Source organism: Prosopis cineraria, unplaced genomic scaffold, assembly GCF_029017545.1.
Source record: "Prosopis cineraria cultivar Desert tree isolate PC_DT_omini unplaced genomic scaffold, ASM2901754v1 PC5, whole genome shotgun sequence".
Classification (NCBI taxonomy): Eukaryota; Viridiplantae; Streptophyta; class Magnoliopsida; order Fabales; family Fabaceae; genus Prosopis; species Prosopis cineraria.
In genome coordinates, this window is record NW_026555336.1 from 1,116,656 (window position 1) to 1,188,744 (window position 72,089).

At 33.7% G+C, this 72,089-nt stretch overlaps 3 protein-coding genes and 1 long non-coding RNA gene across 8 annotated transcripts; 1 reads left to right on the forward strand and 3 right to left on the reverse strand.

Annotated features, from left to right (window-relative positions):
* Positions 1-15,435: 15,435 nt before the first annotated feature.
* Positions 15,436-35,115, forward strand: LOC129311009 (uncharacterized). 3 transcript variants are annotated; one of them, XR_008593210.1, is made up of 5 exons: positions 15,436-17,955; positions 18,071-18,160; positions 18,916-18,994; positions 19,341-19,390; positions 35,003-35,115. It is a non-coding gene; the product is annotated as an uncharacterized LOC129311009 (long non-coding RNA). The 3 variants fall into 3 exon arrangements; XR_008593208.1 differs by lacking the exon at positions 35,003-35,115 and adding an exon at positions 21,025-21,538 and having other exon boundaries at positions 15,437-17,955; XR_008593209.1 differs by lacking the exon at positions 35,003-35,115 and adding an exon at positions 21,308-21,538 and having other exon boundaries at positions 15,437-17,955.
* Positions 35,116-36,306: 1,191 nt separating this feature from the next.
* LOC129311525 (LRR receptor-like serine/threonine-protein kinase SIK1) lies at positions 36,307-38,367 on the reverse strand. Its single transcript, XM_054953858.1, has one exon. The coding sequence runs from the start codon at positions 37,995-37,997 to the stop codon at positions 36,729-36,731; it is 1,269 nt and encodes a 422-aa protein (XP_054809833.1). The 5' UTR covers positions 37,998-38,367; the 3' UTR covers positions 36,307-36,728.
* Positions 38,368-39,808: 1,441 nt separating this feature from the next.
* On the reverse strand, positions 39,809-41,707 carry LOC129311897 (agamous-like MADS-box protein TM6). Its single transcript, XM_054954382.1, has 7 exons — positions 41,222-41,707; positions 41,076-41,145; positions 40,924-40,985; positions 40,749-40,848; positions 40,374-40,415; positions 40,197-40,241; positions 39,809-40,104 (listed from the first exon to the last, which is right to left on the reverse strand). The coding sequence occupies exons 1-7, from the start codon at positions 41,443-41,445 to the stop codon at positions 39,928-39,930; spliced, it is 720 nt and encodes a 239-aa protein (XP_054810357.1). The 5' UTR covers positions 41,446-41,707; the 3' UTR covers positions 39,809-39,927.
* Positions 41,708-43,685: 1,978 nt separating this feature from the next.
* Positions 43,686-49,879, reverse strand: LOC129311180 (probable ubiquitin-conjugating enzyme E2 16). 3 transcript variants are annotated; one of them, XM_054953251.1, is made up of 6 exons: positions 49,731-49,879; positions 49,534-49,637; positions 49,133-49,235; positions 47,908-47,971; positions 44,835-44,923; positions 43,686-44,058 (listed from the first exon to the last, which is right to left on the reverse strand). In XM_054953251.1, the coding sequence occupies exons 1-6, from the start codon at positions 49,761-49,763 to the stop codon at positions 43,963-43,965; spliced, it is 489 nt and encodes a 162-aa protein (XP_054809226.1). In that variant the 5' UTR covers positions 49,764-49,879; the 3' UTR covers positions 43,686-43,962. The 3 variants fall into 3 exon arrangements, with proteins under 3 accessions (XP_054809226.1, XP_054809228.1, XP_054809227.1); XM_054953253.1 differs by lacking the exon at positions 44,835-44,923; XM_054953252.1 differs by lacking the exon at positions 43,686-44,058 and having other exon boundaries at positions 44,890-47,498.
* Between the last annotated feature and the right edge of the window lie 22,210 nt (positions 49,880-72,089).

Here is a 72,089-nt window from a genome sequence, read left to right on the forward strand (position 1 = left end):
GCTGTCTGTGTGAGAAACTCAAATGCTCTCTTTTATTTTACACATATATATTTTTTTTAAGAAAATAATCCTACCTTGGATCAGGTTAGACCAATTGGTATGAAAATTAAGTCCTATACCTGGTCTTGCCTAACGATTCAGATTAGGCCGAATAATTTGGTCTCTTCTTTAGGTCATATTTTCCAAGACTAAATCAAACTAAGTCATGTCAATTGTACTAGGTTTGCTAGGCCATTGGATTTTATGTGCAACCCAAGTTGGTCAAAATGTTTGATTAAAATGATGTTTTGGTCTCTTAATTTGGTAAAAAATGGCTTTAGTCTATTGTTTACAATTTAAGAAACTTAATTAATATCAACTTTATGAAAAGGTATTTTTCTATAATTTTTTAAGTTCTTTTATGTCATTTTTTTACAATTAACAATTAAATTAATAGATATTTAATAAATGGGCAACTTTGCTCCATTTTTCAATACACGAGGGGTAATATTATGCCACCCTTAACTTTGGAAGGTCCGGTCTTGGAAAAAAAAAGTTGAGGATCAAATTAGCATTTTAACCTAAAAAGTATAGAAACTAATGCTAAAAGTGACTAAAAGTACAAGAACCAATAATTATATTTTCTTCTTTGACAAATTTATTTTCAAAAATAACAGATCAAAGAGAATATTTGAGATCTATAGATGAATATATTTTTCATACTAGTTGAGTTATAAATTATAATATTGTAACAAAACTATTAGTCTTCTTCGCAAATTTACAAGTCCTTCTTTAAAAATTTACGACTCAACTTGTGTATTTAAGATATATAAGTAAATATATTTTTTTATCTTAATTGAGCTATAAATATAGTGTGATAATTTATAAGTCTTTTCAAAATTTTTAAACCTTGACTCAGAAATTTATGATCATAAAAAAACACATTCATTTTTAAATTAAAGATATATAATTAAGTTGTAAATTTATGAAAAACTTGTGAATAGTAAAAGTTGACTTGTAAATTATATGTGAAGATTTGCAAGCAATAATATTTAAATTACACACACATATATCAAAGTATTATTATTTTAGTAAGAAATTATTAAAATAAATATAATATTTTAATTATTTGTCATTGTTATTTTTAACTTTGGTGATTTGATCATTATCCAATAGTCGGTCAAAGTAGTTGTGAAAAATGATATCCTGGTATTTTACGTCGGTAAAAAAATAACATCTGTTTTTTAATATTTATTTGTAATTTTAAAAAAACTAGTCGATATTAATTGTTCTTATTTATATTATCTGGATATTTTTGATAATTTTTGTCTATGTTAATAATGGTCCAAGTTAATGTATTTTTAATATCAAGATGTCCAATGCAATTGTTCAAGGAAAAAATTACATCATAAATAAGTCATGTGCCGTGAGTAGTTAAAAAAGGGTAGCATACCTAAACAATTACATTTTGATTAAATCGATCATAAGCCCAAAATGAGAAAAGATTTAAAAATTGATGTTGGATTAAACACATATATAGGGAAATGAAGAATATTTTAAAAAAATTAAAATTGGAATAAAATGCATATATAAAAAAATAATTTAAAAAAATTGGTGTAAATTTAATTAGATAGCTTAAAAATATAATTTACTTTTTTAAAGAAATTATATACATCTTAATCTCCTGTGTCAACATAATTTATTTTAGTTGAGTTTAGGATATGATGCCCATAATAATTATTTCATACTCCCTTCATTTAAAAATATAAGGAATTTTTTGAAAGATTGAATGTTTAAAAATATAAATTTTTAATCTTTCAAAATATAATTATTATTTTTTTAAAGTGCCTTATTAAATAAATCACTTTATATTTATTTTAGTCTGAAATAACTTATTAAATAAGGATAAAAATAAAATGTTAGAATTAATTTAAAAATGAATAACTATTTTATTAAGAGGTAAGACTTGATTAAAAATATTTTATATTTTTTAATAAAAAAGTAGCCTGTTACAGTGGGTTTTTATTAAAAAAAAATTGGGCAACTGTTGTTAAGGCAAAACGGTCACTAATCGAAATCCCACGGTCACTAAACCGTTGAGCCTCCCCCGCCCCCACAAAACTTCTTCTTTTTCTTTTTCTTTTCTTTTGTTTTTTTTTTTTTTAAGAGAAAACTAAAGGCAAAAGCGGGGAGATCTCCCCCTGCCAAGTGCCAACCTTTGAAAAACTTGTTACCGTTAGTTCTTGTCCCAAAAAAAAAAAAGTGAGTACCGTTATCAAGACAAAACAGTCCCAAAATCCAAATCCGACACCAACGGTCACTAAACAGAGAGCCCTTCCCCTGCCAAGTACACGCTCCTTCTTCCATGGCGCCTCAGATCTAACAGTTCATTCCGCGTCTTTTCCCTAGACCACTTCTCTCCTTGTGAATACCCATTTCTCTTTCCAAGTGCTGAGTGCCGAGAATAGTACTCCTTCCCTGAGGAAGTCCTCGAGCACGTCTTCTCTTTCATTCACTTCGACCATCCAGGACCGCAACTCCATCTTCTTGGTCTGCAAGTCATGGTAGGAGATCGAACATTGGTGCAGGAGGAGCATTTTCGTAGGCGACTGCTATGCTGTATCATGGTGAGCAGATGCCCAAGAAAAACGGAAATGCAGGAGCACAGCCACTGGCTGGCTCAAATGCGCATGTTTTTGACATCGTATACTTGTTTCTACACGAGAACCCATTTTCAATTCTATTGGGATTAGATCATCATATCAGTTTCCCGCTTTTTCTCTTGATCTCCATTGCTCAATAATAAGTGCATATTAATTGGGTTACATCGCACAAATCCGGTGCCGTGTATAATATAGTGTGGGGGTGCCACGTCAAATCCTCGATTACCTGACAGGTCAGAGAGAAGGAAGAGGAGGGTCATAAATATAATAATCTCAACCCAATGACTAATATAGTATAGCTTTGGGTTGTCCCTCCTCCATGAAAATTTTTGAGGGTGCCTCACAAGTAGTGATGATCATGGATTCCAAACGAGAGGTACGAATGTATTTCCTACTTTCCTTAGCACATTGGTGTGGGTGTGTGAGACATTATGATTGCTTCTCGGTCTCTCTCCTCTCTCGTCTGGCTTTTTGTTATGTATTTAACACGTTAATAGATGAATATGGTGGCCTGCGTACATTGAGAATACCCAAAATGCTTTACACGTAAACGTTTTTGTTTTTTTTTTTTTTTATTGAGCATATTTTAAGTAATGGATGGTAGTGAAGGAGGCCTACGAGAAATTTGAATCTGAATGGTAATTAAGTCATTAATTGTTATAAATTGTGTATTCTTACTTCTCAATAGATTGTGTGGGTGTGTGAGACATTATTGTTGCTTCCTGGTCTCTGTCCTCTCTCATCTAGCTTTTAGTTACGTGTTTAACATGGGAATAGATGAATTGAGTACATTAAGAATTCGAAGAATATGGGAGTACATTAAGAATTCAAAGAATATGCATTAACCTTTTTTATGGTTGTAAGAATCTGCAGAGGAAAGCATACCTTGAGTGGTTGATTTGCACAGACATAGACAATTCAAGACTAACATCAGACTCCTCCGCGGCATCGGTGGTTACCACTGAAGGGGATGTTGTTGCTTACTAGGATGTTTTCTCCTAATCGTCTATAGAGTTTCAAGCTTGTGATAAAAAATTGATTTGGCAGAAGCTTCGATCTAGAATGCAGTATTTGGGATTAAAAAAGGATACTGCTCTACTCTAGCAGTAATAAAAAGTCCTCCCCTCCATTCTCCATTGCTTACAGAGACGGCAAATCCAGAGAAAGTTCTAGGCCCTATCTTGGGTTGGCATCAATGTTAGCAGATTGACTCCAAAGAATGCCAGGGACTTGGATAAGATTGAGTTCGTGCGATAAGAATCAGAGTAAGGGCGGGGGAGAGCCCAAAAGTAAGTGGAGTTAATGGGCGATTCCGCCTTCACTAAAGAGGAAGCAAGTAGGGCATAGGCTTTGAGGTTGGAGCCTTGCCCGTGAAGGTATCCCAATAGTTGTGCTAATCCAGACTGTCTTCCAGAAGCAAAAAGGAACCTTATCGCTCTAAGAGGAAATGAGGTTGACACTGAGATTTCCTTCTTTTCTGTAAAAGTGAAGACTTTCCACCTCCAATATGGATTTGATTGAAGGACTACTTCCCCCATAACTATCAGAGTTGGAAGCAAATCCTGGATAAGAGTAAGAGAAAACTTGTAACTCACCTTTCAGGCTATGCCCTTCACTTCAAGTGTATTATTTACAAGATTCAACTGAGTAGGGGAGAGCCAGTGATCACCAATTCCTTTCCTAAAGGTTCCTCGGACTTGACTAGAGCATACGTTCTTTTGCGCTTTTCGTTGATCGAAGTAGGGCAAGTCTCAGTCTTGTATTTAAGGTTGGACAGAAGGCTGGCCCAGGGCATGTCAGAGCAAGGGGGTCAATCATCATCGTTTTTCTAGAAAAAGGTAGTTGAAAGCTGGAGCTTTACGAAACGAGTTGTTTTCAAAGCATCCGAGTTGGTAGAGCTTCAAGCGAGAAATTATCGAAAGGAGTGTTGGCAGATTGACCCAAGGGCACGCGGCGAAGGTAATTGAAAACAAATCAAAACGCCGTCAATAAGAATTAAGTTGTCAATTGTTAACCCATAGGCCTTTCATTTTAACATGAAAGGGGACATTTTTGCTTATGTTGAAGAGTTTTTTCCTATGGTGTCTGTTGCTGGAGAGCCTTTATCCATAAAGTATACCTTTGAAGGGGTCATTGTTAATCAAATCTAGAAAGAGAGTGTTTTTTAACCCCCCCTCTAATAGAATATAATATTAGGTATGGTTGGTGATGCAATCCCCTTTCCTACCCAATATTAGTTGACAAGAGGTTTTCTTATGAAAGAAAGTGGAGGATTTTGTGAATGTTGCCGAATCTCTATAGGAGTCAAAAGCGAAAGGGGATCTAATAGGCTACTTAGCTAAAGAGGAATGGTCTTAGTCAACTTTCTATTGTCAATGTTCAAGTTCTTTTAGTCTTATGCTTTCTATGTCTAAAGAATAAGTCCAAAAAGAATGAAGCCCCTATCTTGACCTCTTAAGAGGCCAGTATCCATCCTTCTTTCTTACCAGTGCTTGAGTTGGAGTAGAAGTGCTTGGGATTCTTTTTGGTTTTGGCTTACACAGGTAGTAAAAGCACTAATCCTCCCTTGTGTAATCTTTTTAGGGAGTGCTCTTCCCTGTATAATCCTAAAGCCCTAAGAGATTTTCGCATTCTAGTTCCTTACACAATCCAGTTATAGAAATTTAAAAAGTTATCCTCCTTAGGAAAGTTCCTATAAAAAGCTTGTTTCAATTTCAGTGATAGGGTAATCCTCCACAGTCGAAGTTGGACTTGACATTGGGAGTTTCCATAGCATAGGTTGTGGTTGTAGCCCTAAGCAGGAATAGTTTGCGACCCAGTTGCAGTGACAGTTGGAGTTGCTTTACTTGGTAGAGTCTAGCATTCCCATTCTTCAGTGGCTTTATTTGCTTTAAGAAGGGCATATCTAAATAATAGAAAGGGATGCCTTTTAAGCTAGGAAAAAAAGGAAGTGGCAAAGGGTCTTTTTCGTCTTTATGATGTATAGAATTTAGTTAGGATTAGACTTTGATTCAGTACTTATTAAGTAAGCATCGAAGGCGAGACTCTTTTCCTAGATAGAGATAGTGTAATTCAAATCACGCCAAGAGAGGTTTAATCTTCTCTTATATCTATTATCTATATATCATTTGAATTTCTCTTAAATGATAAAGGAACTAATATGTTTCCACTATTTAACAAACTCACCTCTAAAACCCCTGAGGTAAGAAGGTTTCCTCCCGTGCAAGAAAGAGAAGGGTAGTACCAGTATGAGTGGTAGTAGGCAGTAACCCAACTATTGAAAATATGGCTCCTAGAAGCGTTCGTATGGATAATCCGCTGAGGCCACCAGTATGGGTGTAAGTAAAAAGTTGAGCTCGATGTGGAAGAGCAATGACAGGAATCACAGGAGGAGGAGGGGAAAGAGATGTGGGACCAGCTACTAGACTAAGAGCAGAAGGAGAGGATGAAGTATATGATGTAATGGGCGGGGAAAAAAACTTGTATTTGACATGCGCCACTCAGTAGCTGTATATTCATTTTTTCCCTTTTCGGCTTATTTTATTTAGCAAATCGAGGGCAACTTCCCTTCCAAATTGCAGAGGTAAGAGAGAGAACTCCCCTCCTGTGCTCCCCAGATAGAAGGATTGGCTTTTTCGATATAAATCGGGAAACCTCGTGGATCAAGACCTTTAGGCTATCCGATGCTATTGTATATTTGAATTGTAAAGACATACGATTCGTATTGGCTCTTTGTGCGATAATTGGGCTCTGTCTGGTGGTACGTAGCCTCAGAACCACCATAGGCTCTAAGCACCATAAATATGAACCTGCTATTTCAAGTGATCAAGGACATATTTGTCAACAAAGTTTGTAGCTCCCATCCTCCTCTGTTCACGCTCATCCAGGGCCTAAAGAAGGAAACTCCCACATGGGCTCTCTCCCAACAATGCCAGATGAACCCATTCATCTGGCATTGTTGAAAGCCTTTCGGACATATATACCCAACTTTTCATCCACTTCAAGGGGAAGAATCAACGAGAAGAAGTGAATTTCTCAATTTTATTTTAGTTGCAGTCCCTGACTCTGTAAAGGATAGGATTAAGTAGGCTAGTTGAAAGCACTAGCCCAGCTTCGCGAAGGCACTCTCACGAGGTCAACTGATTACTAATGGCTCACGAAAGAGATAAGAAATGAAGAGTTTAGACTGAATTGCTCTAACTCAATCATATAGAATGAGTTTAGTTCCTTACTGGGGAAGAAAGATCAAGAAGGTTCTCATTCTATCAGTTTAGTTCAAATCAATTTACTCTATTTTCAGTTTCAGTTCAGTAATCATTAAATGATAGAATTACGGTATGGGTAATTCATTTCCAATCTGATTTCAACTAAATAGTTTGAATATTCTTTCTTAATCATCCCTAGGGCCTTCTAGAGATAAGGGAAGGGACCAATAAGAAACAAGCAAGGGCCTTCTAATGTAATGGGTAGGCTCGAGCAAAGTAAGAGGCCCCTAGATTAATAAGGCAATAGGGATAAGGTAGATCTAGCTCAACCATAGGCAGAGGGGCGATAGCCTATAGCTAACGAGCAAGAAAAGGGAAATTAAGGGGCGGTGATGCGAAAGCCAGCCCAGCGGACTATTAGGGAGTACCAAGTACCTCCACTTTTGATGTGGCTTAGTACCCCCCGAAAATAGCATCTAGACCTACTATTGGTTCAACAAAAAAAAGATCATCTACTCGAACTGCTGCTTTCATTCTTGCCCCTCTGTGGTACACTGGCTTTACAGCGAGTAAGACCTTTGCCCCAGTTCTTGGCTTTCTTGCTTTTGCGCCCTCTCTTTTCTCTTGCCTACTATAATGACCAGCTGGGAATCTCTTCGAACTTATAGGAATTGAACACCCATGAGGACCACCACATCAAGGCTAATAAAATCAGCCTCATATTCTGCAATGTTATTGGTGCAAAAGTTCAAGACTATACTTGGCTTGTGCTCTAATAGTCACCACAAGAAGAAAGCGGCGAACTCTAAAGAGAGGGGAGGTGCACCGACTGGAAGTAAGGCAGAAAGCATATATTAGGTTTTAGGTTCATCTATTATATGTTATTTCACCGATGCAAGGATCAGAGTAGTCCCATTCAATTGATCAATTCAGAGTTCTGAACTGAAGCGCATACTATGATAATGAGTTCGAACCTGAGATCATGGGTTAGCCAATCCCATCCCAAGTCAAATTAAAAGGAATGGACAAGTGAGACCTATTTAAATAAGGTCTCGCAGGATCTCATCGCTCAAGTCTTCCGACAACCCTGTGTAAGCTACGAGCAGAGCAAGCGGTTCATACTAGTACTTGAAATCCCGGTATAATAAAGACAAATTAAGAGGATAATCATTAAATTACTCTTCAACTAGAGAATCAACGCAAAGAGGATCGAAGCCCATTTCCCCAGTTGATAGTGAAGTAACTCTCCCTTGTTGGTTAAGGATGCTCGCCCCTATCGAATAAAGTAAGGAGAAGGTTGAAGACGCTCGAGAGATAGGGAGAGGAATTCTCTATCTCTTTCTCTTTTCATGGGGTCTGATGATGCCCAATGGTTTGGACTTGAGTAGACTGAAAAAAGACATACAGCCTTGGCAAGAACATTGCTCCGCGAAATAGGAATATATGACTCATGCTCCTTTAGGTTCTTTAAATTCCATGGGTGGCGTAGCTACAGAGATCAATGCTGTCAATTATATATCTCCTAGAAGTTGATTAGCTACCCTTCCTTAAGAGGAAGGGCATTAGCTTCAGCTTCTGAATTCTAAATTAGCATAATTACTAAAAATCCTGACAATCCTTAAGGTGAAATCCCTTCTCAGAATCTTGTTTCAATCAATCCGATCAGGCTACACTGTATATTGCCAATAAACGCCGCTATGCTTTCTTTCAAGATCGGTATACCAATCAAGGAGTGTTCATTCCGTGAGTTTATTCCAAAAGAATCGACGGATTCAATCTATTCAGTTCAAGAATGAATTCTCTTTGTCACGTTGCTTTCCTATTACACCGGTCGAACTTCATTCGGATGCACATGCAAAGAGAATGAGAAGCCAAGAAAAAATGAGAGCGTTCTATATTTTTCACTTAGAAAAAACCAAGTGAACTGCACCCATGACTGAGGATATATGGGAATATGCGGCAGGTTCGTTTTATCAACCGTTCCCTCTTAAAATTTAAAGGTTGGAGAAAATTACATTTAAAGCCTTAAGTAAATTGCACATTAAATCCAAGCATTTCTCATAATTGTGACAAGAACCCTATTCATCAATTTGAACTTTTATTTGGGCCTGATCCACTAGGGGTGGATAATCTAAGCTTTGCTTTGTCGTGACCGCATAGGCTTGACGTCTTCATTTCGGGTGTTCGTATAAGGAATCCTATTAAGGACCAGCACAAATAACCTTAAAGTTAAATCTATTCTTAATTGAATTCATGCCTTAATGTTTTAGATTTACCAATATACACTTTTCTCATTATGACTAATCTAATCCCTCTTAAGTTAGTCTCTCTTATATGTATAGTATCCACGCTTATAAATCCAAAAATTATTTCATAAGGGACATGTCTTGAATATGGGCATAGATTGTATATTTAAGATAATCTTCCTTTTGCCCATATACTACTTTGATAGGAAACAATCGCTTTCCTAACATGAAACCTTTAGGTCATATCAATCATGATCATAGAATGTATGTTAAAGTAATAGGCACTATAACATCTCTATGATAATGTCAAAGTCAAAGGACATTATTGAAAGGATTTGTCCTTTTTGAGACTCATACAACAATGAAGCAGGGATTCATTCACTTGCTTTCCATTGCGATTCTTAAGCACATGTGGTATGAAATACATATTATGGTGTTACTCTTACTTGTAAGAGCGTACATCATTTTCATTTATTATTAACACCATACAAACTTAAGTTTAGCTATTCACTATACCTAAAGCTAAATTCTTCTTTTCTATTGATCTTACATGATGTCAATTTAGAAAAATTTGTTATTTGGTTATAGGTATCATGGATATAGGGATCCATGACTTGATCCAAGTATGCTTATAGATCTCATTTTGACTTATTCTTTGATCAAGGCAATGTACGATTTGTGTTTCTTCTCTACCATATCAACATTTTTGTTGCCTTGATGGTAAACACAAATATCTCATCTTTGATTTAAATGTCAAAGGCAGTTGCTTGTGTGTGAGAGTCAACCTTATTAACCTATACGACATATTAGACATTGTATATTCTCGAGTATACACATATGAAAGTAATGAAAATTCTCATTAATATAACCAAAATATTACATCAAGTCAATCTAGCCATGCTAAGAGCCCTTACATGGTTCTCAAATATCTCATTGGCTATGGGTTTTATAAAGGAATCTACTATCATACATTTTGTGGAAATGTATTGAACAGTGATAACCTTTTACACTATATAATCCCTTACAAAATTGTACTTAATGTCTATATGTTTAGTTTTGCTATGATATTTAGGATCTTTGGCATAGGCTATGGTTGCAGTGTTGTCATAATGAATTAACACTGAATTTGTACTTTCATTTTCAAACCCAAAATGTTCTAAAAATCTCTTAAGCCATATAGCCTCTTGTACTGTTGTAGTACATGCTACAAACTCAACTTCCATAGAGTGTAGGGCAATGCATGTTTGCTTCAACAAATGGCCCCATTGTTTAACAAGAAAGTGTTGCCTGAAGTTGATCTTCATTCATCTTCATCTCCTCTTAAATCCATGTTAGCATATCCTATCAGGCATAGATCACCCCCTTGATAACATAGTGCACAATCAATAGTACCCTTTAAGTATCTTAAAATCCTCTTTACAATATTTCAATGTCCTTCTCTGGGGTTGGATTAGTAGTGACTCACAAGTCCTATGGCATAACAGATATCTAGTCTTGAACACATCATTGCGTACATCCAATTACCGACTGCACTGGCCTATAGAACTCTTTCCATTTTCCTTTTGACTATCTTAGTTTTAGAACCCATATCAAGACTAAGCTTCACACCTGAAGCTACTAGGATATTCATGGGTTTACAATCTTTCATATTAAAACACTCAAGAATTTTTCTTATATAATTCTCTTGTGATAGATAAAGGAGCTTCTTAGAGCGATTTCTTTAGATTTTGACTCCAAGAATGTATTCAGCTTCACCCATGTCTTTCATTTCAAAATTCAATGAAAGCCATTCTTTAATAGCAATTATCGAATCCAAACTATTTCTGGCTAGTAGAATATCATCCACATAAAGAGATAATATTACAAAGTTTTTGTTAAACCTCTTGATGTAAATACAGTGGTCTTCCTCAATCATTTGGAAGTCATATGAGGTTATTGCTCTGTGGAACCTCAAATACCACTGTCTGGATGATTGTTTTAGTCCATAAATTGATCTATTTAATTTACATACATTATCTTCTTTTCCTTTTTCAATGAAACCTAATGGCTGTTGCATATAAATTTCTTCATCTAAACCACCATTTAGAAAAGCAATTTTTACATCCATCTGATTCAACTCTAAGTCCAGACTATTTACTATTGCCAGAATTAGTCTAATAGAATTGAAGCATACAATAGGAGAAAATGTATTCTCGTAATATATTCCCTCTTGTTGTGTATATCTTTTCACTACTAAGCGAGCCTTGTATTTATCAATTGATCCATTCACTTTTCTTTTGATTTTGAAAACCCACTTGTTCCTAATGGCCTTTTGGCCACGTGGTACATCAACTAGTTTTCATACTTAGTCCTTATGGAATCCATTTCTTTATCCATTGCTTTCTTCCATTTATCCTTAGCAGGTCCTAATAAAGTTTCATTTATAGAACATGGCTCATCATCATCTAAAGGAGTTACTATCAATGCTTCACCCTCAATTTGGAAGTGTCTTTTTGACACACTTTCTCTATTACTTTTTTAAAGTGGGGTCTCTTTTAGATTTTGATTCTTTTTAGGTCTTCGACAAACCTTTCAGAGCTCCCATTTAGATTAGCATTTTGTAGTGATTCAGGACTATCTATTTGTTCTATATTATGTTGCTCCCATATCTCGTAAAGAGATACAATTCGATCAATTTCTCCCTTACTAGGAAACTCATTTTCTAAAAATGTGATATTCCTATTTTCAAATTCAGTTATAGTTTCATCATCATTTTCACCAATGAAAACATAATCCTTTGATTGCTCAGAGTATCTTATAAAGATACATTTCTTCCCTCTTGGACCTAATTTTTCATATTGATGGGAATCATCATGGACATATGCAGCTAACCTCCATCGTCTTAAGATATTTAAATCTGGTTTGCATTTTGTCCATAACTTATAGGGCATGGAAGTAACTAATTTTAAGGGCACACGATTAAGTATGAAAGCTGCAGTCAACAAAGCATCCCCCCAATATGAGATTGAAAGATTTGTTCGTGCCATCATTGACCTAACCATGTCTAGAAGAGTCCTATTTCTTTTTTCAGCAACTCCATTCTGTTGTGGAGTGCCAGGAATAGTTAGTTGTCTAATTATTCATTTTTCTTCACAGATTCTTTAAATTGATCGAACAAGTATTCACGTCCTCGATCAGTTCGCAATGCTTTAATTATATTGTCCATTTGATTTTCAACCTCATTAATGTATCATCTCAAGCACTCAAGAGCTTTAGGCTTTTATGATATCAAATAGACGTTGACCAAAACGTGAAAACTTATCAATAAAAGTAATAAAATACCAAGCTCTGTGTTTTGCCCTTATATTCATAAGACCACATATATCAGAATGGATTAATTATAATGAATTTTTAGCCCTAACACCTTTATCAAAAGGTTTTCTCTTTGCTTTACCAGCTAGACAATTTTCACATAAGGACATTTTCATATTTGTAATTGGACCTAGCATTTCTTCTTTAGCTAGCTTAATCATTCTATTTTAATTAATATGCCCTAATTTAGCATGCCAGATATTCATATCAACATTATTGGAAGAGGTGGTAAAGCAATCATGAAAATAAACTTTGTCAACAATATCCATAATAAAGAACTTTTTTGAAAGAAAAGCACAACTATAAAAAGTTGAATTTACATAATGTCAACAATCTTATCATGAAAATTAATTACAAACCCAAATTCTAAAAGGTAAGCAATTGAAATTAAGTTCTGTCGGATGTTCGGTGCATGTAAAGCATCATGGAGAATTAAGGTTTTTCCACCTCGCAAGTTCAACTTGCAAGTTCCTATGCCTTTACCTCGATCCTTACATTGTTGCCAACGTAAAGCTATTTGCTTTGATTTAGCAACCGACGATACTCTATGAAGGATCCACAATCCTTGCTTATGTGGTTTGTAGAGCCTGAGTCTACAATCCAAGAACAGGAAACAGTTTTTGTTAGAAAAATATTATTGGAAACATAAGAAAAATGTGAATTCACATAATTCACAAGTACCTGATCACGTCCACTTTGCTCAGGATAATCCTTTGTAAAATGGCCCATCTTTTGATAGGCAAAAATTTTACCTTTTTAAGGTTAATTCTTTTTTTTGTCGCTCTTCTTTCCCTTCTTCTTGAAAGGTTATTTGTCCTTCTTTACTTTAAGGCCACTCTTGTTACACTTCTTTTATTGTTTCTTGCCCCTCTTGGGCTTAGAATTTGAAGGACCACCTTCTTCAATAAGGTAAGCCTATCCATATGACTTGTAAGCCTCTAAACATTCAGGTTCTAGGTCCAGGTGCTTAGCCTCATCATTAAAGTTAACGATATTTTTATTGTGGATTAGATTAACTTTCATATGCTCCCAGCTGATTAGGAGTGATATGATTACAGCCTATACTTGCTGTTCATTAGAAAGATCGTGCCTAGCTTCTTTAAGTTCACATATCATGTTGGCCATCTCTCTAAGGTACTACCGCATATGAGTATTTAGCTTTAGTTTATAAGTGTTAAATTTAATTGTAAGCCTTCTCAATTTGGTAGTTAAGGTACCACCAAACTTTTCTTTTAAGGAGCCCACATGGATTGAGTAGTAGAGTGCATCTTAAATTCACACATCAGACCATCCGCCATAGCACTTAGAAGTGTTATTCTTGTGATGCTATTTTTCATTTTCATACTGTAAGTGCCTCTTAGTCTCTCCTATACTGAGCCGAGTTTCCTACCTCAAGCTCAACCATGACCACAGTTAGTGGTTCAACAACATCTTATTCTTCCAAAATATATGATACCTTACAATGTCAAATATCCCAGTTATCCTTGTTTAATTTGTCACCCTTATTCAATTCAGTGATAATGCTTTTTATTGCCATTCTTAATTCTAAGACGAAACTATCCCATATTAATAGTTTTTTATATTAAACTAAAAATAAAATACTTATGAAAAATATATAATGTCTTATATTCGTATTATTCTTTATTAGAATGATAATAACTCTATTAGGTCAACAATCAAAAGGCTACGTTTGTATCTCCCATCACATTGATTTTAACAAAATCACTATCATCTATAAATAATTTTACAAATATTTTCACAATCATCATATATGGCTCTTAAATGACTTTATCACTTTAGAGCTCTCACTCAAATAAAGTATATATAAAGCAATAAAAAAATAAAACAACATGCTTCATATATATCATAAATCATCAAGGTCTTAATATAATATAACTTAACTAAAAATAAATTCTTCAAAAATAAAAGAAATGCTTAAGGTACAGACCTAAAAAGACAACTCTAAATTATGTCTTTATATTTTTCTTGTACTTTCATCCCCTTGATGACTCTATTCCATAGAGGATTTTCTAGGTACAACTTGTTTCGCTTATTATGTTACACAAGCTCTTTCCTAAATTGTTTGAAAATTTTTCCTACAACCGTGACTTGTTTTTCTTTTGTTATGAAGCTTGAATATGCTTTCACTATCGAAGAAATTTGATCAAGTTTTTTTATTATTTTAGCTTCTCTTTTTGCTATATTTATAATCACTAAGGGTTTGAAAGGTTGTTTCACATCTTCATTTTCATCTTGAACATTCTCATCACCTTTTGATTCATATTTTGGTTTCAGCAGCATGCACACCTCTTTTGGTCCTTTCGGCACATTTTCGAGATCAACATTGGATCACTCGTCAAGATCAAAATCAAAATTCTCACTTTGAGGTCATATTCCTCCTCCTCCTCTTCGAAGGGTTCTGGGTCAAAATCCTCACTAAGAGGCTCATATTCTAATTCATCCAAATACTCACCGCTAATAGAATTTTGTGAGTTATCAATGCTGCTAGAAACCTCTTACTTCATATTTGCCTAAAAAAATAAAACAAAAAATTTAGGAATTAATTTTTTTATTAAACTCATAAAATACACTAGATAACTCAAAAAATAAATTATTGTTTTATATCTAAAATATGCAAATTATATATCAAAATGAAGATCTCAAATTTAGGGATTTTTTAAGACAATTGTGTCTTAATCTAGTCCCACACACGCCTGTTCATGCCTCAAGAATGATTCTGGATTAAAAAATTCTAGAAAAAAATTAAAAAAAAGGTATTCCACTCTCAGGAGGCACGTGTACAACATGCGCCACCTTATCGTGGCTCCAGTGATGACACGAGCTGGTCTGTTGTGCTCCACACTCCGATGGCTTCTGGGAGGGGTCAACCAAGCGCCAATGGAGTCTTCCAATAGGTCCTACATGCCACGTGTCCAAATATTTATATATATTTTATTTTTTAAAAAAATCAAATTAAATATATATTTTTTATTTTTATTTATTTATATATATTTTAATCTGGTTTGGGTTATATGTACCCGACCCGTGGACCCATAATCCAAAAAAAAAAAACTACTTTTTTTTTTGGTTGGGCTTAGAATCCCAAAGTTGTTTTGTTTTTTTTAGGGCTTCTGGGCTCACTAACCCAGAAGCATCCCCTTTTCTTTTTGAACGACACGAGGACAGAAACAACGTGTCATTTCTGTCATCGTCTACCTCCAACCTAATCAACTTGACCTGCTTCCTCCAACAGATTGGGTCCGTCGGACTTGAAACTTTCAGAGGCCATATCTCCTCCATCTGATCTCCGTTTTATGCGTTCTTGGTGTCATTTTTTTCGAGCTTTACACATTTATGCAATCTTTTAGTTCAAAAAACTCAGTTTTCAAACACCCATTATTTGGTTTATTTTTTATTGTTACGTTCATCATTATTGATTTTGGCAATAATAATCATAAAGACAGACAAAGGCAGATTCATACAAAAATACAGTAAGAAAATAAAAAATTGAACTTGTAGATTTGCATGTATATGGTTAAGCAAATCAATATAGGTTCTTCAGACATAGAAAACACAACCCAAGAAAAATGAAAGCTCTGATACCAATGTAAGAATCTGAGGAGGAAAGCATACCTTGAGTAATTGATTTGCACAGATGTATGCGGGAACAAAGCCACACCAGATAAACTTTATTCAGATGCACACAGCAAATGCATACATAGAAAGATGAGAAGCCAAGAAAAAAACTGAGAGCATTCTGTTTTTTTCACTCAAAAAAAACTGAGTGAACTGCACCCATAACCAAGGATATATGGGAATGTGCGGCAGGCTTTGTTTATCAACCATTCCCTCTTAAAATTCAAAGGTTGAAGAAAATTACATTTGAGGCCATGAGTAAATTACATATTGAACCCAAGCATTTCTCATAATTATGATAATAACCCCATTTCTCAATTTAGGCTTTTATATGGGCCTAATCCACCAAGGGTGGATAACCCAATAATGGCTTTTTATGAGCATTCAATATCTGTAAGTAATGGATGACCTTATGCACTAGTTACTTGTTCTTTCAGGAATTCAGCCTTGGAAGTTCCAGATACTCTTGAAATTTTAAAGCTTAGTTTCTAGATATCATTTATGAACTGTCTTGTCTGTTAAAAGGAACTAACATGTGGCATATGATGGAAGGTTATCTCTTAAATATGGCTCTGACACTATTAGGATCCTTCTATTTATTTTCAACCTAGTCCGTGTTCTGTAAAAGATAAGTCTGCTGATTTTGTGATCTGATTTCTTTGCTTATAATGAGTTATGAGTCAAATTCAACTGATTCCATACTATCGACTGAAAACCAGAGAGGATTGGCTCGTGTTGAAATAAATATTCAACCTTCTATATCAGTTTATTTTTTGTTGTCTAATTATCACAACATTGTCTTTCTTTGGAAATGATTGGAAGTTTAGACTATCTGCGCAAAGAATTTGATTTGGATATACAGTTCTTGTTAATGACTAGACTGATCTTGCTGGCAAGCACAAATACATTTTCCCAAATGTTGAGGTTCCTACTCTTCCAATGCATTTTTGTGGAGTAACTCTTCATGTAATGCTGGTGGTGGAAGCTTACCCATGACGGGTGTCACTCACAACTTTCCCCCTTTATTTTCTTTGTGCCAAAAATTTTATATTGTCTTCAAATAAGTAGGAATAAATATGAATTTTGATGTAGTTACTGGTGGTGATTTTAATATGAATAAATATGAATTTTAAATACGTTTGTACAAATCATTTGCTGTTGGTCTTGCATAAAAAGTTGATTGAATTTATTTCTTAATTGGATTTACTTATTCAATTTTGGCAAGTTTGACCTTGAAGATCCAAAATAGAATCTCATGCTGCCATCATTTAGCTTAGTGATATTTGCTAGCTCATTTGAAGCCACATGCGAACTTTAAACTTGTTAAAATGTTATCTTAAAAGTTTTTGGCTACTTCCTCTCAAGGGCATATTCTGTGAACTTACTCCAGAGTCAATTCCTTCTGTTGATCGGCTTCATGTGTTATTAATTAATTATTGTTCTCTGTCCGATTGATCGAATAATTAATTGATTAATTATGTTAACAAATCATAGTTCACTCACAATTGGGACTGCGCTGCCTATATTGAAAATACTATAAGGAAATTTGAACTGCTTTTATTTTGGTCAACCTAAGACTGAACAAGACACTGGATTGCTTCTTGCTTTATTTGATTTTATCAACTCTATTGAACTGCATATTGAAATCATAGTTGGACAAGGTTCTATAATGACGACCTGAGGAGATAGATTGGGTCAAGTTTTGTCATCCCATACGTTCTCAGGGCAGGGTTGTGCACCCTTGAGGGTCGGACACGAAATCTATAGATTGTTATTAGAAAAGGATTGTGTCGATGAACTTTACACCACGTCTTCGGAATGATAATGTGATATGGCTTTCTGTTAAGCCTGTATACCGAAGTTCACCATATACATGTAAGGAACTTATTAACTCTGTTTTCATGCTTTATTTGTAATTGCCCTTAAATTTTATAAAGTGTTAGATTTTTCTCTGATTCAAAGTTGACTTAATATTCAGTGGTTGTTACAGGCATCATGGAAAGGAGAATGGGGACCTTTTTCTTGGGTGTTGCTTGGGCATGTGATCCCAGAGAATTGGCTAATATTGATCTTTTGAGTGGTAACAAGGCAAACTCTGATGCTTTAAGTAAAATTGTTAATCGTCCGCATTATCTTCTTTGTTTGCTTTTAAGTTTTCCTGATCTCTTAGCATTTGTTTATGTTGCATGAGGAGTGAAAATTCCCTTTTCTGATCGCTCTCCCAGGAACAAGTTTTCTGTTCCAAGAAATTTTGCAACAAATTAAAGGATAGTTTAATACCCGAGAAAAACCAAAGTTATCCTTTTTTTTTTTTTTGCCACAGAACAAAAGTGGTCACGTTTTTACTAATTCATGTTGAGACACATGTTAGGCATGACTCAACACATTAAATTGCATATAAAATTTTAAGAATTTGTCAAAATGTCATTTCCATCTTAGTGTCAAGTTCTATGCTCATGCTTCCTTGGCTCTTTGATAACATGATTGCTTTCTAATATATATCCATCATGCTTGAATTGCTGATTATATTCTTTTAATCCTTATTAAATATTATTTTCATCAAACCTTGTCCCTTTTGACTTTTATATCTTTCTGTTTTATTTCTGAACAAGCCCTGTAACACAACTCCCAACTTATGTTCTTTGGTTCTGATTATTAATTTGAATGATTTCTTGATTTGAACTTCAATGTAATGGACCACAAATCATTCACTAAATAACAGCCAACTTTTTTTTACAGAACTTCTTATTGTTGAGAACCTAAAGGGTGAATGGATGAACAGATGATAACTTATCTCGCACTAAATACTCACTTTGTTCCTTCTGTATTGCACAGTGCACTACTTTGGTGGATAATTATGCTCCTCTACTCTGTGGACTGATTAATAATAGAAAGGGCTTGAGAACACTTGCTGGTATGTTTTCTCAAATATCCTTGTATAGACCAAAAAAAAAATAAATAGGGACTTATTTCTTGCCATAGGACCTGGTATCGATAAGCAACGTGCTAACCATATCCTTTTTTCATGCTGATATGGATCTTGCAAGGTTGTTTTGCTAAGGACTTATTTCTTGCTATATTGTTTTGCTAACAATATACTTGCTGTTTTTTTTTTTTTTTAGTTTTTATGCTCTTGCTTTGTTGTCCCTTAGCCTACTTCTTTTTCAGCTCTATGTTTCTTATCAGAATACCTTCTTTGTTTTCTTGTCTGCTCCTGTTTTTCATGTCAATTATTTGTTCATTCCTTACCCAAAAAACAGGAAATTTGTGAAAGGAAGATTGTCAATTCAATGCATCAACCAATTACGGGGTTAGTATGTTTTTCTCTCTTGCACCCCATACACGTTTGTTTTATGTTAAATAGTAATGTTGCAACGATTATTTCAAAACTTTCCGATGAAGGACTTGATAAGCTTTTAGTTTGAAATAAAGAAGCACGGTTTTAATTTATAATTATATATACTTTATTAAAATTTTGATCTTGATATGATTTTTTTGGTTTGAATTAATTAATTAGCATATATTAATCTTACAAATGATGTCGCATGTCTCCCTGCATGTACAATGCTTCTTAGTTAAAATGATTTAAAATTTAAAGTAATGAACATTAATTATTCTTAATGAAATATCTTGATTTACTGTTATTTGGCACTCATATTTCTCATGAAGTCTCTCATTTCATGGATTTTACTTTTTATATTGATGATTATTGTCGTCAAGTCTTCGGTTGGATTTCAACAAGAAAATAAGTTGGACATATCAGTTTTGAACTCAAAATAGATTAGGAGAATATATATTTATGGATGAAAAGTGAAATTCAGCCAAAGACTCTTTCCTTATCATAATTAAACAAAAAACTCATATATATTTCATGAAATAATACTCCCTCCGTTCAAAAATATAAAATATTTTTTTAAGAATTAGAGATTTAAAAATATAAGGCATTTTTAATCTTTCAAAATGAATCATTGTCTTTTTTTTTTAAAGTACCCCTATTAATAGTGACTTTATATTTATTATTTAATAGGGGTAAATATGAAAAGATAGGGTTAGTTTGAAAATTGATAACTACTTTATTAGGAGTAAAATTTGATTAAAAATGTGTTACATTTTTTAACGGAGGGAGTATGTTGTATCTAAATTATTATTATTATTATTATTATTATTATTATTATTATTATTATTATTACAACATAACGATGTTAATGATTCTTAACTTGGGAATTTATATTGAAAGTAATTTCAAAATTTTATTAAAAAATAGTTATATAAAACAAAATATTTATAGGAAGTTATGGATGATTATTGGAAGAATATTCAATAGTCGTGTGCATAAACTAATGAAGATATATCAACTACATATACATATTTTTTACCTTTTATATCTAATTAACTTTTTTTTACAAAATTTGAAGATATTTTTTCTTTGATTTAAATTGTATACAAAACTAATGACTTGTATGATTTTGTTTTCTATTTTAATGTGCCGCTAACAATTCTGTAGTATAATTTTTGACTCTACATTTAAAAAAAATTCTAGAATTCTAGTTTCTTACAACTTTAATTTTGAAAATAGAATAATTTTTAACTCTGTAGTATAATTTTTAACTCTACATTTTAATTATTCAAAATTGATAGTAAAAAATAGGATATCAAATTAGCCTTAAACAATTTATGGCTTTTACTTACAGGTTTTAGAAAATTTTAAATCAGGTGGCTTGTGGACATCATATCTTTTAAAGCCTGAAAGACTTGGTGTTTGTGGCATATTTGATATTTACTCTCACACTTAGACATTTTTCCACTAGTAAAGACGTTTTTAGACTCACACTTAAGGAAGAAATTATTAGACTGTCTAAATGTGAGTGTTCCATCGCTCATCGCCTATTTATTCTCTCCATTGCTTTCAAATGATCGCTCTCTATTCTTAACAAATGGTATTAGAAACAAGTTTTGTCTTGAAGTTGAAAACCCAAATTGTGCACAAGTTTGAAGCCCAAAATGAGACTTGTTTGCATCACACTATTTGAAGCCTGAAAACAATGTTTGCAGCATCTTTAATATTCCGCAAAAGTTTGAAGCCCAAAATGGGACACATGCCTGGATTGCAAGAACATGAACTCAATATTTGTGGCATTATTGATATTTTGTAAAATTTTGAAGCCTAAAATGGGACTTTGTGCATCACATCATTTAAAGTCCAAAAATTGGGTTTGCTTGATTTTAGGGAGAGAGAGACTTGATGTTTGCAGCATCTTTGATATTTCACAAAAGTTCGAAGCTCAAAATGGGACATGTTTATGTCATTTAAAGCCCAAGCTAGCCCCAATAGCAAGAACATAAACTTTGTATTTGTGGCATCTTTAATATTTTATAAACGTTTAAAGTTGAAAATGGGACTTGTGTATCATACTGTTTGAAGCCTAAAAATTGGGTTTGATTTCAAGAAGAAAGAGACTTGATGTTCGTGACATCGTTGATATTTTGCAAAAGTTTAAAGCCTAAAATGGGTGTTCCTTTGATATTCCACAAAAGTTCGAAGCCTTTATGGAACTTGTGTGCATCATGCTTTTTGAATCTAAAAAATTAGGTTGGCGCTAATTATAAGAGCAAAGACTTAATGCTTGTGGCATATTCGATATCAGGTTCTTCTAAACTCACACAAATAGTATTAGAGTTAGGTTTTGTCTAGGATTTGAAAGCCCCAATTATGCACAAGGTTAAAACCCAAAATGGGACTTTTGTACATCATACCTTTTGAAGCTTGAAACTTTGACCAGCCTTAATTGCAGGAACAAAGACTTAATATTTTTATGTGGCATCTTGGATATATTAGGTTCTTCTAAACTCATATTTCACCTATTTGTTTACACTCCTTATTTTCACGTGAGTACTCTTCATTCTTAACAAGTAATGCTAGAGTCAGGTTTTGTTTAGGACTTGAAAGCCTTAATTACACACAAGTTCAAAGTGCAAAATGAGACATGTATACATCATGTAATTTGAAGACTAAAAATTAGGCTGGCCTTAATTGCAAGGATGAGGACTTTGTGGTTGTGACATCTTTGATATCCATAAAAATTTAAAGCCTAAAATGTGACTTTGCTGCATCGCACTTTTTAAAAGCTAAAAATTAGCCTGGCCATAGACTTGGTGTTTATGGCTTCTTTGACGTTCCACAAAAAGTTCAAAGCCTGAAATGGGAATTGTGTGCATCATATTGTTTGAAACCCAAAAATTAGTGTTTATGGCATATCTGATATTGAGAGCTTGTGAACTTACATTTGAGGGAGAAATTATAAGGTAGTTCAAGAATGAGTGTTTTATCACTTATCACCATTTTTTTCTTTTTGCTTGTTTTCGGGTGGTCATTCACTATTCCAAATAATTGGTATCAAAATCAAGTTTTGAAGCCTAAAATAGGACTTATGTGCATCACACTATTTGAAATCTAAAAATTAGGTTGGCCCTAATTGCATAAACAAAAACTTGGTGTTTGTGACATCTTTGATATTAGAAGCTTGCAAACCCTTCCTACTTCGCCCAATTATTCTCGAACAATCATTCCTTATTCCCAAAAGATGCTATAAAAGTCAGGTTTGTCCTAAACTAAAAATCCCATATAATGCACAAGTTCAAAGCTCAAAATGGACTTGTGTACATCACACCATTTGAAGCTTAACAATTGATAGCCATAATTTGAGTGATCACTCCTTATTCCTAACAAACGGTATTAAATGCAAGTTTTGTCCAAGACTTCAAAGTCCCTATTACACTCAAGTTTGAAGCAAAAAATGAGACTTGTGTTGATTATAATATTTGAAGCCAAAAAATTAGGTTATCCATGATTGTAGGTACATAGACTTGATGTTTGTGACATTTTTTATATTTGGTACTTATGAACTCATACTTTGCTCATTTGTTCACTCGCTTTTTTCGAGTAGTCACTTTCTATTTCTAACAAATGGTATAAAAGATAGGTTTTGTCTAAGACTTTAAAAGTTGTATATAAGTTTAAAGCATAAAATTGGACTTGTGTGCATCGTATCATTTGAAGCCCAAAAATTAGGTTAGCCCTAATTATAAGAACATAGACTTAGTATTTCTAGGATATTTGATATTGAGAGCTTCTGAATTCACACTTAAGGGATAGATTGTTAGGCTATCCAAGTGTAATTGTTTTATCATTCATCATTCATTTGCTCTCTCTCCTCAGTTTTAGGTAACCATGCCCTATTTCTAACAATTAGTATTATAGCACACACTTTTAAAGCCAAAAATAGGACTTTCATGTATCACATAAATTGAAGACTAAAAACTGGGCTAGCTCTAATTGTAGAATAAAGACTTGGTGTTTGTAGCTTTGTTGATATTTAGTGCTTGTAAACTCACACTTGAGTCAAGAATCATGTTCTGATTCTTAAGTTTGAGCTACAACATACTAGGAAAGGTAGATCTCCTATGGTGAAATATTTATCTAAGATAAGAGGTATTTCTGAACAACTATCGATTGCTAGCTAACCTATTTCTCTTCTTGACCTAATCATTTATACTTTATCTAGTCTTGATGTTGAATACAATCTTATTGTGCTTCAATTGAGCAAGGAATTTGATAAGCTCAACCAAATTGAATTTCAAGCTTCTTTGCTTATGTTTAAAGGACATTTAGATCAACTTCATTAGTTTTCTCAATTGAGCATTACCACAAACTTTACTAACTATGCTAAAGTTGACATTTTTCATTTAAACTATGGTTAATGGCATGGTGGTTGTAGTTCACGAGGCTTAAGAAGATATGGCCATAGTGCTCACAACAACAAATATGATAACAGTGAAGAACATCCACAGTGTTAGTTGTGTGAGAATTTTAGGCACAAAGTTGAGACATGCTTTTATTGATTTGACAAAACTTTCATGAAGCTTGGCTCTAAGAAGAAACAAGGCTCTTTTGGAAGTACAACTTCTAATTTCAATATTGCATTTTTGGCTGCACTAGAAACGGTCAATGATAATGCTTGATACTTAGGCGCAACTAGTCATGTCACTAATGATGTCAATCATATGGACAATCCTACTCCTCCTAATGGTAATGTTAAAATTGTTGTTAGTAATGGTGAAAAATTTTTTATTTAAAAAATTGGTTCCTTCACCATTCAAAATGTGCCTAATAAGACCGTGAAACTTCATAATATTATATACTCTCTTAACATAAAGAAGAATTTGGTGAGTTTTCATAAGGTGGCCTCAGATAATGATGTAAATGTTGTGTTTAACTCTCTTGGTTTTTTTGTTAAGGATCATCAGACAGGGGAGATAATGCTATAAGGACCATCAAGTAGAGGTGTAATAGACATCTATCATTATAATAAAAACTAAAACTGCAAAAATGTTTACCATGGTGAAAGAAAATCTAAAGCCTAATAATATCAAAATGAACATATCTTTTAAAGAATACAGATAAGTACTTTTACTCTTCAGAATTTATTCTCCACTATAATAGGCTCTTACTATAATGTTTGAAAGTTACTTTGCAAATTTAATTATTAAAAACTATGCATTAAAAAAAATATAGGATATCTTAAACCTTAAATCTTATATGATATATTTCAATCTCAAACAACCACCCAGAGCCTCAGGCCCATCTATTAGCATGCAAAACCCAAAAAGGTTGTGTATATATATATATAAACATCACAGTCATCCATAAATAATTAAGTGTAATATGCAAAATATGTCCTAGTCCTAATTGGCTTATACATAATAGAGACATATTCTATTGAAGCAAACTCGAGGCATATAATTGTTGCCTTAAGTCTTTATGTACTATTGTCTTACTAACCTCAAACCATCACTTGAAAATGCCATAAACCACAATGTGAGACCAAAGGATCCCATTAAAAATAGAATAACCACAAATGCATATAGGCATATTTGGAGGCAATTAAGTGAGTTTCAATTAAATAACTAATAACACATGCATGTTTGTGCGCGTGCACGTGCGCGAGTGCAATCTAAGGTAGAACAACAACCATTCACATATTAGATAGTCAGACTAATAGGTACACATACATCACCATAATTCATTTTAATCGATATATAAATCAAATACCTCTCTTATTTCCTCCTTATACCTCTGACTAAACCTATAAGCTATCAATAGTAATAGGATCTATCCTTGTGATTGGACCTTACTAAGCTCTCCAGTGAGAGGATGCCACTAAGCCAAAGGTACAAAGCCAGACACTAGACCATGGGTCTCCTCTCTTTATGAAATTCACAAAGAGGTGCCATATGTCTTAAAGCTTAACCTTGATCTCGACCACAGGAAAGGAGAAGTACCAAGGCCCTGAGAAAAGAATCCAACCATTGGGCGCCTAATGGTGGCAAACCATATGATCAAAATAATATTATCAACATTCCTCCCATAACAAACTCCCAACTTCCTCTCCCATCATTAACTCCCATCAATGCATACCAATAGAGATTTTCAATAAAAATCAAGTATAATTCATAAGTCAAGTTCTCATGCATAATGTCTTGCTAATGTACATACACACCAATTCTTAAGTAAAGCACATATTATATCAGAACTCATTTAATTATACATGTACACAGTAGCACTTTTAAAAAGTAGTCATCCAATTATTTGTCAAAGAAATTCCTAATCTAACTTGTATATAAATTTAACATACACATACCTTATAGTCATACGTGACATCACCACTACTTTCTTCATGCTACACTTTAACGAGTATAAACATTGTAATCACCATCTTTTGCCCCAAGTTTTCTCACAAATCATGACATTTACATTATAATCTTATTATATAGTGATTAACATTTAATTGAAAATAAGTCTAAAATAAAATTAAACACAAGAGATAAATTAAATGTGGTTACCTCACGCCAAGCTAAAAACAATAGGTGTTAGCTAAACAACTTCCCTAGCTAGAGAGCAAGAATTATCAAAATAAATCCACAAAAGTCAAGTAAATTTCCATAAATGTCAAGTAATTTGCCCAAAGCCCCTTTTTTGTAACTAAATCATAAATTTCCACCCCAAATGTCATAAGATTAACCTCAAATTATACCTTATCACTTCTCTTAAATTCCCTAAAATATAAAAATTTAATTTAATAATATCTATACCAATAAAAACATTCTTTAACACTAATTGTTCCCAATAATCCTTTATAATTCAGATCATCATTTGATTTCATAATAATCAACAATTAAAGTCTAGGATCAATCTCTAATCCATTCAAAACCTCAAATCTACAAGATAAACTGGTTAAACACCTTAGAAGTCTCTATTTATCTTAACTATAACTTTTGAACTCAAATTAGTTGATTTAGTCCTCTAAGAATTTGGTTAACTTGCATACAACTCCACCACCATCTTCAAATCTACCAATATAAAGAAAGGACAGTAGATAAGATGTAGAAACCACTTACTAGAAGGCATAAAGGTCCAAGTTCAAACTTTAAGGTCTAAAAATGGCGTGCCTTATCTCTCCTTATCTCTCTACAACTTTATATCTCCCCTCTCCTAGATAGAAAGTCTGAAACTCTATTTATAAACTAGGTCAACAACGTCATCTACGAACAATCCTACATGTTATAAACATGTCCATGCTCACAAACGATTAAGGGCATTTCTACTCATTCACCTTTTGACTGCAAGTTGGTGAACTTATAAATTGCTTGTCTGCAAGCGGTCATGACCTAAGGCTATAAAGTTCTCCCTCTATCTTTATCTGGAAGTGAAAAAGACCATAATTTATAGTTTCCCAATAAAATCCCAACCATATGATCTCCCACCTAGCTGGTTCTATCATTATCCTTAATAAAACCTTAAATCCCACCTCTAGTGACTCTAAATCTTTGATCAAGAAATTAGAATGTTACAAAAGGCATGTTCAAGGTTTAAGAAAGCTGATAGTAAAGTAAAACCTATGTTTGTTGTAGAATAAGTTGATACTTCAGTAAGTAGTCATCATTATTTAAATAGGAATTTAAGGCATTGTATACTTGATCATATAAGTGAAAAAGTGGTATGCAAAATCATTAGAGATTTTAGTATGAAAGTCTATACTATAAATGAAAGTTATTTTTGTGAATCATGCATGTATGGCAAGTCTCACTCTCTGCCATTCAAATTATCTATCTCAAGCCTTTAAGTCATTAGAATTAATACATATTGATTTGTCAGGCCCTTACTTATAGTATCAGTTAATGGATATCAATATTATATGCCACTTCTTGATTGTTATAGCAAGCACTCTTGAATTTATCCATTAAAAACTAAGGATAGGGCACTGTCAATGTTTCTTTAGTTCAAAACCTTTATTGAAAAATAAATTGACCACAAAATTAAAATTGTTCAAAGTGAATTGGAGGGGAGAGTACAAAAATTTTTCTTAAGTTTTGACAGATTTTGGAATTAAATTTTGACATTCTTGTCCATATACATCTCCTCAAAATTAGAGAGATGAAAGAAAACATAGGCATATTGTTAAATTAGGATTAACTCTACTTGCACTAGCTAAAATGCCCTTGTTTTTTTTTATGGGAAGCATTTCATATAGCTGCAAAACTCATTAATATTTTACCTACTACTATTTTAGGAGGAGGAACATCCTATGATAGATTGATTACTAAATACCTAGATTATAACATACTCAAAATTTTTAACTCACCTTGATATCCTTTCCTAAGAGCTTAGAATCAACATAAGTTGCAGTTTAGGATTATCAAATATGTCTTTCTTGGCTATAGTAATTCACACAAAGGAAAAATTTGTATCTTAAGACACATGGCCTTTAATGAATTTGAATTTCCTTTTTCCATAGGATTCTTAAATGAAAAAGAAGTACTAGTAGAGTAGGAGATCAATTCTAAGGTTTTCTTTCAACCTTGTGTACCAAATTTGCCTACTATTTATCCAGCTACAAACTCTCCTTCCTTAGCAACTCTTATAGAACTTAAGCAGTCCACTGTGAATGTTGATTTATCTACTTCTACTTCTCTTTCAATCTCACATAATGGTTCTACCTCTCCTATATCTATGTAGCCTGCATTACATGAAAACACTCAATCAGACCACGATTGTTGATAATGACATTAATCCTAATGCTATTGTTCCTATACATCCTTTGACAAATAAATAAAATGCAAATAGGCATGCAATGGTCACGAGGTGTAAGGTAGGCATTACAAAACCCAAACTCTTGTTAGTGTGGTTTTAATTGAAAATCATGATTTTCTTGAACCTTATACTATCAAAAAGGCATTACAATTTGAAGATTAGTGGAAAGATATGAAAGAGAATATAATTCTCTTGTTTGAAGCAATTCTTGGCAACTTGTGCCATATTTAGGGAAGGAGAACCTAATTGATTACAAATGGATTTTTTAAAATGAAATTCAATGTTCTATAACAGTTACTTTTAGCTAGCCAATTAGATAATTAGACATCAATAATTCATTTTTGAATAGTTTATTGCAATAAAAAGTGCTTATGAGGAAACCATATATGTTTATTGAATAAAACTCTTTATGGGTTGAGACAGAGCTTGGTTTAAGATCCTAAGTTCTATTCTAATAGGCTAGGATTTTCTACATTCGAAGGCTAATACAACTATGTTCTTCTAGGAAAGGGATAAGCATGTTATGTTTGTCATAGTGTATGTGGATGACATAATTGTTATGGAAACTCATCAAATCTTATGGAGATGTTTATTAAAAAACTTAATAATCTATTTCCTCTAAAAGACTTAAGTTTTTTACATCATTTATGGGTATTGAAGCCTATAGGAAAGAGATTAGTCTCTATTTAAGGCATGAGAAAAAAAAAACACATCTAATTCACTTTAAAGATGTGGCATGGCAAAATCTACTTCAATACTTGCCCCTATAGTGGTAAATCATCATTATTCTAAGAATAATGGTGCGATGGCTCTTAAAAATCAAATAATGTATAGATAGATCATTAGAACACTTCAATATTTGATTAACACAAGGCTTGATATCATGTTTTCTATGAACAAATTGAGTCGGTTCCTAAATTCATGTATGGACACTCATTGGTATGAACTTAAGCATATTTTATGATATCTTAAAGGAACCTCAAATCAAGTTAGATGTTCATTATCTAAGAGATCAAGTATTTTCTCGCCACTTGTCCGTAAGGTATGTCCTATCATCTGAGAAAATAGAAAATGTTTTCACTAAGGCTTTGTTTCATTCCAAATTCTAGGCCTTCCGTGATAGACTTGGGCTTGTAAGTTTACCTAGTCCAAGTTTGAAGGGGAATGTTAAGACAATAGAACAAATGGCCAACAACAATAATGATCCATTCAGTAACATGCCCAATAGACTTTTATGACCATCAATTTATCTATATAGAATACTTGTATTCCATTCTTTTCTTTTCTTGTTTATGTGCCAATATATGATACTTTTTAGGATTTCACATCCTCACTATATAAAACAATGAATATCATGGTTTTAGGGCACTACTATTCATTATACTTATTTTGGTAAGCACTACATATAACCAAACACATTGAAGTCGTTAAAGCTCTGCTTTTTTCATGCTGATCTAATAGCCTTTGAACTATTATTGCTTTCAAGTTTCACCATCAACAATAATCTAATTCTTACATTGCATTCCTTATTATATGTTACCTATATTAGAATTCTTTTATGAAACCTTCAAAATGTTATGTAGATCTTGCTTAGTATGACTCATATAGTAATAGCAAGTGGTTTATTGGTCAAGTGTCTTGTGTAAGGTCATCCTTACGAATCCACACTTAACTCCAAAATCAAGGTAACCACAAGATTAACCCAAGAGAATTACCAAGTTTGTAAAATTACATAAATGGGATTCAAAGTTTTCAAACTTTCAAAATCACTCTAATATACTTTCATAAAATAAAAATCAAAATAAAACATAATTATGGAAGCCTGAGATACCAATTTGTATCAAAACATTTGCATTTGAGTTGAAAAAACTAATTCAATACAAAGATAGAGGCGTACTGCAGCACGTTCTTTACGCACTACGGCATATCCTTTATGAGTTGCAGCACGTTCTTCTCTGTGCCATAGGCCACAATGCAAGAGCCATGCACCAAGTTGCATTACACAAATTTGACAACAATGTTGCTATCATTTGACAATAACAAGGAAGAACTTTTGATGCACCCTAAATTTCCATCCAACATCTGATTAAGGTAATTTAGGTGTCTACAAAAAGATTTTTTAGGGCTCTAACTAATAGCACTAGTTTTACTCAAATGTCTTTTTCTATTCAAAAGTTGGGCACCTATTTATAAACTTACTCCTTTTATCCTTTAAAACATAACTAGAGTGTCCTAAAATTATTATCAAGTACCAAAAGCAGTTCACAACTACTATTGGATCACACTCAATTAACGAAAGGACACGTATAATACATCACAACAATAAAGAAGAGAGATTGTGCACCAAGGCCTCCATGGTGCCAGTATACAATATGAATTTCATATAATGTCCCCTAATAACTCTTAGGTAAACTCCCATACTTTTATAGTGATCAGGCTCATACAATACCAATGATACATATCGTTCGTAGGAAATAATCATACAACACATACTAGCATTTTATATTTTTGTATTTAATTTTACCATTTGTACAAATATACATAAAAAGGGTTTTATGCATAAAAGAACATTTTAGTTTCATATCACTTCACACAAGCTTTCTAAAACATCAACAAATCATGTATAATTCAAAATTTTCATAATAGGAGATAAATATATTTTTGCAAACCTATAACCATTCAAATATACAAGTAAAAGGACTAAATTATCTAGTTACCTCAACTCTTTTTTTCACAAAAAGAGTTACTATGGCAATTTGGTTACTTTATAAGGATCCACTAGCTCAATAGAGCTCGATTAATATTTAATCTACAACACTAAAAACTAATCATCTATTATATCTCTAATTAAACTCTCTTTTCACCTAATTTTGGGTATCCTTTATACCTAAATTTTCTCTTTAGCAAAACTAACACTTCCAATACAATCCATTAATTCTATTTAGCAACCAAACACTTAGATAATAATAAATTTCTACCCACGTTGTTCCCAATCTTTCAATTTTCACTCAAGATTCATCCAAATCCTAACCAAAAATCTCAAATCTCTACAAAAAATTTTAAACCTAAGTTTAGAAGCTTGATTTAACTTTACAAGGCTTCAACTAAGCCAATGCGTTCGGCTAAAACATCCCCACAATTGAAAACAAACTTCAACCATAATATAAAATAGTAAAAATGCATAGAAGATGGAGATGAAGGGTAGGGAAGACTTACCCAACAAGAATTTAGCCCCAAATACTCCCAAAGTGATATTAAAGTCAAGCCTTAACAGCTAAAATATTATCCTTTATTGCCTCTTATGTTTTTCTCCCTTCCTCTTCCATTTCTCAACTGAAATTTGCAACAAATTTATCATAAATATGTCTTGTCCGCCATAGCACACTATCCCTTGGCCATGGCAGATGGCACAATAAAGCCAATCTAAATTTTAGCTTTGCACATCAGTTCGGTCGACCTAAACTCCATCCTGGCTTATTTTAACATCTGTCCAATGATCAAATAACCTCATTAGTAGTTCAAAAACATCATCAACTTAAAAAACACTCTCAAGTTTACCAATTTACCCCTTTTTAGACACTAAACATTGAAAGTTTGAAATTGAGGCTATTACAACTTACCCCTCTTTATTAACATATTACAAGAATGAATTTAGGAAAGGCCAAAGGGCAAGCATCAAAGACATAAGACTGAGTTTCCTATTGTAATGCTTTGGTTTATTTGAAAATATGTGTGCTATTATTATAATAATGCCAACTAGGACATTTGTTTTGTTACACTTGCACCAATTTCATCCTACTTGTGATATGGTTGTGTTTTTTGCCCTAGGTGTTACATTATGTGAAAATGATAGTCTAGGTAGGGTCAAAATATATTTGTGTAAGTATGATTATTGCTATTTTGTGAATTTTGATTTTCAAATTGTTGAAAATGGTATTAAACCTCCCCGTCTTGATTTTGGTTGAATATGGGGGTTAGGGATTGAAAATGGATTGTGTGGTGAATTGTTATATTATGGTGTATTATACAAGTTGTCCTAAATTCTTTGAGTATGACCTAAGTATGGGTTAGCTTTTGGCACTTATGTTGAAGTTAGATACCTTGAAAGTGGTTAAGGGTGAAAAAAGTGATTATTTTGGTTCCAAATGTTCAACATCATGATATGGTATTATTTTGAAAAAAAACAAGTACCATTAGCTAGTTTACTAAATAAGCTTTATGTCGAATCTAGATCACTCCAATTGATCATTAAACAAAGATTTAGGACGTGCTGAAAGTTTGACTCCGAATTTAAACTAATAGAGAAAAATTCTATCATTTTTTGCTGTGTCATACATCACAGCGCACGTCATAAGGGCTCACTAGTCATGATGCATCATGCCTTAGCTGCAATGGATGACCCATTTTGTGAAAAATAGCCTTTTTTTTAACCTTGTTTTCTAATGTTTTTCAAATTTCAATTTGTATCCCTCATTTCTGTATGTTTTTCTAACTCTAATAAATGTTGGGTTCTTGTCTTGAAAAGCTTATTTCCATAAGATTAAACTTGGGATTCTATTTTTACTAAAGGTTTTATGTTGGTAAATTAAATTTTGAATTTTACTCACATAGTAGCCCATTAATGTTTAGTGTTCTCTTTATACCATCATAAAATGTTAATATTGCTTTTAAGTGCATAAGTCAAAATTTAATAACCATAATAGACTTTTAAAATCAAGTCATTTCTTTTCTACTGTAGTTAGGTTTTATAATTGCAGTTAAGTTCTATTTTCCATGGTCAGGTTGCTAAAGTAATTATTCCCTAATTTCCATGGTAATATGTGATTATTTATGTTTTTCATGCAACTCAACCCTAGCTTATTAATTGCCTTTTTTGCCTCATACAAAGAAGTTGGAATTTTTGTCTAACTAAAAGCAATTTTCAATAGTTCTAACGGCATTGACATTCTCTTGTCTCTAGTAATATATAAACATTTAATATAAAATAATTTAATCAAAAAAGATAACTTGGTATAGCCATCGCACACAAGATATAATGCCTGCTCCCCATCCATCATAAGGTCGAAAAATCTTTTGCTTCCTGATTCCCAGCATACTAGGGATCCAACCTCATACTTCGTTATCACCATCTACTTTAAAAGCATCACGAACTACATCAATTATAGGATATAAACCCTCTTCTTGAATAGTTGTTTAGGATAAAGCATTCTACAATATTCCCTAGTTAGTATACGAGCATGGGATTGACTTAAAAAATTAAAGACATATTTATTAAATAATGTTATACCCCAATAGCATCATTGTTCAAATTATGTCTTTTACCATACATTGCCCAATATGTATAACCTTGTAGGAAAGGTTTGATGTTAAATGCTTCTAGCCAGTCTTCTTGGATGCCACTTATTTAAATGACAATTTCGATACGAATAAATAATATTTTCATCAGCACTCATGTATAAGAAAGCAAAGTCCAAAAGCTCATCATCAAGGATGTTGTCCAAGTTGAACATGAAGAGCATGAGAGCAAGAATTTTTGGAAACTTTGTGACGGATGGGAGATTTTAGAAAGGAAAGCCCAAAGAAAAATTCGCCAAAAGTGGAAAAATAAGGAGGGTCATGGCTTTTATGGACATGATGATTGTAGCAATTCGTGAGCAAACCGCTACAATATTGGTAGTGATTTACACTAAAATTACTTCCCAAACTACAACCAATTCCAACAAATGGGTAAGACTGCTATTAATACACTTTCAAAATGAAATTGGTTCAGACATGAACCACTATGGGACCGGCCACAACCCTTGACTATCCATTAACCGAAAGAACTTGGTAGCTGTTTGAGCTCCAAATCGTTACGAAGCTTGTGGCAATTTGATCATACAAACCACTAACAATGTTTCACACCATTTGGCACCTTTAATTGTTGTGGTTTTTGTGAATGGTTACCATGTTTGTTATGATTTTGAATAGAAAAACTGCTACGAAAACTATTACAATTTTTCTCGCCAAAAGACATGGATCAAACCGTGACATGATTGTAATGGTTTGGGTCAAAACTACTGCAATATTTATCTTTTGTAGCAGTTTCACATAACCGCTACAATATAACTTCCTTTTTTTTTTTCACAGTGACTTTAACTTGCATCCTGATTTGGTAATAGTTGCATACTGTGGTGAAGCTTTCATCAATTGAATAAGCGTCTAAAGCAGCAGAGAATACCCACAAATGACAAGTTATAAGATTTAAACAATTATAATGCAGCAAGTTCAAGTAAAGGTTAACAAAAACATGACTACATGAGCTGAAGACATAGAAGAAACAATCATAATAAACCACCCTAGTTTGGTCTATGAGAATTGAGCCAATCCTCCCTTGGCTCAGCGAGAGGTTTTTCTCCAAATATTCACTATCCTAACTTTACAAGGCTTTCCATGATAAAAATAATGAAGGTTTACCCAAATCGAATGAAAACTTGGACGGTTTCATTCAAACTAACCCACGATTAGGTTTCTTTATACTTCATTCCCTTAACTTTCCTTGAATTTTAAGGCCTTTAAGTGAATATATGCGCCTCACTTGAATACCGTCAAACTAAAAGTGACCCCAGCACAATGAAGCTTATTTACTTGCCATATGAATTAAGCTTGAATAGAAAGCACAGATGAAAAAAATGTTTACAGACTTTTGTACAGTTTGCTTCTGCGCTGAGATGATATTTAATTATAGGTATGCTACATGTAATTGATTCCTTCCCCCTTTGGTTTTTCTGACAGTAGTGTTGTCACCAAGCACCAATACATGCGGCTCTAACCCTGCAAGGTAATGTATGAGAATATGGAGATGTGAAATTTGATCATTGTCTCGTTGCTTCCTTTTGTGCTGTCCGGGTGCTCTGCAGATGAAAAGTTTCTGTTTGGAATCTTTGTATGAACATGTCTTCATAGTTGATGGTTTCTTCAATTCGTTGTTGTGATTCTCTCGCCTTAGTTCTGCTTCGTGTTTCAGGCGTGTTTGTATCTTGAATGATTTACTGTGTATTTGGCCTTTATCGTTAATTAAAAATAACATTAGATATGGGAGATCCATTAGTTTAAAAAAAAAGGAAAAAAGAAGAAGAAGAAGAAAGGATTAAACAATGCACATGATTAACCTCAGATCTATGAATTCTTTTCACTTGTAAATTATTGTTTTTTTTTAACCAAACTTGAGAATTTTCTTCTTAATCTATCTTATAGTTTTATCTGATTTTAAATTTTTTTTATTTTTGTTAAGTCATTCATGATATGTCCGTTGAATGAATTGCATATGAAAATGGTGGCATGAGATTAGAGACGCAGGTGGGCTTGGATGTTTGTGAATCTTATTTTATTTAGATAAATCACGAGTATCATATCACCGTCAACTTATAGATGATGATGATAGCAAATAGTCAAGGGGCCTGGGCCACTCGGATAATTCAATACTAGGGCGGGGGTTGCCCTGCTTGTGGGTAAAGGCAGACATGTGGAGTTTGGTGTCACGGAAGACCAATATGCTCTCTTTAAATGACGTCACCCGTTTGATGTTGACATCACTTTCGCTTGTGTCCAAGATCAGTGTTATTATGCTAACACTAGTAGTAAATTACTACAGTCGAGGCTATTCATCTCTATACTGTTTTTCTCCATGCAAGCGCTCTTATTTTATTTTATTTATTATTATTATTATTATTATTATTATTATTTTGCCTAGTATTTTGCGGACAATGGCCCTCTGCCATTTTTGTAGGTCTCGCCTCGGCCTCTCTCTTGTGAATGAATTCCTCATTTTCAATCAAAAAAAAAAGTAAATTAGAAATGTCTCCATCCATTTTCAAAATTTTATTAATTTTTTAACATGTAATTATTACTTTTTTTATAAAATAAAATATTTTTATTAATAATAATTTTATATTTATTATAAAGTGTTTAATAAAAATAAATATAAAAAAATACAGTTAGTTGAAAAATAAATAATTATTATTAATAAATAAAATTTAATTAAAAATATTTTATATTTATTAAGAGATGGAGTACTTGTTATTCTCTGAAAAAAAAAATGAATAAAAGAAATCATGATTGCATATTACTAAAATAGTAGCAACGCATCGCGACACTTGCCTAACGAACTTGATGGTTTGGGTTGACTACGGCAGCCATCGATCGAAGTCTGCTGCCCGAAAAAAGAAAAAGAAAGGATTCATCAAAATTAAAGTCAAGATTTGGTGATAAGTAGGAGCAGAGCAGGAGCACTGTTAGCAGCTAGTTGTTATTAGCTAGGGATGCAAGTCCTTGAACGCTTCCAAACTGAAGTCGCTTAAACGAAATGAATGTGGGAAGGGAATGGTCAAATCATGTGTAGTTGGCGGTTAGTGCAAGCCATGGATGCCTTTGATCTGCATAGATTAGATTAGCATAGCTATTAGCTCCCAACGTGGCTCTCCCACAACATCAACATCTCCAATCACTCACTCTAATATATCTAAGGGATGAAGGGGCTAAATCTGTTGCATACGTCTAATGATTTCTGGTCCTCGCAGAAAAAGAACCTGAGGGGGCATCTGAACAGACAATTGTCCCCCAACGTCACATTTGCAGAACCCGGTTTGAGTAGCAGTAAGGGGCTGGGGATGCCCCCGATCAAGTAATTCCCTCTTAGCATCAGCCTCCCAAACGGCGATGTTCCCAGTCCCGGAACCACCGTCTTCAGAGCGTACTGGGTCGGTATCATTCCCGTGAACTTGTTGTTCTCTAACGACAGTGACGATAGCTTCGGCATCACTCCCATGAACCAAGGCAATGGCCCCTGAATCTCGTTGTTGCTCAGATCAACCGCTATCAGCCCGCTCTGCCATCCAGCATTGTAAGATGGCGCCTCCATGGAGGACAGTTTGTTGAACGAAAGACTCAGCTGCTCCAGCGAAGGCAGCTCAAACAGAACTACGGGCACAGTGCCCTCCAGACTGTTATAACTCAAATCTAGCACCTGCAAGTCCATCAGCCCTTTGAAGCTCTCTGATCTTAAACCTCCGGTCAAGCTATTGTTCCTCATTGAGATCTCAACCAAGGATTTGGGCAACGTCGCCGGGATTTCACCGGCGAAGGCATTGTCGCTGATGTCGAGGTAGTAAAATTTTTCTAGAGAACCGAGATCAGGAATCTCGCCGCTGAGACTGTTGAGCTGAAGTTCGAGCCTTTTCAAGCTCTTGAGCCCGTTCAAGCTAGAAGGGATCGTTCCCCGAAGATTATTGTTATCGAGGTACAGCTCTTCAAGATTAGACAGGAAACCAATGGAAGAGGGAATCTCGCCGTCCAACAAATTCCCGGACAGGGCGAGCCGGCGAAGACGAGTAAGACTGGAGAAGGACTCCGGAATCCGACCGGAAAAGTAGTTGTCAGATGCATCGAGAGTTTCTAAATAAGGAAGGTTCCAAGACGAGGTTGCGAGAGAACCTGCGTAAACAGCGTGGTCCAGGGCGATTTCGGTGACCCGACTCGAGCCGGAGACGACGACGTCGCAGCGGAAGCCGCAGGTGAATTTCTCGCCAAAGAGGTTGTCGCAAGGGTCGACAGAGAAGTCCCAAGAAGCAAGACACGAACCCGGAGGGACGGAAGCGTTGTGAAGGCCGTTCTTGAGGTGCTTGAGGGCCTCGATATCTCCCCAATAAGTGGTGGAAAGTGCAGGAAAGAGCAAGGGAGAAGCTGAAAAAATCAAAATCAGAGAAAAGAGTGGAGAAGGGAGAGAAGCCATCAGGGATAGAAGGAATCAGAAAAGTGGGACGAGTGTTGGGAGTGAGGTTGTTTTGCAGGCGAGTCACGGGTATTATATGTCAGAGAATTGGGAAAGCTGCTCGTTTTTTTTTTTTTTAAAGTTGGCAGAGGTGTTGGGATGGCCAGGAAGGAAGCATATTTAGGCTTTTTATACAGAGAGGCTTTGGTGGGGGCAAGGATGGAACCACTGAGGAACAGAACATAGACGCATTGGGGTGACGGTCCTATGACCAGTTTTGTTCTCTCATGCGTGGCGGTCCCTTATTTTTTATTTTTACTAACGGTTATGTGCTTCATAAATTTCTATTGAGATTGCAGTCTAAAATCAGATGCATGTGCGCGTATATAACAATATCAGGCTCACAATTTAATGGCTGGATGCTGGAGCTGGACTATCCTCATCCTCATTTGTTCACAGACCAAAGAGAAATATAAAAATCCACGTCTTACTCCTCAAGCTGAATAGAAGGACGTACAGTAGGCGCATGGTGGAGATTGAGACTCGTGAAATATTAATAGTTAAAATTAATTGCCACTATTTAAATGATGAACAGTCAAAATTATGGGGAAATAATTTTCCTTTCTTCCGGACAGGCGCAGGATGAGAGAATCGGATGCTGGGATGAGGTGGGCCATCTCATGGGATGGGCGAGGAGGCCCAACGTCAAAGGATCGCTAGTATTGTTTCCTTGTTAGGTGCTGGTTAACCAACCACGTTAGTCATGTGATAACAGAAACCTTCCACGAGCCTCTATGCAATCATGCCAAGCAATGCAAAGTAGCTTTCTCTATCATGAAAATATTTCATTTTGCAGTGTTCCATAATCCATATCCAAAAGGAAATTAAGACAGCTTTTTTAGACTACTAATCACTAATCTTTTTATGGTTTATCCATCTTAAATATTGTGACTTTTAGTAATCTGATTATTTCAATTATATTTCAAAAGACTTCCTACTTATGAAACAAATTCATCAAATAGAAGCTACTTTTTTAATATGCTTTTCCTCCTTTTTTATTTTCCAGAGGGTCGAACCAAAATAACAGAAGTTCTATTCAGGAATTCAAAAATATCAATATGGAATTTTCGGGGCAAAAAATCTGTGTCCATTGCATGTAATGAAAAATAAAATAAAGTACCTCTGTAAATGTCATACTGCTTGTGTCTGTATTGGAAATAAATGTGATCTAACCAATAAACCACGCTTTAGAAGTCTAGAATAGTAGACTCATGCATCAACCTTCTCACAACACAATGGTTTACCTTTAATCAATTACATAATATTGATTATTATAATATAGCAATATTATTATATATCTGATTTGAAAATATTGAATATTTGAAACCAAATAAATTACGAGCCAAAAACTGGACAATAAGGTGAGGGCGATGCATGCACAAATTATTGGAGGTTTTTCTTTTGACCTGGAGGTGACAATTAATTAAAAAAGATACTATTTGTTTCGCGATCTCACACAATGTGTTAAATAACTGTCCTTTACAGAGACGCGGTCTTGTTTATTTATTTCTGAGAGGCATCCAATTGAGGGGCGGAAGGTCACTCTCTCTGTCAAATCAGGACCTTCCACATCAAAGTAGTTTGGCCAGGGACAGGGACAGCAGGAGCTCTCAGTCACACACTCATTTAAGTTCCTAACTACACTAATTAAATATACTCAATCTTTCTCCATGTTTCTGTTTTCGTGTTTGCTAAACTTTAGACGTTTTCCATTCTGCATCATTTGTGGCTGCATACTAAACGTAGCAAAGATACGAAGACTCACTAAGAAATTAATATAAGAAAGCAAACAAGCAGCAAAGCATGAATGCAGAATAGCCAGATTAGTGTTTTCGAGTAAAGGATAGGAAAGCGAAAATAAATTTACAAGTCCAACGCCAATATGATACACTTAAGCGAGGCGCAGATCCTCTGATCTCAACCCCATTCCATGATGGTGAAGATTCATGTGGGCAGGCAGCTGGTGGCCCAGTCCATGAAAGTTGGAGGCGCCAGTGGCCACTGTAACTGCTGATTCCTGATCTCCTTCCTCGTGCACCAGATATTGTGAATGGATCACACACCTTTCCTACACACATTCCATCAAACTATCATCACAACAAAGTCCATTCCAGATTGCGTTCTTCCATTACTATCTGTATGGACAACAAACGTTCTTACAAGTTCAAGCAGCAGATTCTCGTTCATCTGCTCCATGCTTCTCACCTTCATATTCAGTCCCACCAGAAAATTGTAAAAAACCGATGCTTTCTCAGAAGAATCTCGTGTGTCTTCTGTGTGTGCACGGGAGTGAATTAAAAAAACAAAAACGAAAGGAATGAAGGGTGATTTCCTGACCTTTTTCTTACTGGTAGTGGTGCGAGTTTTGATCACATGAAGCTGTGAAAACATACACGAATATACCACATTAGTGTAAACATAACCAGCAATCATCCCTGAAAGCATATACATGCATAAGAAATGCCTGAAGAAGAGAAAAATCAAATAAATCGTCCGGAATAGCCAAAGAAAAGGGAGAAACTTCAGAAAATTGGATTTCTTTAACTTATTAGGAAACCAAACGGGAGAGACGCGTGGTTCTTGAAGCGATGGTTAAGCAGCAAATTAAAGGGGGGGAAAACATCGACCCGGATTTGCTTTCAGCGTCTGCAGATTAAACTTGACGCAGGTACGGAGAAAAAGTAAAAACAGCTGTACTTCAAAAGATTTAACCTTTCGTTCGCGTATGATCGCCGAGGCAGAAACCATGTCCTCCTCAAGATTGCGTAGTTGTTGGAAGTCCAGATCATTCAAATCATCACCCATCCGCTGCCTTGAAAAATCACAACTCCATCGATCAAATTTGGAGTACAGAAAGCGCATAAAAACTATCCTTAGATCTATTTACCTTATCTGTCTTCTGAGTTTATTGTTAACCTCTTTCAGCTTCTTCATGTTTTCGAGCATCCTCTGCCAAACATACAGAACCCATAAGGATTCACCAGGAAAACACCCAACACAATCGTTAAATATTACGTAAAAGACGAGCGTCCAATAAACCTCATATTGGGCATTCCAGAGATCGATATTCCCCAAGGTCCTCTGGTACTGATCTATTATATTTTTTGTTCTGCTGACAGAAGATGTTAGAAAGCAAGAAAATAGAACAGAAAAAGGAGTGACAGAGTGAGGGAGAGAGTACGGACGTAAAGCCAGGAGTAGTGTACTCATGCATCTTATTGTTTTTGGAGAACATGACGAGGGAAACCTTGGCATCACAGAGAACACTGAGTTCATGAGCTTTCTTGAAAATGCCATTGCGCCGTTTGGAGTAGGTGACCTGCCTGTTCGTGGCATTCTCGATCAACTTGATCTCAATCTTTCCGCGACCCATGTTTATCTGCTCTGTCTTCCTTCTTCCCAAACACATAAATCTGAGGGGTATCAGTACATGTTCGGATATATAAAAGAGGTGTGAACTTTGCAGGCCAAAAAAAAAAAAACAAAAGAAAAGAAAACACTTGAAGCAGGGGAATGGGAGAACAGTGAACAGTGAATAGGCTTTCCAAACCAGGAAAGCTAAAGGGAAATCGAAAAAGTTAGGTTGGAGTGTAACTGCGAATAATGCAAAATTGGTGAAAGAGTCTATAAAGCAAGTGATGAAATAACATCAATCATTTCCTTAAGATATTCTTCTCCATGTGAAAGAGTCTATAAAGCAAGTGATGAAATAACATCAATCATTTCCTCGAGATATTCTTCTTCATGTGTAGCGTAAACAATCTCCGTCCTGATTTGATTGATGGCCGCTAAACTTGTTTATCGCCATTCATTCTCATAAGAAAGCCCATTACGGTAATCCCCTGGTGGATTAGATCATTAGACAAACCCCAAAACATCATCGCGTCTGAAGCTTTACGATCCAAGAATTGATTTCATCAGTAAAGATAGAAAAGAAAGGACAAACCATTTGAAGCGATGTCTTTTTCTGTCTAAACAATAAAGTGGCTGACCGTACAAAGGAAGGTGGGCCTTTCCTATTTTTCGGAATTGTGCATTTTAATGTTCTAAAAAGGGATTGAACACTATTTCCACTTCGGAAAAGCATCCCAGTTCTCTAACCTCCCTCTCTTGCCCTGCGCCATAAGCCCATAATCAAAGTAAAAGAATTTTTGTTAGTACATCAATGAATAAGAGATTTAAACAATGATTAAGAGATTTAAATTTTGTAATGTCCACATATGATTCAGATATATTTGTCTTTGAAATTACAATCACACGGATAGACGAGTAATTGGTTCCCCAGGTAGTAACAGTGTCATGGGCTGGCAATAGGGAGGACTAGTACTTAGAAGTATAATCCCACGAGGTGAAGGAAAAAGTTCGAAGACATTAATGTTGTTTTGTTTTGTTTGTTGAATGTCGGGCGAGACTAAGGGCTGGCCTGACAGATCGTCCATTTAAATTTTTTTTATAAAAATTTAAACTTAAAAAAAAATCATTTTTTAAAAAAATTAAGTTGTGAAGCCCAGTTTTAATAAGCTTTAAAAAACGGCTTCCGACTCAAGCCATCATTTTAGACCCTTTTTCATTTTAACTTGAAAAAATAAAATATTTTTATTTTTAAAATTGAATTTATACTTTAAAATTTAATTTCACATTATTATTTTTAATTTTTTAATATTATAATTTGTATTTTAAAAATATGAAATGTTATAATTAAAATTTTTAATTTTTAAAATATTTAAAAAATAAAAAATAATAATAAAAGGTTTTAGGTGAATCCTAAAGATCAAACTTTTAAAATCAAATAATTTTTAAAAAATCAGGCTTAAAAGATCCCTGTCATTTCCCACCTCTAGTTGCAGGGGAAGAGGAATGAGTCCCATCCCACCTTTCTCTACTAACAGACGAAGGCAAGTGGGTCTTCCGACTAGTTAAAAAGCTGTGGTGAATTTCACTTTCTTTTCAGCCTCATTCAGCCTTTTCACCTTCCTTTTATCTCATGGCAACTACTAAAGACGCATTGTGATTGTGGATTTTCTTTTTCCCTCTTGCCGTCTTCTGAGGTCATGAAGAACGATGACTCAGAGATCTTAAATAATGAACAAGTTTCCCTACTTTCATCGGCCGAAAGAATTATGTTTCCCTATCTTCTGTGCCTAGGCTTAGGCCTTGCTGGATTTGACGCAATCCTCAGGGGGTACTTTCACTACCAAGAACGAAGGGCAAAATACTGGTCCGTGGTTTTTCAAAATCATGACCGTCCATTTTCAAGAATTGTTTTTTGGCCAATAGTTTTCCAGAAGTTGGGATGGTCTAGTTTCAAAGATCGGATGGTCTGGACTATGATCATTTCGTTTTTCCCTTTTGGCATCAACATGATTCAGTTATAAATACGCATTTTTATTTTTAGCTTATCAAATCGCTTCATTCTCTGGTGACCTTTATGACGCTAATGTCAGAAATAAGTCGGACATTCTTGAAAAATGGTCGTCATTCCCTTGTGAAATTGGCGGTAAATCAGTACATGACAAAATCCAACATGACTAAAAAATCTTCAGCTTAAAAAAAAAACAAAGAAAAAAACTACACAGTTCTTCCACATATGTCGGATAAAGTTAGCAATTAGTGGTAGAACACCCCGGAAATCACAAGACCCAAATGCACTGACCATAATCAATCATCTATTTTGAGAGGTAGTCAGAGTATATATATCCAAATCCAACGACCTCGCATCCCATAACTACAGTTTTCCGAGTTTGTTTCCTCTTTCAGGTTGCTTGAGACACTGTTTACTTACTTTACAAGTACCAGGAAATGCCAATTTACAGAATTGTTTTTATGCATTAAAATTAGACCCCGAATTTTCAGAAAGTTATTTGTGTTCATTTTTCTTCCAAATGGATAACTCCTCTACTGTGAAGTTATCAGGTAAAACCAGTTATTATACTTTATCATCATGGAACCACCACCTTGTCTCCTTGGGAGATCGGCCATTTCTGCAGTTCTTTACATAGCGGTCATCATCTTCAGGACGTTGCTGCACGAAAGATCGAGATAGAGTCATTCTCCAGGGCAAAATGCAAACTTTTAGACAAGGGAATATTAATCACTAACTCCGGTCCTAAATGTAGAAATTTGTTAAGAAGATTACTTTGCTCCTAAATGAGACATCGATTTCCTTTGTCTCCCACATTTATTATTTTTCTCCCAAACTATCTCGATTGATTGCACACATAATGTGTGCAATCAGTCAATCAATCGGATAGTTTCAAATGTAAATGATTAAAATGAGGTAAAATTCAAGGAAACTAACATGCATTTTTTGACAAATAACTAACTTAACTAATTTCCTTGATATAGGTAAATTAGTTATTTAGCCCTTTCATTTATGACCAGAGGAAGTAGAATATAGTCAGGAGTATGGATATTTCCAATCACTATTGATTGCACACATAACGTGTGCAATCAACCAATCAATAGGATAGTTTCAAATGTAAATGATTAAAATGAGGGATATTCCAAGGAACATAACATTCATTTTTTCACAAATAGCTAACTCAACTAATTTCCTTAATATAGGTAAATTAATTATTTAGCCCTTTCATTTATGACCGGACCAAGTAGAATATAGTCACAAGTAAGGACATTTCCAATCACTTTTTAAGTTAGTGTTTTATCAAAACCTGATTGGAGCAAATGTATATAATATGCCTTGTGGAATCAGTATTCAGCAACATCTAAAGCATGCACATGTATAACTACAGTTGAAATAAATATTGGGAGATAAAATATTCGCAATCACTAAATTCACACCTTCACAGTTGAACTTGAAAGCATTGAGAGAATACTGATGCATATAGAACTAACTGTCATCGCAGGGGACCACGAATCATACAATATATCTGTGTAGGTTCATCAAGCATATTAAGTGTCAGCTCACCACTATCAACTACCAAGGAAATCCTGCTTTATTTTTGTCAGCCTATGAAGTATGAATGACTAGAATTGGCAGGAGTTCATCACGGTATGGTTATGAACTAAGCATAGAAATGAGAATGATGTCAAATTGAAGGACTTCAAACAATAATTTCCCAAAAGAGAGATGAAAACTAAACTTCACATTCATATGTCAAACTGAACAAGTCATCAGGTGGTTTAACAAAAGCTAATGCTCTCCCCCAACACTAAACCCATCAAGAAGAGAAAGGAATTTTGAAATAGATTTTACGGATATGCTAATATGCTGCCACGTTCATATATTAGACCAACCGATCAAGATCATCAACAAACTTTAAGTTGGTGGAGAAAAGAATGCATTCCAACCTTCCTTCCCCCCTCAGACTCAGCAAACTCTAAACAGAGCTATATGACAACATCTCATATTTGAACATCTACATAGAATTTATAGAAAGGTTTGACCATTTCACAGTAACAAAACACACGGTTACTTCTCATAATGAATAGGGAAAAGAATAAAATGGGCAAACAACATAATAAACTCATGTCACTAAAAACCAGCAGAAAAAGCACAAAAGAAAAACAGACTAGAAAATAATAGAGAAAAGTTCTAAAATGGAAAAAACCGCAGTGAAAACTTCTTAATGTTCCCCAGTAACACCATGGTTTTGCTATCTCCTTTGGAAAATGAATCCTTTCATTTTTAAGCAGGAAACGCATTCTCATTTTAGTTGAATCTCCAGCATCTGCATAATGTAAACAACAAACAAACAACAATAAGCCTTTATCCCACTAGGTGGGGTCGGCTACATGGATTGCAAGACGCCATTGTGCTCTATCATTTATCAAGCTTTTAGGAATATTATTAATTAAGAGATTGCATTCAATAACTTCTAAGAGTGTTCTCTTAGGCCTTCCTCTACCTCTCTTAATCGGACTCAAAGTTATATGTTCCACTCTTCTCACTGGTGCCTCCCTTGGTCTTCTTTGTACATGCCTAAACTATCTCAATCAATTTTCTATCATTTTTTCCTCAATAGGTGCCACCCTCACTTTTTCGCGTACGTGCTCATTTCGAATTTTATCTTTACGTGTATGTCCACACATCCATCGTAACATTCTCATCTGCATAATGTAATGATATAAAAAATGTAAGGCACCCAAGAAGAGAAAGCACTTTCGTTTAAACCAACCAAAATGCCATGGCCGTCTTGTTCTCACGCAATGCAGCTTCATGAGCCAGTAACATGCAGCTTTTTTCAATCACTACTTTTTCAATCACGTTTTTTATAGTTTCCATTTCATTCTCACCAACACGATTGCTATCCTTTACCTTCTTCCAATTGGGTATTTTTTCTCCCTCACCAGTGGGTCACCGTTCTGAGGTTTCTACTTCTTATTTCTCTCTCTCTCTCTCTCTCTGATTTTTTTTGTTTTTTTGGGGAATATAAGGCTATGATCAAAACCGTGCAAAAGAAAGCATAATTTGATCGTGTCAGTGAGTGAAAAATCCCAACACCCAAGTGGTGGATTGTTGAGATCTAAGGTTTCTATTTCAACTTCCCCAAAATATCTTGGTTCCCATTGCTTTGCTGTTGTACATGTCTAAGGTAAGTTAGATTATCTTTGCGAGTGAAACAGCACCCGATGCACTTGGAAGCTAACAATTTTTGACACAGCCCTTGTGGATGCTGTAACTTCCGTCTTTTAGCAGGCAGACTGCTCCAGACAGTAGAAAACAATAGATTAGAGTTTGGAATTAAATGAAACGTCACTTTCACTGTTAAACTTTGTTTGTCAAATTCTCTATTTCTAAACACTTTCATCTAGTTCTTTCCATGGCTAACAAAGAAAAGAAGGGTACCACCATTAACACTTTTATCTACTCCACTCTTGATACCACCATTAACACTTTTATCTACTCCACTTTTCTCAATTTCTCAAGAGTGGAGTAGATAAAAGTTACTCCTCTAATCCTATTTATGTATCACTTCCATTATTTTCATTGAAACCAAGGAAAACCTTAACCTCATTATAACTCTGTTTAAAAATTCAGCAAGTTTTTAACTTTACTCCTATTAAATATACCTACTTTAAAATAAAATACTCTAGTATTTAATAAACTTCCTTATATTTAATAGGACAAAATAGTAAAGATGAACAAAATAATCATTGAGGTGTCTTATAAAAAAGAACGAAACAAACATTCTCTTTCTATCCTATAAATAAAACTAGAGGAGTAAGAGTCCTTTTTCTTCTCCCTCGTGCATTAGCAAGCTTAGGAATACAAAAGACAAATTGAAACAGCAAAACCTATTCACACCGCATGAAGCTCTAACAGTCTGATGCATAAAAGGAAGAAGGAAATGGCATTTGGGTTGATGGTAATGAAGGTGCTTTATGCTGTGTGCCTTTCATGAATGACATTTTTTTGGGGTCATTCTTGAATGATGAAGATCCAATTAAAATGAGAGCCCTTTTCCCACTTTAAATGAGAGGATCCGTTTCCATCTCCTTGTCCTATATAAGTAAGAGGTTAACCACATCAAAAAAAGACATGTTCAATAGAGCAAGTGAATTTACTTTTCCAGACATCAGTGGAGCTTAAAACAACTATTCAATGGCACACTCTTTCCTTCGCATCTTAGTAAGAGTAAGCAATAATAATCATGTATCATCACAACAAAGAAATCACCAACTTAATTAACAAGATCCAAAGAAATAGTGAATAAAAGCATGAATAACAGGAAACTAAATGTACCCATCATAAATGAAACTAGACGTACCAAAAACATCCAATGAAAGGCTGTGCTATAACAAAAACAAACAATAGGTTGTGCCCAAAAAAATATTGTATCAAAAGTTTACCACAAAACAAAGTAATAAGGTCTAGAAAAACTAGCATTCAACCCCCCTCCAAAACACATACCTAGACAAATATGCCCATTGCTGTAGATATGGGGATGCAATGGAGCTGGATGCAAAAAAATGACCTGTTAAACGCACATAATAAAAGTCAGAATAGAACAGCATTAAGAAACCGGATCTCTCAATTTTGAGATAAATTGACGGAATAAATTTCTCTAGAACTCCACCATAAAACCTAACAAATCGTCCACCATGGTGAATGTCACATCATGTCAGAATATGAGGACATCTGTAAACTATACTCACTGATTCATTCACCTTCACATTTGCTTCTTCACAGAAGATTCAGTGACTGTGACCCTCCAAACTACAAGTTTTCCCATGATAGTTGGCAAGTGAATCGCACCAAATGTGAACAGAGATACTCCATATGCAAGATACGTAAAGGAACAGCAACTTATTTTGAAAAATTAACTTTTTGCCTCAGCATCCATATGAATCTAGTGAAAAGGATAAATAAATCAGTAATTCGTTCCTCCTTTCACCAATACTTGTGGACATTTTGTACACCTCCCTTCTGATTTCTTTGGCTTTATCAAAGTCCACAAAAGAACCTTTCCTCTCTTAAAGTATTGTCTTGCTCATTTTTGCAGCTGAAAAAGAAAGTAAAAAGGGAGCTGGTTGCAAGATAGAAATCAACTCATTACGCATTAATACATATTCCATCTCGTTATTCAATAGGTGGATGAAATCTCCGATTTATCTCCCATATGTGCTGTCATGGCCCAAAAGATAGAATTGTCCAATCCAATGGAGAAGGAAGAGGCAGTGGACTCGAAATATTCATGATCTGCATGCTTTCCAAATTGTCATAAATTCTCTCTTTTCTGTTATTTTCATGCTGCGTTGGTGTTAACTGAACTTTTAAAGAATTTAATAGTTAGTTTCTTGGCCACATAAAATCCTCTCCCTTCTGTTATTTTATCTTTTCTTACATTTAGAGATCAACTGAGTAACTGTGCGGAGAAAGAAGCAAAAGTGAAGATGCATAAGACGGTGCTATTGACATGGCACAACATTTACCATGGATGGAAGTTTTATGGCTTGATCAGCAAATATTTAGAGGTGTCGTTGACATGGCACAACATTTACTATGGATGGAAGTTTTCTAGCTTAATCAACAAATTTTTAGAGAAATTGATTGGATCAATTTACCCAAAATTTGAAAAGACCCAATTCCCAGCAATAGTGAATGCCAGACATCATTACAGAGTAGGATTCACAACCTGTGGAGCTTCCATGGGATAATGCTCGGGAAAGTCAACTTGAAGCTGATAGGTTTCATTGGCATAAAGTGTCCCAGGAGCACCAGTCACTTCAACAACCCACCTTTGAGAAATATCAATAAAAGCAATTTAACAGAACATGGGGAGACAGGTGAGCACTCAATCGATAAACCAAATTAAAAACAAGGGCAAGGGGGGCGGACGAATCGTCAAAAGCGAGATTAAGCCAGAACCAAATAAAAAAAGCCCGCTAAATCAATTAGACTAGGAAGCCCCGTGCGCGCGACTACCAGAAAACTCAAGCAACAGCCAAAAATTTAAAAAAAAATTATTTCTTATGTATTAACAAAGAAACAAATCCGGAGATGAATATGAAGAAAATGAAAGAAAAAAGAGAATACCTCTGGAGATTGTCAGTGACTCTGTGTTTGAAACCAGTGGGAGGATTAACCTGCCACTCGACGAGTTCCTTCTGAAGCCTATTGCAGGCAATCTTACTGAGAGCCTTAAGATGAGAGTCAAAATAGAACAAGGTAAACAAAACAATCGATACAAAATGGAAAACAGGGCAAAGAAAATGGAACAAACTAGGGCTAACCTTGCGAGCTACAGCAGAAGAAGAACTGGTCATTATTTTTTGCGCGTTATGATGGTAAATTGGAGAACTCGGGGAAGAGAGGTTGTGAAATGTAATTGCGAGACGAAGATGGTTATAGACTATAGTTTTACGAAAGGAACAAATAGATACCGGCCACCACGGTTTCTCAGTTCCATCTTACGCGCCCATTTATACTTTTAATTATTCGGTTTTTTCCCAGTATTACTCGATTTGTTCAAAATTAAAATTTATGTATCCTTTGCATGTAACAATTTTGAAAATGAAAAAGTTGCATGCTTTAAAATTAAGAAATTCGTCTAATTCGTTTTATAATTAATAATTATATTTTAATAAAGATTTTTCTGCCTTTTTTTTTAATGGATTTGTAGCCTTGTCATTTTGACAGGGACGGTAAAATTTCTTCAAAGGAGTTCCGACAAACAAAAATTTTCCATGAAAGGAAAAATATTAACATAAATTCAAAAGGCATCTCTGATTTCATACCAATAATTACTTTATCTTTTCTTTTTGAACCAGACAGGAAGCCAATTAGAGTAGTTGAAATGGTGCTCTACAATGCCCCACCTATTATCATCCACTATCTTAGAACAGCAAGGGGTGGATGATCATAGTAGCACATTCAACAACTTTTCTATTGGCAAAATTAGAGTAGCAAATAACAGTTTACGGGTAACAAAAGCAATCTAGCTCCCTCGTACAGCGTATATATAATACTAGAGAAAAGATGAAAGACAGGCTCCTACACAATCTGTGAACCCGATCTTCGTCTGCCATCCCTTCTCTTGATATATTTGGACAACATGAAGGCTTGAATCTCGTTCCTAGCAGATGGCATTGCCACTGTTCTGCCTTTGTAACTGAAACCAAAGGCCAAGTTACCATGCCAACCCACTTGCCGCTTGCCCTTCTGATCTCTCAGAGCCGTCTATATCAAGTTGCATATGCCCAAGAGTAAGTGGCTTCCATCTTTTTTTTTTTTTTTTGGTAGCCCAATTAAAGTTGCTCCTTTTGTTCTAGCAAGACTTTTCCTGTAGTCACTGAACAGTTTTTTTTTTTTTTTTAACCAGCAATAGTCATGAATAGGTTAATATATTAGCCAACAGGTACTTGAAATGGGATAGAAATTAAATGAATATATTTTAAATTTTATATATTAAAATTATATAATTTATGGGAATCATTATCTAATATTTTATCATCATATTAACTTGCATCAACTTTGTCATAATAGAGATTGGTTTTCAACACCCATATCTAGCTGTTATGTTAACTTTTGTTGGGTTGTTCACCCTAAGTGGATCAAAGGCCAATAAATAAATAAATATATATATATATATATATAGCCCAACTAGAGTGGGGCTTTATAATAATATTGCAGAGATTTGAGTATTTATGTGTAATAATATTGGGGCTAGAATTGTAATATTCCCATAAGCCATTTTAAATGTTGGTGGGAATGGTTTTTCCTGCATGTTCTCCATACTAATCGTGGTGTGGGTGCTTTACATGGGAGACAAATGATCAGAAAATTTTTTTTTTTTTTTAGTGTGCATACATAAGGATCTCTGGCTCTTTCTTTGTTTTTCATTTCCTATGTATTTGATGAGTCAAAGAATCAAGTTTGATCTTGTGACTCCGTTCCCAAATTTCATACAACATTCATCCAGTACATCATCTAAGATAAGTTTCCTCCTCCAAAATTTAAGATTGATATCAAAGCTTAATTATTCCTATGCTGTGTTTTTTGTGTATAATGATGAGACTTTGATTCACTTACTCTATATATATATATATATATATGCAAATCTACCTGCTCCATTTTTTTTTTCCACTTATTAGTTTTCATACACGTGCCTCTATCTATTTTTTTATCATTGTTCCAATGAAATAAACATGTTTATATGTTTCTTGGTTGATACAAATGTTTTATATATGGCTACACACTTTCTTATGTGTTCTACATGCAATATAAGGTGTTGAAAGTTACAATCGTAAACAAACCAAAAAATGAGTATTTGAAAATGATTTTTTTTTTGGTAAGTGGATTGCATAAATGTTTAGAGCTTAAAAAAAAGAAAAAAAAACAAGAATGCATGAAATGAAAATCAGATGGAGGAGATACAACCTTTGAAAGTTTTCAGGTTTGATAGACCCGACTTGCCGGTGTTACTAGGTCAATCTAACTCAACTGGAGGTCAATGACAAATGAAACACAATGTTTCAGTCATCCAAAGCAAAAAAAAAAAATGTTTGCTTAAAAAAATTTTAGATTGACAAGCCTAAAAGCCTTCAAACATTAAAAAAAAAAAGAATTTTTTGTAATGGGCTTGCCAGCCCAATCCAAAAAAAAATGAAGAGTAGGTCCACAAGTCAAGTAAAGAATACCCAAACAAGTTTGAATTATAATTAATAATAAATAATTTGAATTAAAAAATTTATATTAATAGTAAAGACACGTGGCATGTGGGACCCACAAGCACATGATGGACCCTACCTTGAAGTTGTTGGTGCATGTCATCACGCAAAGTGTGATGAGCACGTTTCACTTCAAGAATGGAATTTTCTTTTTTTTTATTTTTTTAGAATTGTTTATCCAAAATGTTTTTAGTAAAACGTGAAGGAGATTGAGACTTCCAATAAGGTTTGTCTTCAAAAAGTCCTAAATTCAAGATCTTCATATTTGATATTCTATTCGCCTATATTTGAGACAAAATTAAAGTTCATTTTTGAGTTACTCAATGCATTTTATAAGTATAATCATTTTTAAAAATTCTTAAAAATTTTATATCTTTCTCTTTTTAGGAAAACATAAAGCAAGAGGCTTCTAACAGTACTAATAACTCAAAAAATTATTTAGTTGGCATTGAATATCTGGATGAGCTAGATTATGAACCTCTTATTGAGGATTCTGACCCGAAACCCTTCGAAGAGGAAGAAGAGGACTATGAACCCTAGATTGAGGATTCTGATCCTGAAGAATCTCTTAATGTTGATCTCGAAGATGTGCCAGAAGAATATAAAGAGATGCATATGATGATGAGACTAAAATATCAATCAGAAAGTGATGAGAATCTTCGAGACAAAGATGAAGATGTGAACAACCTTTCACTCTTTTAATGATTGAAGATATAACTAAGAGAGATATTAAAGGAATTAAAAGGCCAAATCACATTTCCCTAATAGTAAGAGCATATTCAAGCTTCATAACAAGAGAAGAAGAAGCCTTGGTTGTGGGAAAAATTTTTAAACTTCGAAAAGAACTTATGCAACATAACAAGCAAAACAAGTCGTATGTGATAAATCCTCTATAGAATAAACCCACTAAAGGGATGAGAGTGCAAGAAAATATAAAGGCATAATTAAGAGTTGTCTTTTTAGGTATGTACATTAAAAAAATGTAAAATAACTTCCTATTTTTTTCTTTAGAATTTGTGCTTTGTCATATATATTGTTTTAAAACCTTGATGATTTATGAAGCATGTTATTTTTTTTATTATGATAGATTTTTGTATATGCTTCGTTTGAATGGGAGTTCTTAAATGATGAGTCGTTTAAGATCAAATATAATGATTATAAAAATATTTATAAAATTCTTTATAGATGGTAGTGATTTTGTTAGAATCAATGTGATGAAAAAATACAAACGTAGCCTCCTGATCATTAACCTAATAGTGTTATTATCACTCTAATAAAGAGTAATACAAATATAAGACATTGTATATTTCTCATAAGTATTTTGTTCCTGGTCTAGTATAGAAAAATTATTAATGTCGAATAGTTTTGTATCAGGACTAAGAATGGCAAAAAAAAATTATCACTGAATTGAATAAAGGCAACAAGTTAAATGAAGTCAATTAGGATATATGGCACTGTAAGGTGTCATATATTTTCAAAGAGCGAGATGCCGTTGACTTATGAACTATGGTTATAGTTGAGCTAAAGGTAAGAAACTAACTTAAATATGAGAGACAAGAATCATATGTGGCTTGGAAATGAAAGAGTAATATTGCATGAATAACACTTCTAGATGCTTTAGCAAACGATCTAATGTGTGAATTTGAAAAGCACTCCATAGCTCAAGCCATATGGACCACCTTAAAAGAGAATTTGGGGGGCACATCAATCACCAAATTGAAAAGGCTGACAATCAAGTTTGATACTTACAAGCTGAAGTTGGATAATCCTATGCAAAATGCCTTAAGGTGATAGCCAACATGATTCATGAACTTAAGGAAGTCGAGCAAAATGTGTTTAATGAACAATAAATATAGGTTGTAATCAAGTCGCTCCTAACTAGCTGGAGGAGCATATGAAGGTTAACTTAACCCATAATGAAAGCATCATTAACTTTAATGATGTGGCTAAGTATTTGGAGCTAGAGGATGCATGTCTGGAGGCTTACAAGTTATTTGGACAAGCTTACCTTGTCGAAAAGGTGGTCCTTCAGATGCTAAGCCTAAGAGAGGCAAGAAGCAATAAAAGAAGGGTAACAAGACTGGCTTGAAGGTAAAGAATGAAAAACAAACTTTCAAGAAAAAGGGAAAGAAGGGTGGAAAAAAGAGAATGACCTAAAGAAGGTCAAATGCTTTGCCAGTCAGAAAATAAGCTATTTTGCCAAGAATGTCTTAAGAAAAAGTGACATAATCAGGTGCTGTAGATTATGTAAATTCACATTTTTTTTATGTTTCCAGTAATATTTTTCTAATGGAAACTATTTCATCTTCTTGGATTATAGACTTGGGCTCCACAGAACCATGTAACCAAGGATCGTAGATCCTTTAAGAGTATTGTTGATTGCTAAATCAAAGCAAGTGCTTTAAATTGGAAATAATGTGAGGATCAGGTGAAAGGCATTGAAACTTGAAAGTTGATCTTGCGAGGTGGCAAAACCTTAGTTCTCCACGATGTTTTACATGCATTAAACATTCAACGAAACTTATTTCTATTGGTTGCCTTTTAGAATTTAGGTTTTTTGTTAATTTTCATGACAAGGTTGTTTACATTACATACAATTCAATTTTTATGGTGTGTTTTTTCTTTTCAAAAATTTTTTATTATGGATATATTGATAAAGTTTATTTTTATAATTGTTTTTCCACATCTTCCAAAAACATTGATATGAATATCTGGCATGCTGTACTAGGGCATATTAATTAAAATAGAATAATTAATCTAGCTAAAGAATGAATGCTAGGTCCAATTATAAACATAAAAATGTCCTTATGTAAATATCATCTAACTGGTAAAGCAATAAGATTTTTCTAGTAAAGGGTTAGGGCTAGAAATCCATTACAATTAATCCATTCTGATATATGTGGTCCTATGAATGTAAGGAAAAAACAACGGAGCTTGGTATGTTGTTACCTTTATTGATATTTTTTATGTTTTAGTCATGTCTATTTGATATTACAAAGTCTAAAGCTCTTAAGTACTTTAGAAAATACATTAATGGTGTTGAAAAGTAAATAAACAATAAAATTAAAGAGTTACGAACTGATCAAGGACATAAATACTTGTTTGATTAATTTAAAGAACTCTATAAGAAAAATGAATAATTAAACAACTAATTATTCATGGCATTCCATAACAAAATAGAGTTGGTAAAGAAAAAATAGAACTCTTTTTGACACGGTTATGTCAATGATGGCACAAGCAAATTTTTCAATCTCGTATTGGGGTGTTTGCTAACTGCAACTGCAGCCTTCATACTAAATCATGTGCCCTCAAATCAATTACTTCCACACCTTATGAGTTATGGCTAAAATGTAAACCTGATTTAACTACCCTAAGATCATGGGGTCAACTACACATATACATGATAATTCCTACAAATATGAAAAATTAGGTCCAAGAAGGAAAAAATGTATCTTTATTAGATACTCTAACTAAGCAATCAAGGATTTTATTTTCATTGGTGAAAATGAAGATAGAAGTATAACTTAAATTAAATCTAGGAATACTACATTTTTAAAAAATGAGTTTTCTAGCAAGGGAGAAGTTAATCGAACTATATCTCTTTATGAGACACGGGAGCAACATAATGTAGAACGAATAGATAGGCCTGAATCATTACAAAATGCTGATCTAAATGAGAGCTCTAAAAGGTCTGCCAAAAGATCTAAAAAGAATCAAAATTCACAAGAGACCTCATTTTGGAGAAGTAATAGAGAAATTGTGCTTAAGCAACGCTTCCAAATTGAGGTTGAAGCATTGGTGGTAACTCCTCAAGATGATGATAAGCCACATTCTGTAAATGAAGCTTTATTAGGACTTACTAAGGATAAATGAAAGAAAGCAATGGAAGAAGAAATGAATTCCATAAAGACCAACCAATATGGAAATAGTTAGTTAATTTACCATATGGCTAAAGATTATTGGAAACAAGTGGTTCTTAAAATAAAAGAAAGGTAGATAAATCAATTAAAAAAATATAAAGCTTGCTTAGTAGCAAAAAGGCACACACAACAAGAGGGAATAGCTTATAAGGTTACTTCCTCCCCCCGCTTGCGCTTCAATTCTATTGATTGATTCTTGCAATAGTAAATAGTCTGGACTTAAAGTTGTGCTATATGGATGTAAAAACTGCTTTTCTAAATGGTGATCTAGATGAAAAAAATCTATATGCAACAACTATTAGATTTCATTGAAAAATAAAAGAAGATAAAGTCTGTAATTAATAGATCAATTTATGGACTAAGACAATCATCCAGATAATGGTATTTGAGGTTTCACAGAGCAATAACCTCATATATCCAAATGATTGAAGAAGACCTTGTGTTTATATCAAGAGATTCAACAGGAACTTTGTAATATCATCTCTTTGTGTTGATGATATTCTATTAGGCTGGCAAAAGTTTGGATTCAATAATCACTATTAAAGAGTGGCTTTAATTGAATTTTGAAATGAAGGACATGGATGAAGGAAAATACATTCTTGGAGTTAAATTCAAAGAAATTCTCTAAGAAGATCCTTTCTCTTTCACAAGAGAATATATAAGGAAAATTTTTGAGTGTTTTAATATAAAGAATGTAAACCATAGATACCCTTGTAGCTTCAAGTGGTGATGCTTAGTCCTAATATGGATCCTAAAATTGAGACAACTAAAGAAAGGTAGAAAGAGTTCTATATGCTAGTATAGTTAGAAGCCTAATGTACGCAATAATGTGTATAAGACCAAACATCTACTATGCGGCAGGACTTGAGTTGTAACATCCCAATTTAATTTTAATAGTCTTTTTGAACTAATAGAAATTTTGGAGAAATATTTTAAGGTAAGTAAATTAGTTAGAAAATAATTTTCAAATTTAATTTAGGATATAATTTTTAATTAATATTTTTAGAAAATAATATATATAATATAAATAAAAAATTATTAAAAAGAGAGAGATTGACAGATGAATATATAAATAGAAACAGGAAAAAAAATGAAAAGAAAAGGGAGCCACAGAGGAGGATATATATATATATATATATATCTTATTATGATCTAGGAGGTAAAGGAGTGGGACCCAGATGAATATTTAAACCTCACAAGGTCACACGAAAAACACAATCTGACCACCACCTCCTCGTCCTTCTTTTTCTTTCGTTCCATTTCTTCTACATTGCTTAAAGATGCAACGCGCGTGAGGAAGAGCCCAGGCGTGGAGAGAGCTTCATGTAGGTTATTTTGGGTGAGTTTACAAGTATTTAAGATTATATAAGTATTTTAAACATTTTTTAGCCATCTTTTTCTCTTTAGTTTTTGATTTTGAGATTATAAAAAATCTAAGGTTTAAAAGAAAGATGAATTTATGATGATGATAAATGTGATTGTTGAGGTTGTTAGTAATATAATAAATATTTTAGAATATTAGTTTGTTAATGAGATTTGAATTTGAGACTTATGAGTTAACCCCTAAACTTATATGGGTCATTTTTTTGGTTAAATTTGACTATATAAATTGAATTGTTGATGTTTCTATAATTTATGTAGGATGAAAAATAAACTATTATGGTTACAAAATGATGATTCTAGACTTAAGACTAAGTTTGTAATTTTTGGGTATATTTAGGTGTGAATTTATGGAATAAACATGAAAATCTTGATCTTAGAAAATGATTGGAGGATGATTTTAACCAAAAATTCAATGAAATTATTAAAAGAAGGCTATTAAGCTAAGGGAATAGGTTCAAATGATGAAATTATATTTCAAAATGCAAGAGGCTAAGATTAAGGTTTTAAGAAAAAATGAAAGAAATAAAATAAATACTTAAGTGTTAAAATATGAGTGCAATTCTATTAATAATCTTATTAATACATTGGGATCTGATACTTATAGATTAATTTTTCTTTGCCACCATTCAAGCCTTAGAAAGCTTAGAAGTATTAATTTGAGGGTTAACATTTAACCTTTTAAGGTTGAAGTAAACTAGGAAAAAAATCTATTTTATGCATTTGTGAGTGAATTAATTATTTATATTTGTAAAATAAATGAATATATATCTATCTTATATATAGCACCCCTTAAAATTATTGTTTGTATATATATATGGTCTTATTGAGATCCTACAATTTGTGATAAAATTAATTGTGGCATATGTAAAGAATTTAAATGTGATGACCATATGTGAAGAAAAAAAAAATGATATGAAAGCCTACTTGTAATGTGAATATTAATATTAATTTATGCTTTCATGGGATAATTGTACATGCTTTGAGTAATGAGATTAGAGGTTGATAATGATGTGCAAACTCTTGATTATAAATTGTGGATTATACAAGGTGATAAATTAATTATATGAGCATGTTGAGTTTTTGTATGATGCTTATGTGATTATATAATAATACAAAAATTGATTGTATAAGGCACCATTGAGATATCTGACAATTCTTGATGCGTGTTGAGCTAAAAATTGATGAACATATGGGATAATTATGAATTACATATATGAGTTACTGAAATGTATTTTCTCATGAGCATGATCATATGGCCATAGTTCTCCTTAGTGAAGGAGCTAGTACTTGGAGTTTTGGGTAGAGTTAATTTTGGGTATAATACCTTATAGTATGTAATTTACAGAAACTCGTGTTCATGAGTGAATAATGTAACCTTGGCCTGGGAACCCCTCACAATATGATTAAAGCCTTAGTAGTTTCACCATATAGACGATCCCTTTAGTGTTGGCCCACAAATTTTATGTAAGAAGAAATAAGAGGGGAATATAAGGAAAGATTGATCATGCATTTCATTATTGTTATACCATTTGAGTGTCTGATGGCTTTGTTTGAGACTATGATTGTAATTGTGGATATGAGAACACGTGGTAAAGAATGTGAAAAAATGTTACATCCAAGCATTTGTGCCAATTTTGCACGAACATTTAGTACTTATGGGCAATCACACTAATTTTGTACTTAACTTTATTTTTGAGATTATTCACATGAGTTAGATGTTAATGTGATTTAACATGATCTTGATTTGATTGTTTGCATGGTTATCTTGATGAATTTATTAACCACTTGCATTCATTATTAATTATCATAGATTTATATGACTTAGATGTACCTTGATTATTAAATGATTGTACTCACTCCTTTCTTTTAACATACTACAAGAACTAGCTCATTTAGGAAGAACAAAGGAAAGAAGCATCAGGCCAAATAATAACAATCACTTCTATAGTATTTAGTTTATGATATTGCTAATTAAGATAATATATTTTTGATCCACTTGCATTATGGGTTTTGTATTGGGTGAAAGTGTATTTTGGACACTTGGAATGTGGTTTTGTACTTATGTTAATATTAGTAGGCTAAAATACTTGTACAAGTAGAAATAGTTATTATATATATAATTTAAGAACTTAAATATTATTATGATCTCCTTTGTATTTTTACATCCAAGGGTGAGTAGTTGATATTGACTATATATGAATGCAAAGTGAAATTCATGCATATAATAAGCTATTGATGATTAGATAATATATAGAGTATGATGATTAAGTGAAAATTATTTTAATAAATGTGATTGAGACTTTGACCCCCACTACTAGTTATGGAAGGGTTTTGAGTGGCCAAGTACTAAATTGGTGAATACATATATTATATGGAGTAGCAAACAAAGAGAAAATAAGGGGAAAGTTTTTCTCCTATCTTAAAACGTGTTTCTTAATACTTAATCAATCTTATGCTTCCACACAGGTTTAATTGAATGATATAATCTCTTAAAATATTTTAAAGACTTGGGATCCTTTGTTTTAAATAATTTAAAAAAATACATGTTAAGAATTTGTTTAGGTTAATCTCTATAGGATAGCCCTTTTATGTTAGTCCTTAATTAACTATAGTTAGTGTGAGGATTTAAATCCTAATTTATAGCACCCTTTATATGAGTCGCTACCAGTCCAACATCAATGAAGCATATTGGAAGGTCATGAAGAGGATCTTAAGATGCTTGAAAGGTACTATTGACTATGCATTATGTTACGAAGGGACTAATCTATGGTTAATAAGATACTCCAATGCAAACTTAGGTGGAGATGAAGAAGAATGAAGATCGACTTTAGGCTATATTTTCTTGTTGAACAATGAGGCCATTTGTTGGAGCAGCAAGAAGCAGACATGCATTGGCCTATGCATTATGAAAGCTGAGTTTATAGCATATATTGTAGCAATACAAGAGGCTATATGGCTGAAGAGACTTAGAACAACTTGGATTTGAAAATAAAAGTACAAATTTGGTGTTAATTCACACTACAGCCACAGCCTACACCAAAGATCTTAAGTACCACAGCAAAACCAAATATATAGACATCAAGTATAATTTTGTAAGGGATTATATAGCGCAAAACAGTGTTACTATACAACATATTTCCACAAAATGTATCATAGCAAATCTCCTAACCAAACCAATAGCTAAGGAGATATTTAAGAAACATGTAAAGGCTCTTAGGAAGTCTAAATTATGAAAAGTCAAACTTAATGTAATATTTTGTTATATTAATGAGAATTATTCTTTTTTTTCATTACTTCCATATGTGTGTGAGAGAGAATATACAATGTCTAGTATGTCGTATAAATTGATAATGTAACATCCTATTAATTTAAACCCTATCAACTAAGTCAAATTGGGTAATTAAGTTCATTAATGTAGTGTGTGGTTAGAGAAATCTAAAAAGTGTGTTTGATTGTGATTTTAGCATTAAATACAAGTTCGAAGTGTGATCGAGCCATCCAAGCATCAAAAGGTGAGAAAGAACTGAAGAAGGATCTTTTATGCCATATGTCGTGGCATAAGAGACATAAGTTGTGGCGCATAGAGGCAACCAGTATGAGATAAGCCTATATATGTCATGAACTACAGTATGGGCTACATGTGTCGTGACATATGGCCAAAATTCTGCTTGAACCTGCCCGTGTCTATGCAAAAATTAAAGGAGAAAAAAAGATGAAAACGAGAAGCATGATATTGCTCTGCTAAGGCACGAACTTAAGGATTATTAGAGACATTTTGGAGCTTCCTAACACATAAGATAGGTGCATTATGCCTTCCTCTTTCCTTTTCTTTCATTTTTATGAGGAATTAAGTTGAGGTTTGAGTTGAAATAATAATTTTATGTCTATATAAGCTATGGGTCTGAACATATTGGCAAAAACATGAATAATGAGAGTGATTTAGAATATTTAAACCCCACATTTTGGTTTTGTGAGTTAGTGATTGATGACCATTAATATCCAAAAATGGCAATAAATAAGGTTGTTGGGAGTATTAATAGCCATTAATGATGGTTTAATAGTTCATTAGTGACAATGTGAGTTGTTGAGACTTAGTAAACTTATTGGGTATGATTGGGAATGAGTTTATGATGTTGATAAAGGAGAAATTAATGAACACCTTGCAATTGGTTGTAGATTGTCTAATTTTAGCATCATTCAAGCTAATTTGAAAGCTTTAAAAGTGGCTGTTTTAAGGGATAAACTTTTGACCTCTTAAAAGTTTGAGATAATCGGGGAAAAATCTAATTTGTGAAGTTGCCTATTAATTAATTTTTTATTGAATTTAATTTTTTGAAACTTATTGGGTGTTTTAATACCTATTGATGCAAATTTGGCAATGTTTGAAGGTGAGTTGAATTGTTGAAAACAATATGTACGCATAATTGTGTGATTAATGTTGATGATATAGTGTATATTATTATGTGATTCTAGCATGTGGGGTATAATGGAGAAAGAGAATTATGTGAATATGATATGTTGTGATTAATGTGTGTTGAATGGCATACAACTTATTGTTATGTGTATAGCATGATCATTAATGGGAGTTTTGTAAGGTCTCCCTTACTTAACCACATTTATCTCCAAGTTATAATAACTAAGGGATTAACCCTCAAATAATTACCAAATAGTAAAATTTTATGAAAAGGGAATTTCTAAAATCATTTTTGAAAAGTATCCTAAATTTAACATTTCAAATCTCAAACAATATTTAATAAGCTCAAATCAGAGTTTTGAAAGTAATGCAGAAGCCTGAAAATCAATTGGGACCCAAATTTGTGAGTTTTAAAACTCAAAACTGATATTTGTGCAGAAATGACATGTGCACGATTGCTCGTGACATGTGCGCCACGACTTATCTTCTCTGTGCCATGCGCCACGGCATATTGCATGAATTTGACAGCATTAATGCTATCATTTGACAACATAGGGAGCAAACTTCTGACGCATCCCAAATCTCTATCTGATGTTCGATTGAGGTGGTTTCAGTGTCTACATGGAGCTTTCTCCTAACTCTAGCTAATGGCATCAGTTTCGCACTCTAACTCTTACTTTATAAAAAGTTTGATACTAAAAAACCATTTTTATTACTATTTCACAAAATTTCACAAATGGGTATCCTAATTCAACCACATGTGTTAATAGCTCACACTAACCATCCGACCACACATAACGGACTCTTACAGACCCATGCAATACACTACACACAATCACAAATACTTATATCGTAAAATTACTACTCAAACCCGATTTTTACAAAACACAGAAGGGGAGGAAATGTTGCACAAAATCATTAATTTTATTCCAATTCTTTTAAAATACATATATTTCTACCTGCATAAGTATTTTAGCCCTATCCATGAGTTTACAACCAAAACTCACTAACTTAGCAAATAAAATATACTAGTTGCATAAAATAATGCAAGTAGTATAAAAACATTAGCATGTGATCATAGTTGACAATTACATTAACAAATACACATGGAATAACTAAAAAGATGCATATAGAGGATAACTTCACAATCCTAGGCCTCTGAATGTTTTTCCTGACTCGGATTTGATGAGTTAGGTCTTGGAATATTGAGAATTGAGGGATGAGTACAACTACTCAGTAATCAAGTTTCACCTAACATATATAGTTGTATATCAAATGTAACTAGATGCAATTAGGCAAATATACAGATATCACATAAAAATACTTAGCCACAATTCACAAAACTAACAACCATGTGACTAGACCCACAATACACAATATCATCATATTTCACAAAGCACAATACTGGGTCACAATAATAACAACCATATGCCCCTAACAAGTGCTAGACCACGAAACTAATAATCCTGTGGCCGGTCTTATATGTATGATCATATGCCAACCTTATACCCTTCTGTTACCTTTGATATGAAACTAATGGCTATCACATGGTTACATCCTTCACAGGCTAATTCAGCCTTTCATTTGTGAAGAGTTACCGAGCCAAAGTAAACTCACTTGCTTATGTAATCCAATTTCTCCCAATACTAACAACTATGGGGTGTCGTACCTGTAATCTAGCATTCTTATAAACCGGTGAAGACTAGTTAGGTTTGATTCTTTCATAGAACGAGTGAGACAATCTCGAATCAACCATGGGACAAGGGCTACCTCCTAATTCCAACAGTCAATGCCAGGGCAAGTTCTCGATTCCAATGGTCATTATTAGTACCATATAGATTTAAACTAATCCACTCCTCTCCCTCAGCGAACACTTGCTATAATATGCATTTTAAATAATCAATTCATAGCACATAAACTCACATATACTCAAATACTCCACAAACTCAATATATTTCTCATCATAATTATCCACCTACCATAACAGACCAAAATCAAGTTCACACATCACAAAGGTAGCGTAATTGAGGTTTTCCTTTCCAAAATTATTTTGCAATTCAAACACATTGCCAATATGCATTATTAACTTAAATCATAAATTAAATTTTAAAAACACAATTAACATTCAATTATAATGGTTAAGTTTCCTCCGGTTACCTCAAACTTTTGAGAGGTCAAAGTTTTACTCCTCACAATACCAACTTCTAAAGCTTCTACAAGTTTGAATGGTGCCAAACAAATCCACACTACAATCATAGCATAAGATTACCATCAATATCTCATTTAGAGGATATTACTGCATAATCTCCACGTACTCTATTCTATCAACCCATAAATCATCATCCATTCATATCCAAAGGGCTCTTTAGATTTCATTAATGCACATTATCATTAGTAACACTTCAAACCACTATTAATAGACATAAACCTCTCCCAACTACCATATTTACGTGGATCTTCAAATATTAAATGCTCTATCTAATAAACTCTTGATAAAACCATTAATGTAGGGTTTGTCTATCACAAACCACTCCTATTATACTCATTTTAACTAATAGGATCGGACTTATAATCCTATGGACCGAAATTCAACCTTCTAACTTAAACCCTACTATAAATCATCATAAATGAGGGAGAGAAAGGAAGAAGAAGGCTTAGATTACTTACTTTGGGTGTTTGGAAGCTTTAATCTATTACCAATATGCTCTAACAACAAACCCTAGCAGGGCTAAAGTCATGCTATTTGATTTCTCCTTTCTCGTTTTTGTTTTTCTTGCATTGATACGAATCTAATATATTAGATTTTTTAGCCATGCATTACGATGTACGTTGCCTTCCACCGCGATGCATGGTATAAAGGATCCTGTTGCATTTAAATCTACCTCTGTGCATTGTAGTGGACTGACTACACGCCCCAGCATGTGGCACAGAGAGCAAATCTTCACTTTTTCTTCTTCTTTCCTTGCCCGGGTAGCCAGCCATTGATCCGAACCCATTTATAGGGCTAAAATCACCACAATTATACCAAGTTAAGCCCCCTTGGCCACACACCTCATTAACTTACTAATCAAAATAATTGGATTGACTAATCAAGATTAATTTTCTAGGATGTTACAAGTTTTACCTAAGGAGAGAAGTATATTGGTAAATCTATGTAGCAATGGTGACTGACCATTGAAATTGAGAGGTAGCCATTGTCAAATGATTGATTCGAGACCATCTCACTTATTCTTCAAGGGACTAGAACCTAACTAGTCTCCACCAGTTTATGAAGAGGCTAAATTAGGGGTACGACACCCCATAGTTATTAGTATTTGGTAAACCATAGTACACAAATAACTGAGTTAACTCTAACCCGATAGCTCCTCATAAGTAAAAGATTGAATTAGTCTGAGTTATGGATGTAGCTACTTGATAGCTACTAGTTTCATGTCGGAGGTAATAGGAGGGTATAAGGATGGCATTAATCATGTAATTTTTTCCAGCTATATAGTTGTTATTATTGTGGTCTGACATGTTTGAAGGGTGCATGGTTGTTATGTTTATGATCCCAAGTTGTGCATAATTGCATTATATTCTAATGACATGTGTTGCATGCCTAGTCACATATTTGTTATTTTTGTAGCCGCAGTTATACATGATTTTTTGCATAATGAGATTGAGTTTATTTCCATTTGCATCTAAGATTAAATAATATGCAACTATATAGGTTGATCTTAATTACTGAATGGTTATGCTTACCCCTCATTCTTTAATATTTTAGGGCCTAACTCATCGGATCAAGATTGAAAAAAATGATCGGAGGCCTAGGATTGTGTGTAAATCCTAATAATAGGCCTCTAGTTTTACTTTGATGTGTATTCAAATTGTTAATTTGTCAACTAAGATTTCATTCCATTATTTTGTCTACTTGCATTATAGTTGAGAATATTTTGTGTATTTTGTGCTATGAGCTAGCAAGATGTGGTTATAAAGCTTCTATAGGGCTGAAATACTAGTACAAGTAAGGTAAAATATATTTTAATTGTCAATGGTTGAATTTTAATAATTTTATGCAAAGTTTCCTCCCCTTTTTTATTTTTATGAATCATGAGGTTGAGTGGTAAATTTATGAAATATATATATATATATATATATATAAAAGAATAGATGTGGTGTGTTGCATGAGTCCTAAATGGCCCATTGAGTGTAGTCTAAAAGTTGGTGTAGGCTTTTGGTACTTGTGTTGTCGTTTGAACACCTTAGTTCTGAGTTAGTGTGAAAAAAGGAGTTAGAATTGAAAAAAGTGTCCAACTTTTGTTATAAAAATGATTTAACTGTGAAACTTTTGCCATTAGATAGAACTAGAAGAAAGCTCTCTGTAGACACCTAGATTACCTTAATCAAATATCGAAAGCTCATCCCATACACTATCATATGATAGCAAAGTTTGCTGTCAAAATTCGTGCAATTTGCCATGACGCGTGGCACAAAGGCTGATGAGCTGTAGTGCATTTGCAATGAGCTGTTATGCATCACATTGTTTTAGGGAAAATTGAGATTTTTTATTTTCTTTTGTAAATGTCTTGAACTTTTAGATTCTTATGCTTTCGCACATGTTTTAAATTCTGATTTGGGAATGTTGAAAGTATATGGGAGTATTTTAAATTGCAAAAACTTGAGATCCCTATTTATGATTTTACAAACTTAGTAATCTTTTTGGGGTCAAGCCTTTGATTAGCTTGATTTTAGGAGTTAAGTGTGTTTTAGTAAGGGCAACCTTACAAATAAGGTTGACTCTCTCACATAAGCAGTTGCCTTTGTGTTCATCAATAAGCAACACAAATCATATGTTGTCTCAATCAAAGAGCAAGTCAAGATGAGATTCATGAATATACTTGGATTGAGTCATAGATCTCTATATCCATAATGCCTATAGCCAAATAACAAATTCTTTTAAATTAACATCATGTGAGATCAATAGAATAGAAGAATTTAGGTTTAGGTATAATGAGTATCTGAACTTAAGTTTATATGATGTTAATAACAAATGAAAACAATGTATGCTATTATAAGGAAGATTAACACCGTAGCACGTGTTTTATACCATGTGCTTAAGAATTGCAACCAAGAAGCAAGTGACTGCTTCATTGCCGTGTGAGTCTTAGAAAAGAAAAACATCCATTGACTTTGACATTATTATGGAGATATGTCACAGTATCTATCACGTTAACATATATCTTATGGTCATTATTAATGGTATTATGTTAAGAAAGTAACTGTTTCCTATCAAAGTGATATATGGGCAAAAGAAAAATTACCTTAAATATACACATCCTTGTTCGTATTCAAGACTGTCCCTTATAAAACAATGTGTTGATTCATAAGTGTGGATACTATGCAAATAGGAGAGACTATTTGAGTCTTAAACTGACTTGAGAGGGATAAAATTAGTCATAATGAAGAAAGTGTATATTGGTACATCTAGGACATTCAAGGAACAAAAATTAATCAAGAATAAATTAAATTATAGGGTTATTTGTGTTGGTTCTTAATAGGATTTCTAGTATGAATACCTGAAATGAATACATCAAGCCTATACAGTCATGACAAAGTACTTCATATGAAAGAAAAAGGAGAAAGAGACAAAACTTGTGATATCTTATCTATTAAGTGTGAATGGGAGATGTTGGATTGTTTACCCTTGGTGGATCAAAGCCCTATATATATAGCCCAATCAGAGTTGAGGCTTCATAATAATATTGCAGAGATCTGCGTACTTATGCATGATAGCATTAGGACTAGAATTGTAATATTCCCATAAGCCATTGGGAATGATTTTTCTTAAACGTTCTCCGTACTGATCATGGTGTGGGTGTTTTATGTGGGAGACAGACAATCAAAAAACTAGTTTTTTTAGTGTGCGTACATAAGGAACTCTCGCTCTTTCTATGTGTCTCTTTTTATGCATATTTGTTATGAGTCAAAGAACCAAATCCGGCCCTATGACTCCGTTTCCGTGTTTCATGCGGCATTTATTGGATACATCATCTAAAATAAGTTTCCTCCTCCAAAATCTAATAACTTTTAATTCCATTTACCGGATCTGCTTGGATCTATTAATCTTGTTTCTAGGGATTTCATTTACTCTGCCAACCTTCTTGCAAACAAAAAAAAAAAAGTCATATACAGTGGCTTTTTTTTAATTTGTAATTTTTTATCATCCATCACTTAGCGTCTCCTCCTCATCATAAGGTGAAGAATGATGAAAGGTTGGCTTAGGATGTACTTTGCTTTCTTGTAACCTCTTGGTTTTTGGTTATTAATATATTTAAGTTTTCAGTCAAAAAAATAGATGATAGATAAAATAAAAAAGCCGACTCTTTTCTGGACCATCTAAAACATTGAAAAGCGGCAAAATGGATTGTACATTGTACATTGTAATCTAATATAAATTGCCACGTTTCAAGTGAGTGAAAAGATGGGGAATCTGAAAGTTGGAGAGGGGTATGTGGGGAAACTGGGAAGGGATGGCTCCGGAGATAAGTGAGAGAGAGAGAGAGAGAGAGAGAGAGAGAGAGAGAGAGAGAGAGAGAACATCGTTGAGATTGACAGGGAGAGGTTGGAAGATAAAAGACGGTGATAAATTCAGTTGAGGCTCTTGTTCTTGGGCAGGTTTCTACATTATTGAAGGCTTCTGTGCTTTTGGCCCAAAAGAAAATCACAACAAACAACGGCATTTGCTGTTAATGTGGCCTTTTTGGGAAGGGACTCCATCCCCGATGAACTACGATTACGACATAAGATTTTTTGCCAAAAACAAAACAAAAACCACGATATATGATTAAAGAGTAATTCTTTGACAATAAACATGAAAAAAAAAATTAGCAGATCATCATCACAAGGTAAAAACTGATCCTAGAAATAGCCATTCCATTGAAATTAACATTAGAAGATGCTTGAAGTGTGCGGCCCGGTCCATCTTGGCCAATTCAATCCCATTCAATTGTGGTTAGCTTACGGCTCTCCATATTTTAGTACAAACAAAACTTTAATTTTATATAATTCCTATTTTCATAAGCAAGGTAACGATATTTAAAAATTTTATATGATATTTTTTTTAAAATTACATTTCATTATAATTATTAAAAAAGGATTATTTACAAAGATATTTTAGTCTGAGATTTTCAATTTCAAATATAATTATTAATCAACTTTATTGACTGTGTAAATTGGTTAAAATTTCTTTATATTTAAAGACAGGGAAATATTTAGATATCATGAAAAAAAATATCAAGTATAATTCTAGAGACTTAATTGAGCCTAAAGAGTGACTTCATATGGAGTTTAATCAATTTTATACTTACTCAAGTCCTTATTATAAGGACTTGTTAATAACTTTATATAAAACTTTATATAAAGGGAAAATATCAATAAAGATCTCTTAACTAGGCTTATTTTCAATGAAAGTCCCTAAATTTTTCAAATATCATTGCAATTTAGAGGCCTTAATTTGATATTAAATTTTTGTAAAAAATGACAAAATTGTCCTTTGTTTATATTAATATCTAAGTTGCCCTATTTTGCTTCTCCATTTAGTTATGAAATGTTGTTTATTATCCTACTTCACTTGTTTATTTTTTTCGCATGAAATCAAATGAAAGTAAAGAAATGAACAAATAAAATAGGGCAATAAATAACAGTCTATAGATAAATGAATAACATATAATGTAAAAATCAACAAATTGTCTTAAGATGAATTAAAAACTTGAAATGAAATCAAATGAAGCAAGGCAATAACGAACATTATGTAAGTAAATGAATAAAGTAAAATAGGGCAATTCTAATATTAATTTAAATGAGCGATAATTTTGTCATTTCTCTAAAAAATTTCACATCAAATCAAGTTCCTTGGACTACAGTGACATTTTAAAAATTTAAGATTTTTGATTTAAAATAAGTTTGGTCAATGGGTTTTTATTAATATTTTTCCTTATATAAATTAAAGAATTTAGTGATAATCATTTTTTTTACCAAAAGTTAAAATCATTTAATATACTCTTAAAATTTTAAAATTGTTTTCAATAAAATTCATAAATTAGTAGAGTTTGGTTATTTTTGCATTGCCACAAGAGTTTGGTTACTTGGCTAATTAAAAGGAATGTCAAAGAAAATGAAATTCAGAAAAGATAATAACACTCTAAGCAAATAATCTTACACTAAGGATATTGGGAAAAATTCTTATAATCAAGAAGGAAGCTGGGAATATGATATATAGCAGTTAGCAACATGAAAGGTTGGTTTCAATGTGTTGAGAGCAGCATGTACAGTTTGTCGTCAATAATGCGAGAGAAGCGGTGAGTTTAAAAATATTATTTGAAGTACTCTATTCGAGTAATTGAGGCATTCAGTAGGATGCGACAACTCTGTTTTTGGATAGCATGAAAAATCAGCGGGCTCAACAATGGCTAATTTCAGTCTGATTTTGAACAAGAAACAAGGAAGGAACATTTTCAGAGACGATGGAACAGAAGCCACGCGCGGGCAATGACACTGCAGGAGCATTTTGAAGTTGAAGGCCTGTGGGCTAACCTAGTCATGGAAGATTTGGTCGAGAGCTCAGATCAGTGTCCATGTACGAACTCAATGAATGAGGGGCACGGGGTTTTGATTCTGCATACGAGACGTACAAGCACGGCCTACAGGCTCCAAGCAGAAGACGTAATTGAGGTTACTCATGGATCATAACAATGCAAAAGGTGAGTACTTTATGCAATGAAATATCAAACGGATCGAGAATGTTGCGGGGTAAAGTGGGACACTTGGATTGGATCGAGTTGGTTTAGACACGAATGTTTAATTGATGTTGTGGTTCTGAGTTGACGGTGGTGCAAGGTCACATATAGCAGAAAGTGAGCGGCATCATCATATCATCTCAATCTCATCAAGATCAAAATATATAATCAATCAAAAGGCATGAGTATGGAACCATAAGAGGAGTTTGAGAAGGAATTGAAGAGTAGGGCCTACTGCAAATGGGGAGGGATATGAGAGAGAGGAGATGGCGACCCAACATAAGTAGGGAGTGATGGGAATATGATTTGAGAATGATAATTTTGGAGAGTGACAGGAGCTAGCTAGATAGCCAGAGACATGCATGATGAATAATAATACAAGTGGGAGATTGGTCCAGTCAGTCCGTCCATGATTCATAATACTTTCCTTCTTCACATGCAAAAATGGGGCTACTCTTACACCACCTATTCAATTAAATTCAATCCTGTGCGTACGAAATTAAATTGTGGGCACAAACTGTGACTATATTATTGTCCATATGCTCCGTGCACGTGGATTTCCGAGTTTCCTCTTGTTTGGTTAGATATTTTCTTTGCCTTTTGTGACCCTCATCAAAATTGTGTTCCAGAAATATAATAGAATCTTGTGGCTCGCTCGTTCTTACATGTTTGTGGGCATTGCCGCAGATGTTTGTCTTGCAAGCCTCCGTAAAGTATATTTTGCTTCTTGTCTTGTTAATGGAAATGTCCTGGGTATTATAGATTCCTTGCTTTATTTTTTCTGGGGTTTGGCAATGTAATTAATTAACAGTTAGATATAGCTTCTATCTGCGTATAGTATGCTTTGAACAATAGTTTAAAATCTACTATGTCTCTGTTTGATATTATGTAGCATTTTAATCAAATTACATTTTAATAGGTTAGTTAATTGTATTTAAAATTACATACTTCTTTTTTTTTTCATATTTTGCCCTTTCTTAAGAGAACATCTCAATTAAAAAAAATCTTATTAATTATACCCTAATTAAGGGTATTTTTGAAAATTTTCATTATTCAAAATACTTTATTTTTTCACATCTTACCTAAAACAATTCCTTTTATTTTTTTAACAGAAGGAGTAATTATTTTTAATTATTATTTGGGGCAATTATATTGTATTGGAGATCAGCACATTATTTTTTCTGATTTAAAAATTCATGTTAAATATTACATTAAATATAAAATTTAATTTGGAACAAACTATTTCTCACATTTATTTATTTTTGTAAATATTTGAAGTATGATCTCCTTTAATTAATTTGGTATAAGCTATTCTATTAAAATGGCGATTAAAATTTCTATTTAAAATTTTTCTATAAGCTTGCTTTCTGAGATGTCCACTCCAAGTGCATCCTTTCCACTTCCTCCGTCTCTCTATCACCCTCCATGACTT

Excerpts from the sequence above, each read along its gene's own strand:
- LOC129311525 (XM_054953858.1), bottom strand. The coding sequence starts at position 37,997 with ATGGCTTCTCTCCCTTCTCCACTCTTTTCTCTGATTTTGATTTTTTCA.
- LOC129311180 (XM_054953251.1), bottom strand. The coding sequence starts at position 49,763 with ATGACCAGTTCTTCTTCTGCTGTAGCTCGCAAG. Across the intron at positions 49,638-49,730 it reads CTTCTGCTGTAGCTCGCAAG|GCTCTCAGTAAGATTGCCTG; the intron begins GTTAGCCCTAGT and ends TCTCATCTTAAG. Across the intron at positions 49,236-49,533 it reads GTCACTGACAATCTCCAGAG|GTGGGTTGTTGAAGTGACTG; the intron begins GTATTCTCTTTT and ends TATTTCTCAAAG.
- LOC129311897 (XM_054954382.1), bottom strand. The coding sequence starts at position 41,445 with ATGTGTTTGGGAAGAAGGAAGACAGAGCAGATAAACATGGGTCGCGGA. Across the intron at positions 40,986-41,075 it reads TCTGGAATGCCCAATATGAG|AGGATGCTCGAAAACATGAA; the intron begins GTTTATTGGACG and ends TATGTTTGGCAG. Across the intron at positions 40,849-40,923 it reads AAACTCAGAAGACAGATAAG|GCAGCGGATGGGTGATGATT; the intron begins GTAAATAGATCT and ends TGATTTTTCAAG.